The sequence below is a fragment of the Pyxicephalus adspersus genome, chromosome 2, assembly GCF_032062135.1.
Source record: "Pyxicephalus adspersus chromosome 2, UCB_Pads_2.0, whole genome shotgun sequence".
Classification (NCBI taxonomy): Eukaryota; Metazoa; Chordata; class Amphibia; order Anura; family Pyxicephalidae; genus Pyxicephalus; species Pyxicephalus adspersus.
The window spans coordinates 114,959,199-115,031,287 of record NC_092859.1 but is presented as its reverse complement, the minus strand read 5'-3'; the positions used below and the strand labels follow the sequence as shown (position 1 = coordinate 115,031,287).

Sequence of the window (72,089 nt, the reverse complement as noted above, 5' to 3'; positions counted from 1 at the left end):
GAAGAACAAAAAGAAAAAACATAGAAGAAAAAGAAGAGAAAATAGAGGGAAAATCATGAAATAGGAAATGATCAGCATTTGTAAAGGAGGTCAGATGAGAAGCATCTGATACTAACAAGTTAAAATGAAAATGAGTAACCAATATGCAAAAGGCAACTAAAGAGGACAAGTAACTGAGGTTTGGCGGCATACAGAAAAGACTGATGAACTATAAGCTGAATTACAGCTGACAAGCTGACCAAAGTTCAAAGAAGGAAAGCAAGGGAAAGGGTGAGGAAAATGGCCATATTCATGATTTGTCAAAAGAGTGATGGATATTTAGGAGGGCCAGGAGGCGTGTGGATTGGAGGTAGATATTGATTTAGAATTGGTTACAATAATGAAACAACAAAGTTCTGTTTTTAGTTTGTTCTATTGATTAGTGTGTGATTTATTTGCTTTTGATAACATCTTAACAATTCTCTTAATGTGTTTTAGAGTAGAGATCAAAGAGAACAAATCCCAACTAACTAGAATCAGCAATAATTTCTTTGCAGAGGGAGCCTAGTTGTTCATAAACTGCTTTTGCCTAGTTTATAAACAACTAACTTTTGTGATATTAAAGTGGAATGCAAATAATGCTGAAAGTAGATAGAATTTTGAATAAAACTAATAAAATTTGCTATCTTCAGTAATAACCCTTTAATACACATTTTGCTCTTTTGAAAAGAACAGTGTACTTGAAAAGGAACTAAACTGAAAACGGAAAAAAAAATACACTTACCTTCAATCCCGCAGTGCAGTCTGATCACTCCAGGGGTGTCCTGCATCAGGGCCACCATCTTCTGCTCTTCTTCCTGGTTCTTCATCCTACGTCACCCGACACAGGCGCGGGATTGGGTGACGTAAGATGAAAAAAAATGCTGATCTCACTGCGCATACAGTGCATGAGATTGGGAAATTTTTCTGTTTGAGTGAAAAGGCTAATTCTGTGCATGCCCGATATGCGCTCCCATTAATTCTCGATCACCAAGGCGGTGCTAAAAAGGGTGTTGCAAAAAAACAACAGAATTTTTACCTTACATAAAAGAGTTGTCTACCCTTTTATCTAAAGTGAAATTTCTGAGTTTAGGTATGCTTTAAGGCTTAGGTGATAAATATTGGTAGAAAGTTGGTATGTTATTCCAAAAAAATGGCATCACAATAATATTGCCTAGATCTAATTTAAAGATATAGGATATGGATATATTCAAAATACCCAAATATCAGTTCTGACCCATAAGAAGGGCTCCCCTGCCATACAACATGTCCACAGTTTGAAATGTACAATAATGTTAATCTTTTCTGGATAATAACATTACCAGAGACTGTGCTATTCATGCCTGATCAAAACAATGTATACACCAGGGAGACAAGCGATGATTACAACCATCCAAAAGATAATTTTACATTTACATGGCAAACTGTCTTGGTTCTCTTTAACTGTTAAGTTAGAATACAGTTAGTTTAACTAGAAAAGGGGGGAGTAGGCAAAACAAACTAATATTTTTAACTTGCCATTTCTTAGACATAGATGCATATTTCTAAATTTAGACAACTGTGCAGGTTTGACTAAACATTTGAATTGCAAATCATGGCTAAAAGAAAATCAAAACATACTGCTGACCTACAGCACACTACCTGTTTTTCCTGGCGCTGGATGAGCGTTGTGGACACAGGTGTTTAGCCTGCAATGTACTCCTTGTTGTGTACTTTATGTTTATTCTAACTCACTACCACTCATGTAGGCCTGCAAAAAACATTACAGACATACACATCAATGTTACTTTTTTGTGTTAGGTTGACCAAATAATTTTTGCCCTAAAAGATCATATCAGCAGCTGTAGTTGGCATATGGGTCAGTGTCTCCTTTATCTAGGTCAGGTTATGCTAAGTTTTCTTAAAACAGAACTCTAGAAAACTATTTCTTTCTTATAAAATGTAGAAAAGTAAAAAATCTTAAACTGAGTATAAACCCACATTGTAAACCAACATACTACAATGTAAAAGTAGTGATAACATTGCTGTGCTGTATATGGTCTGTGCAAACGTTCTATAGTTGGACTTACCAAGTACAGGCAGTCTGCAATGAACTACTGGGAGGCAGAGACAAAACCAAGCATTCTGAATAACGTGAGAGCAAACAATCTTTTACAAAAAGATACTACAGAAAAGCAAAGCCCAGGAATTCTGTGCTGCTGGATCACTGGACAGTTCTGGAAGTAAAACATAAGGGACACTAATATTTCAAAAAGAATAGACATGTCTCTTGTATTATCACAATATTTTTATATGTTCTCTATTTAGAACCATATAAAATGTTGTCACAACAAAAAGTACAAGAATACAACAAAAAATGTAATACATGCACAAACAGATAATATCTTTGAGTTTATGTGATAACATGTAGTAACTCACGTAACCAAAATTGTTTGGATAATCAAATAGGGTAGAGAACAACAAGAAACAAATTAGAATGAAGGAGGCAAAAGTGAGGCTAAGCAAATAAATTAGGGAATGTCTTATGGGAAATTATAGTATGGGTGACAAGGTAAAACCCCCATACAGGTAGTGTTAAGTTTTAGGGAACAAGTTACGGATGGGTGGGAGTCATGGAATCAGCACATTCAGAAAGACAAAATGTATGAAAGGAGAGGCAGATGAAGAGTAGGTGGAAGTGGGAAAGGAGGAGGAAGATGGACACAGGCATTGTGGCAGCCTGTTATTGAATGATCCAGGGCATGGCACTTTTGCCTGCTTGCAGGACATCTGAGGCTGGAAAAAACTCCAATCAAAGTTGGAATCTAACCACTAGTTGTAATGAAGTGCAACTAAATTACATGAAACTCATGTCAGCTGAGGGGTTCACAGAAGAAAGTGACTTGTGTGATTGTGGCTTGCTAGATAAATATATCAATTATTATATATCAAGAAGTCCCAGATTTTAAACAGAATAATGTTAGGTTCAATGTTTTTTTTTTTTTTTATTAAACCTCTTCCAATAAAAATATCACACCATTGGTAACCTTTACACCAGAGGCGTGAAGGAATGACAAGGGAAAGAATGCAGTTATGCGTCTAATAGGCATTTAGGTAAACTTTTAGACAACTACAGAGTCATGGTAAATTAAATTGGTTAAAAATCAGATTAATTTGAGTAGGTCGGTGCACTTTGAATTTTATTATTGTGTCTAACAAGGACACAGATGTAAATAAAACCCTGGCAGCACGGTAGCCCAGAGGTAAGTGCTCTGGCCTTTACAGCGCTAGATACCATATGCATGGAGTTTGCTGGTTCTTCCTGTGTTTACGTGGGTTTTCCCCCACATTACGACATGCAGTTAGGTTAATTAACTACCCCCCAAAATTGACCTTAGACTGTATTAAAGACATATGACTATGGTAGGGACATTAGATTGTGAGCCCCTTTGAGGGACAGTTGATGACATGACTATGGACTTGTGCAGCGGTGCATAATATGATAGCACTATATAAATACTGTGTAAAAATAATTTATACTGCTCTTTAAACAAACAGAATGAACATAGGTGTACCTGGCAGACAGAAAGCTCACCTGGACAGCAAGTTGTGATATAGTATCAAAGCACATATTTTTAGGGGGTGAAGAGAGTTATTTAACTAGTCAAACATTTACAGCAAAATAAACAACAAATTGATTATGCTTTAAAGACAACTCTAGACAAATTGTGTTTTGTTTTTAGCATTGTCTAAAGTAGGAAAGTGAAGAACCTCTGTCAGGTTTTTAATGCTATCTGTGTCCTCATTGGAGAGACTTCTCCTCACATGTCTGCATACTGTATGTACATATTTAAAAGTAATTTATTTTATATGAATATCAACAATGCCATATTGTTTTATATTGAATATGAAATTTTTCATGAGGCATAATTATAAAGTAGGTAATGTGGCATTTACTGAGGGTAAATCAGTCACTGTAATTTAAATATCAACCTGTAAGGCCCTGGTCCAGCACTCACCTATAGCTAGCTCAGCCTTGGGAGGCCAGTTGTGCCGTCCCAGCACATGGTTGCCCCCAGGACTTCTGTGCACAAGGGATGGTGTTTGGGGTACTACAGAGGACCAGGAGCCCACAGGTAATGCAGTACTAAGATTCCAGCTGAGGCAAGTCCAAAATACTGAGCCAGACACTCAGTCCACCAGACAAGGTATGGAAGGGAAAAGACAAAAGCAGAGTCGGAGTCACAGGCAAGAGGTCAGTCCAGGCAGCATACAGTCACAGGGTCAGGTCAGCAACAGTAAATCTCACACCATAACACACCAACAGCTAGTCCAAAAACACATTTCCCTGAAATGAGTTTGCACAAGGTAGCATTATCTGGTAAAACTACAAGGTGAGCTATCTACAAAATTATACATACAATATGATTTCTTTGGAAATGGACTAAAGCTGCGTACACACTTGCAATTTTTGTCGTTGGAAAGGATCTTTCACGATCCTTTCCAACGACAAGGGGCTGCAAGATGCATGAACGATGCTGTACATACAGCACCGTTCATGCTCTATGGAGGGGGGAGGGGGGAGAGCGACGGAGCGGCACCCTGCTGCGCGCTCTCCCCTTCACTTTCATTACGATCGGCTGTCATCCATCGTCCGTGGATCCGGCAGGTCGGTCGTCCGGACGATGGACGACACCGACTGTACACACGGAAGATTTTCGCCCGATAATTGGCCGATGCCGATTATCGGGCGATAAAAATCTGCCGTGTGTACGTAGCTTTAAAATCTAATTTAGGTGTCACTATCTATACTGCTCTGAGCTGATAACAGTCATTTGGCGTCACTGTCTTAGAACAAGGTTGCTGAATAAAGGATTGCTCACACTTACATTATTTACCTGCATTTCAGCTATGCTTAATTCAAAAGTAAAAGCCTGCATTACACAGGAATACTCATCTATAGCCCTAAGATACAATTTACATATTGTGTTAAAGATTTATAATTCAGGATGTGAAAACAATCTCATAATCAAATTGTAAAACCACATTTTTAAAATATGTAGAACTCTCTGTTAGTTATGCCCTTTTTATTTTGATGCTTTAAGAAGGATTGTTAGCGATCCACAACTTTGTCATGTAACTGCATCAGTGTGAATTCACAACCTTATTTATTTTATTGGGATTTAATAAAAGCTTGGATGTTTTATAGGTCCCTTGTGCTGGCACACCTTTGAATTTATAATTGGATCTTCCTTACCTAGGTGCCTGAAGGATTGTTGTAACACAGGGTGCCCTCAAAGCAATCAATGAGCTGCTATGTAGTACGGTTTTAGAATTACTGCATTACTGCATGGGACCGGTTAGATTTTTACATTTTACATTTTATTTGGCTGATAAAATCATAGTACGTTTATTGGAGCCAATAATTTAGATGAATATTAGCAACACATCCTAATAACATGACTTTTCATTGTTACATTATTTTTGCTGTACTTATTACAATTATAATAAATGATTTTTTCAAATGACTTTGCAATTTATCTCCTGAGGTTTTACTTCTAGGTCATGATGCAGAAAAACATGCACCAAGCGAAGCCCCACAGAAACCCAGAAAACATTGTGTTGCTGCAAACTTGTCCTCAGCCATCAATTCAAAAAACTGAAGCCACTAGGTCCGAATGGCAATGGCAACAAGCATATTTTTGTTCTCTCCCAGTGCAAGTTTCCTTTAGGAGTTAAGATTAAAAAGAAACTGGCCATCAACTAACTCTTAAAGGTTAAGGAACCAATTATGTCATCTTGAATTTACCAGCCTGCATCAGATTTGTGTAGATTTTATCCTTGTTTCTATTAGATTTCACAGTTATACTTAGAAACAATGTGAATATGATTTCATATCCATTTTGGGACAGTTAAACATTGTATAATTTTTGTATTGGAATACAGAATATGTTAGAAGTCCTCCTATGTTTTTTTGGGTAGGATACATACTATATTTAATTATATAAATTTTATATTTAATACATGAGTGTGTAAGAAAAACAGTATGCAACTGGGAGAATCAAAAACAATATCTATGCTGTTCATTGCTGCTGCTACATAATTTTCATTTTTTTTTAACCACCCGACAGTTAAACCCGACCTTGATTCGGGTTAAAAAAATTGCAATTATCGATAAACCCAAACTTTTCTCACTGTATGAAAATACAGTGAGAAAAGTTCGGGTTTATCGATCACTTACCTGGTCCCGCTGTGATCATCCAGCGTCATGTTCGTGTTCGTGTTCCAGCGTCGTTCTCCAGCGTCGTCCTCCAGCGTCGATCTCCCTCTCCAGCGTCGGGTGCCTTCTCAGTGAAGAAGATGCCGGCCGGCGGTATTGTTATGTTCAATACTTGACTCTTGGACAGTAGTAGGCATTCTAGAAACATAAAATCTGCTTACAGTATTATGATAATTTTGATTATAATCATTTTCATCGTTATATTTGATTATATTGATATCAACACAAAACGTGGTTAACCAAACATAGATAAATATGATCAATTTGAACAATTCAACATTTTGACTAATTGTCTAATCAGTTGAAAAAAATGCTTAATTTACAGATAACTTTGTATTTACATCCAGCCTAAATATTGACTGCTGAATTTTCCAAGCAATGCAGAAATCCAAATTTGTGTGCATTACTGTCTGTTTTAAGGCTATGCATAGAGATTTACCATTAATATACTGCAGGACTGGGAGACAATCTCACATTTGTCAGAGTCTCCAAAATTGGTTGTCCACCTGTCCTTCCACTGGTAAACCAGCATGAATCTCTGTAAATGTTTTCCCCACTGTAAGTTGTATCAATTTATTTATTTTCATATTAGTAACACAAAGTGCCACTAGTAACACAATAAAGAAATTCCAGTCAGACTGAAAAAAAAATGGTAAAATATTCAGTCCACAAGCAGCAGTGCTGTTCAGTGCTTGCTGTTTTATATTCAGTATGTGAAAATATTCTTATACTATCTCAAGCAGATTCTGGCTTCTATCCCGACAGAATTTTGATCTAACATTGATATCATTATATTGTTGTAAACCAGAACCTAATGGCCAATATTATGGTCAACTTAAAATTTACCCTGAATCCAAATAGCAACACTATAGACAGTTGCATATACAAGACTATAAACAAATAGTTGTGATTCACTAAAATGTATTTTATAGTATATTAGATAATAAAACTAAAGAGCAGTATTTAAAAGAAACTGCATTTGCACATTGCTTTTGCCATGTTCTACATGACCCACATTTCTGTTTGGGATAATCACTAGGCTCCCACTAGGCACAGATAGGGTTCAGCAGCAATTTGAATTTCATGAATTACATCCAAGTAAGAATATCATTCAGCTGTCTAACTTCATTCTGGACGGCTGTTGCTGATATTGTGCAAAAGCTGACAAGAGGTATGGATACGGGATAAACTGGAGCTTGCTCTGCTTCATATATCAGCAATGTCGAGGAAATACTATAAAAGGTCGCTGCTGCGTTATTTGTTAAATGCGGCCAAGGCCTGCATCCCACTGCTGTGGAGACAAACTGCTCCGCCCACTGTACAACAATGGTTGACCAGGGTAAACAATATTCAATATATGGAGGAGCTTATGAGTACAGGTGACCGCTCTACACGCAGACCAATACGTACCTGGTATTATTGGGAAGAATTCAAGGCCACTGCAGATTATTTGCGGCTACTCCGCCCTTTACCGTGACACTATGGCACCTCCACTGCTTATCAAGCCCCGCCCCCCTCCCTCCCATCCCCTTTTCCTTTTCTGTCCCTTACCAGCCCCTCCCCCCTTTTTTATTCCTCTCTTTCTCCCTTTCTCTCCTCTCTTTTTCTCTATTTCTGAATATAAAATCAGTAATTAATGAAACTTGATAGTAGATTGCTTACTGTTCCAATGGAAGTTTATTTGTGTGCGTATAAAAGTTATTGGATATGAATATTTTTACAAAAATGTAAGCTCCCTCATGTTTTTGTTTGACAATCTTTTGTATTTACCAGTTTGAAGTATGTAAATGTCTGTTTTTATTGGTTGCTAATAAAAGTGAAATACATAGGATGGCGAAGCTGATCTCTATCTGAAAATACTATTTCCCTGGCTATCTCTGGCTTCAAATCTTCAAGTCATACAAAACAAGACGCAGATCTACTTTATCTGTGTCAGTGACTTAGAAGTTATTGATTCTACTGAATTAGCATTGGAACCAAACAATTAGCATTTTAAGACATTTGCAATGGAAATATCCATTTCTGTCATTACAGGTTTACCCCTGTAAAAAGGAAGTATGTAGGTCTAACTCACCCTATTAAAATGCTAGTTATCTGGTTGTCATGATGATCCAATGGCATCATTATTTCACAAAAAATATGACTTTACTGATCTCTATACTTGTTCCAAGTCAGTGACTAAAAACTTGTTAATGCTAGAGACAACCAGGCAGCTAGGAAGAGAGTAAGGAATAGTAGGTAACCTACGTATTTTGGGAATACTCCTTTGTTGACCTCATAATGTAACAAAAATGAGAAATGAACTTGTCAGGTAAACAAAAAAAGTAGAAAGTAACATTGTATCCCCTAAACTATAAATTCCAGCTTTATCTCCTCTCTTCCACTAAAATTGCTCTGATTTCACTGCACACTGTGTTAGAAATTGAAGATACAGCCTACCTCATTTTCTGGCGGATAGAAATATAGCATCGTCTAGCATTTTGAAGGTTTTTGTAGTAGAAATAAATTTAAAAAATGGCCTGGAAAATGTGTTCTACTGGTACTAGATGGTTTATCATTTGGATCTTAGGTGGAAGATATTTTCCAACATGGCTTTATCTTTCTTTTGGTCTCCTAGCAGATTTGTTATGTAGAACTGATGGTTTGCACGAACTGGCATCACTGCTTTGTCTTTTCTTATGAGACATGATATAAATAGAACAGAACACCCCTTTTGCCATTTTCCTTTTTAAAGTACCACATCTTTTTTGAACCCTTGGTGTTTGTTAGTGACTTTGTTATTGGGCTGAGTTTTACCTTGTTGGCCACTAAAACTGTTTTTGTGAAAACTTCTATGTTTGGATAATAATCTGTTACCAGTTACAGAGGAACAATCCTCTCCTCCTGTATCACTGTCTGTATTAGTCTGTCATTTGCAATCCCTATTTAATGTACAGCGCTGCGTAATATGTTGGCGCTATATAAATCCTGTTTAATAATAATAATAATAATAACAAGTACTGTTTCTAAATATGTCCCAAAAAGAAAGTTTCCTTCAAACGGTATTCCACATTATTTGGATTTGGAAGTGGTATCCCCATCCCAGGCCTTAAGCCAAAATAACTCTTCTGTGGGAGTTAATGGGCGTAGGTAGGCCTTTGCCACCAGGGGCAGAGAATTCTGAATTTACTGTCGGCATATTTGAGGACAGCAGATTATCTGAATCCAAAAGTACAAGTTTCTAAATACAACGATATAGGCAAAGGCTGGACCCAAAGATAAGATTGATGCTACCCAGATCAAATTCAGTAAAGATATAGCTATCACATCCTCAATGAGGTACAAATTCTCTGAGATAAGTCTTTATACCTAGACAAGTGAAAGAGTGTGGCACCAGTTTATGGTACTAAATTGCAAACTGCTAAACGGAGAAGCGGTACTTTTAGGGAAATGTCCCTATCCTATTCCCTGTTCTTATATAATGAAGAATGTGCTCATTGCAATTTGTATAGGTGCCATGTTTCCATAGACTGTCTATGAGTAAACAGAACATCTGCATTGATACATATATTCACTTGTGGAATATTTGCATATACTTGCATAGCTATACCTTCATTAAAGTTACAAGGTCTTTTGAAATGTTTTCTTGTAGAGGTAAAATGCAGAAATATGGTAAAAATTAGTAGAGGTTACATATGAAAATGTAAAAAATTGTTAAAAACCTTGTATTGTTCCTGAGTTTCATATATTATATACAAACCTTAGATAACACAGTTCCATGTGTTTTTTAAGGTCAAGGCAGGTCTGCTTATCTCTTTCCATGTTATGAAATATACACTGTCTCAGGCTGGAAATGATAGAAATGTTAGACTGGGTACAATATGATGCAAACTGATAGAGAACGAAAACAACACAAAATGCACCCACCAATTGTTTCTCAACTATTTTTACTTAGTTGAGTTGACAAGAGTAAATATGCTTAACCTTTAAAATTAACACTACATCAGGTAGATTGCATTGTAATACTTTATGCAAAAGTTGATTACTTTTACAGAAAAAGATTACCAATAGTTTGTTAATAATATAATTATACAAGGCCTCCACAAAATATGTAAGCTAACAATACTAAAGAGTTTCTATTCTAACTTCTCTACACTGAAACCTTAGGGCAGAGGTAGGCAAACCCCGGCCTTTAGGCCAGATAGGGCCTAGCCAGTATTCCAGTCCAGCCTAATGGACCCCTAGGTAATTATTGTTGGAATTGAATTTTCGCTTTATCGCGAGTTGAACGGATGAGCGGAAGACTGAGGCTGATCGCTTGCAGTCACGGTTGGACCTTTCCTTTGGATACCTTGTTTCTTCTGGCCTAGTGTGCCTTCTTGACCTCCTGAAATGGCCTAGTAGTCCAAAAAATTTGCGGACCCCTGCCTTAGAGGAACATCAATGCCACACACATTCTTTATTGCTGCTTCACATCGGAACTAAGAAATTTTGTGTATTGTGTAGTAAACAGAAACAATAAAGATCACTAAAACATTTATTGGAAGCTTTTGTGTAAGACAATGGGAAAACAGCAATTCTAAAATCTATATTTAACAGGGCCCTGTGCCACAGGAAGTTATTATTACAAAATAATAAAATGTTTATATTACATGTCCATGCTACTAATTTGTGTTGTTTATTCTCATTAGATAACTGCTCATGTGCTTTTTTTCTACAGAGTACCTTGGTGATTTGTTGCCAGTGATCCTTTTTGCAAATATTCTTAAGCTTTGTAAAGGAGAAAGCAGATACCATGAAAAACAAATTGCCAAAATCAGCTCAGAAAATCCGTGGACATGGTTAGATGTTAGAAAAAGAAACCCAGTTCTGGGAAATAGTAAACACAAGGTGCTTGAAAAAGGCTTGCTATAGATAATAAGTGCAAACAAGGACTTGACCTGTGTGCATGGCTAATGCTATCTTATCGCTTCGATGTGCACTTTGCTTAACCAGAATCTCCATCAAACACATGTGTAGGTAAGATTACATCTGTTAGCAAAATCAACATAAGGTCCTCTAAAAAAAACTTCACCTAGGGTGAAGATTTTCATTAAGGACTCCTTAAATAAATCTTGTAGAAAAATACAGGGGCTGCAATTGAGCATAGACATCATTAATCAACAGAGCAGCCAGGGAACTCGTTTTTTTTCAGGAGAGATCAGCAATGGCAATTCCCATATTTCCCCACAATTTCCAATATTTATATTAGTTTTATTAAATGTTTCTTGTGTCAATAAAATTTCTTATATGATGCAAATTTTGTATAGCTGCATAAATTGGAAAATTTGTAGTGAAAAATCTTTTATCAGGACTTTACAGAAGGATACAGATGAAATACTGATATAAGGGAATTCTTCCAAAAGTATCTGCCATGCTGTTGAGCTTATATTTAATCTGTTTGTATAACTAGCAGCTCTAGACTGGCAAACACACCGTTTCTCCGGTAATTTCACTGGAGAGATGTACTTGCGCTATTGTAAGGTTGCTAAGTGGATTCTCCTGAGAATCATTCATCTGTTGGAAACATGCTGCAGGCCTGTTATTAGCAGAGGCCAGGAAAGTCCTAAGAGAGGAACATGAACACTGGTAAGGACGTCAGGCAAATAACATTCAATACTTCTCTTATGTTTACAAGAACAGTAATATGCATCAGAGCAATTATGTAACCCAAGTTTACTGAACCCTAATTAAACAATTCACTTTGCAGATGCCTAGATACTCTTGTCACGCAGAAGCTTATTTAAAGGCTAACCATGCTGAGAAAAATACATAGACTGTCATTAAAGTTTTTATGCTAGTTGTATGATTTTTTTTTTTGGAACTTATCTGTATGGCTTCTGATACTGGCTCAGTGACAGAGAAAATACAGAAGGAAGATGACCGGCATGACAACCAGAAAATCAGCATTTTTAGAAAGAGGGGACAGCAGTGGTAGCCTGCTTTGTCTGTACTGGTTTCCCTTGAGAAAGCAAGTGCAAATCAGCAATGATCATCTAATAATATAACAACTTCAGAAGAAATGGTGCTGGTTACAACACTTTACAAAAATTTAGTAAATAAATAATAATAATAATAAATAAAAATAATTATTAAAAATAATAATAAAAAAAAATGCATTCAATATATTTTTTTATTGAAGAAGGGACAGATGATGTTGCTTCTGCATTAATTTAAATGTACCTGTCTGTTTGCAATTTTGCAAGTATACTCACCTCTTCTCACTCCATTCCGGCATTTGATTGGCCAGTGGGGAATGATGCAATTCTCCACTGCGTGTGAGTTATTAATTTCCGGCAGCCTGGTATGCTAAGTTGTATACTGAGGTAAGCATGTGCAGCTCATTGTACAGAAAAGACTGTGAATGTAAGCACGTAAGTTTGTTTTATTAACAAAAAGAACATGCATTATAACCTGCCTGCAAATTTTTATTTTTATTTTACAATATAACAACACTTTAAATGAACCAGAGACACAGTTTCAGGAAATGCTATAACTAAGCATGTTATTATTCAAGTTTTTTTAAATAAGTATCTAAGGAGAACTACAGCAACCCCAAGTATTGAAAATTAACCATTTCAGTTCCCACACCTGTATACCCCTTACGGAACAGAACACTTTTTTATATTTTTGCTATAGGCCTATGGATTTGATGACTACAAAAAAAAACCTGGTGATACATATTTTATACAATATAAAGTATTGTGAGTGCACCAACACCCCCAATACTTTAGTTTTATATAGTGCCTTTTGTTGGCACTGGAAGAACACAAAAAAGCAGAGAAAAAAAAGAGACATTCCAGACAAAACGTCAACAATGGCCTGGACAAATTTATTGGCACCTCAACCTAATATTGGGTAGCACAACATTTGGAAGAAATAACTGACTCAATGAGTCTTTTACATCTCTACTGAACTCACATTTGAAAGGTTCCTTCTCCCAATATATCCCCAGTTTTTATATCTCTCCACAGGTGCTCTATAAGATTTAGGTCTGGACTCATTGCTGGCCACTTCAGAACTCTCCAGCATTTGTCCTAAATCATTTCCGATTTTTGAAGTTTGCTTTAGGTCTTTGTCCTGCTTTATGATCCATGACATCTGGGCTGAGACACAGCTTTTTGACACTGGGCCTATTTTGGCAGTCTTCAAATTTTATATCATGCAGTCAAGACTACCAATGTCTAAAGCAGCAAAGCAATCCTAAAACATCAGTGAACCCTCCTTCATGTTTGACTGTTGGGGACCATGTTCTTTTCTTTGAAAGTTTCTTTAAACAGTTGAATGATGTGCGTTACCAAAAAGCTGTATTTTATCTCGTTTGTCAAGAGGATATTCGCCCAGCGGGATTGTGGCTTCCACAGGTGAGTTTTAGCAAACTCCAATCTGGCTTATTTATGTTTTTGTGACAGCAGTGTAAATTTGTTTTTCTCTGCTTTTTTTGTGTTCTTCCAGTGCCAACAAAAGAAACACGACAATACCAAAACATTTGTAAGTGCAACTATTTTCTGTAAGAAGTTGTGTATTTTCTGACATTTTTGCAAGGGTGCCCATATTTGTGTCCTTGACAGTGTGTATTTATATATATTATATATATATATCCCTTGTTTATTACACTAAAGCGATCTGAATTGCACTGATTCACATACCCATTGGTGTACACATACACATGTAAATCTTGCAGGGATCAGTTTTGTCCCCATGGGTTGGGGTTGTCTATGTTTTATCTTGTTTTTAAGTATATTGTGCAGTATAAGTAAAATAAGTATACTTTTACTAAAGCTTTATGACCCCCTAATAATTCATAAAGGATTGGTAAAGTTGTTTCCCTGGCTCATCAGTAACAGATTCGAGATACTTTTCCTGAGAAAGTACACAGCTAAAACTATTGCTAGTTTCTACCAATAAGTGTGCCATAAACACATGCCTAAACACTTGCACTTGAACAGTGATGACTTGCACTGTTTCCTAAACACAGAACTCTCACTGTGATAAAACACTGATAAAGAATCCTGATAGCATTGCTGACATTTTTCATTGTGTCACATTCACTTTCTGACACCCTGTGGTGAAACTGTATAATTGCCATAAATATATTAGAACAAATGTAATACTCAATTTACATATTTACAACTTTGATTAAATTTACATATTTTATAGCCGATAACTATATTTTGTTTCCATTTGTATTTATGATAGGAAACTACTATAAAGTTATACATTTATGAATGGCAAGAGCAATAACCAGACCAAAGTGTCTATCAAAACATGGCAACAAAAACACATGGTAAAGGAGGACAGCACTCTAAAAAATTTTAAAATCAGGAGAAATTCCCCATGCAGACAAATTTAACAAGATATATATTTATTCTTAATACAAAATGTTTGACATCATAAACAGTAGTAGCAAGTACATTTTCAGTATGAAAGAAAAAAAACTTGTTTGTATAAGCTTTCTAAATGTCCCATAATAATGTACACTTCCAATCTTATATGCTTTATGGGTAAGCACCCATTTATTGCAGGAACAGATTTAACCATTTTTTGGACCAATGGTCACTAAAACCAACACAGCCATCAGTGCATGCCAGTTACCTTTACCCTAAATCTATGACAGTTGCATGACTACATTTGTTATATTTAATTCTATTAATTTGTTATATTTAATACTGTAGTACTGTCTGACAATACCAGTATTTAAATTAAGTTCAATTGCATTTTCCCAAGCATCTGCAGGCTGAAGGCTTACTTTGAGAATGGAACTATTATCTTGCATGTGATTACTATGTCAAAGCTGACTACATGATTGAGTATCAACTCCATACGTTTTATTTACTAAAAAAAAGAAAAATAGAATTGTGTATGTTCACATTAGGAAGTGAAAGTAAGTAAATGAGAAAAAGCTATGTTCACTATTTATACCAAATTTTTATATTCTTTTATATTCAAAATTACAAACATTCACGTTCATCTGAACTCTAAAATACATTTTTTTAGTAAATCAAATGTTTACACTAATAAACTGCCCACTATAGTCCACTAAAAAAATGTATAACAAAACAATGATGCCCAAATGTCCCAATAGCTGCCAAAATTTGTGGTTTTCTTGGGATTAAATGAGTCAAGTTTCCAAACTCACTTAACAACTGTGGTTCCCACTCTCAACTTTGGTCTCTATATTCATTCTGTGACAGTAGCAGGATAATTGAAACACTCTTGCTAGGGTTAAAAACTGGATGAAATGAAAGACCAAACCAGAAATGTTTCAGAGAGAGGCTGAAACCAGAGTATCAGAGAGAGGCTGTTGCTGGACACTCAGCGCCTTACAAAATTATGAAGCTCTCTCCTAAAACCACAATTGCAGGTTTAGGTAATATTATTCTTTAAGACAACCATAACAGAAAAAAGAATTTCAGAAATCTGATCTGATTTTAGCTGCTAGTAATGTCAAGCAAATTCCTTATGTCAGTGTCTTCATGAGAAGATATATAAACTCTGTATAAAAAAAACATCAGAATCACATTGTACATGGTAATATTCAGGTAATCTGATCACAATATATTTTGTCCTTTTTCTTTAGATGACACATTCATTCTCACTCTGTTGTTCCTAATGTTTTGTCTGTAACACTTTCTATTTTGTCCATATGCTGCTCCCCCTTATTTGACTGTTTTTCCCCTTTTATTTCAGAATGAGAGTGCTGGTCACCACCTGGATCCACTCTCTGTTCAGTCTGTCCAACATCTTCGGCTGATGTATCCAACTGCTCATGTCTCTCCTCCTCACTAGCAGACTCATCTGCTTCCTCATTTTCCTGGGCAAAACTGCATACCATCTGAGGCCAGCTAGCATTGCTGTCTTCTTTAATCTGAAACCATTCTATTTTTCCTCCTGCAAGCAACAAGTTATACAAAGAAGGGTTATAAATCCATAGTACTGTGAACTATAAAATGTGTTAAAACAAAGCACCTCTGGATTTATTTTCTGTTTAACAAACATAACTATATTTTCAAATAGAATCAAATAAAAACACCTTTAGGTCTTAAAAGTTAAAACAATAAGCAGGATTATCAACAATCATATTTATCTAAAAGTTATATTTGCATTCCCTAATTCTCATTGGCTGGGAACAGGATTTAGAGATGATACAATAGAGAAAACATTGCTTTGTGCAAAAAAGGACTGTATAAATGAATATAAATGTATAAATGAATCCTAATAAATACTGACCTCCTTCATCACCGTCTTTCTTTTCTGTTAAAAATGTCCTGGTCATATTTAGTTTCTTTACAGTGTGGCATTTGTACTTCAGTTTTGGTTTTGCATTATCCCCATCTCCTGTGTTGAAAAGTATAGGTAAATATGTGGATCCAACAATATGAAAATGAAATCCAAATATCCAATTTAACTGATGTGGTCGAGACAACTGTCACAACTAACAATATTATTTACAGAAATTTTCTTTACATAAATTGCATGCACGGTAAAACAGATGAGTGCTTGTTTGCTTTTACTGGATCTCAAACCACAAAGTCTTTCACTTATTAAGTCTCAGCTTTTCTTGTTATAGGACAGTAAGCATGGCTTCACTAAGGAGTGCCTTACAGCAACTATAACGCCAGCTATAGCTAGTCAAAATAAAATGTTTGCATGCAAAAATTAAGAAGCCATGTGAGCAAAAAAAAATTAAGACCATGCACACGCTATTTTTCAAAATATACTAGCTGTTTGGCAACATGCTTCTTCTCATGTCTAAACCTATACTGAAATCACCAGTGTCAATGAAAGGTTACATCACTTCCCCAGTCATTTGATCTCTGAGTGCTAGGCCTGAGCACTGTCAAAGGATATTGTGCTTCCTGTAGCAGAGAAAGATTCAGCAAGGGTGTGGGGGAAAGAATAAAATAAGTGGGTCCTTTGTATAGACACTGTTACTCTGTATTGTAATGACAAAGTGACACATTTGCCTTACCGTAACCTAGGTCAAAGGTAACTAAAGACAAGCTATTTATCCTTCCCCATCAAACACGTGACAATAACGCTATAGTTTCAATTACCATGTTCCGGTGTTTCTTCAAAGATCACACAAGTGCCCAGAGCATCTAGAAATAGGCAGACAACAAACGTTTTATGTTGGCATCGCACTGCAAGGACTGCTTGAAAAAAGCATATTTGCTTGCAAAGACTAGTTGGTGTAAAGCGTACATACAAAGTTGAGAAATGAACACAACCAGAGTCTTACCTTCATATTTTCCTGCAAACACATATTTGTCAACTTGTAGGAAGGGCTTCTCTGTGTTTATTCCCTGAATGAAATTGAAAATATGAAAAAATACAGCATACAATGTTCTATGCAAAGAACAGTACACTGAATATTTTACACACATACATGCATATACACTTTGCCCTCAGATGCTTTGTGGTATAAATTTAACTGTCAACATTGCATATGGATTCATCCATTTTGACATGACAGCATCAGGAAGTTGCTACATATTTGTTAGCTCCACATTCATTATACAAATCTGTTACACCAGATCGCAAAAGTGCTTTATTGGATTGAGATTAGGTGACTGCGAGGTCATATGAGTGTAGTAAACTCACTGTCATGTTCAAGAAACCAGTTAAAGATTACTCTCAAACTGTTTCTTGAAGCTTAACTTTGTGAAATGAAGAATTTTGCTGCTGGATATAGTTTTAGGATGGTGTTCATAAAAGAATGGACATGGCAAGCAACAAAACTAAGGTAGGCCGTGGCATTTAAATGATGCCCCACTGGTGTTAGGAGGCCCAAAATGGGACAAGAAAATATTCCCCACATCATTCCAGTACCAAGACGAGACTGAACTGTTAATACAAGATAGAATGAATCCATGTTTACATACTCATGATGCCAAATTCTGACCCTACCATCTGAATGCTACAATGACAGGAGCTGCACTCATTGTGGTCTGCTGCATCCCATCTGGTAAAAGGCTCAAATATTTTGTGCATTTACAGATGCTCTTCTGCATACCTCAGTTGTAATAAAGGGCTATTTACTGTTGCCTTTCTATCAGCTCGAACCAATCTGGCCATTCTCCTCTGACCTCCTGCATCAATAAGGCATTTTCATACAGGGAATTGGCACAAATAAGGGATAAGTAAATGGGGTATTTCCCTAAACATTATATATTTGTGTAAATCAACCCACTTCTGGGTTTCCTTTGATTAGATATTTGCATTAAAATCAATTAAACATGTGCATCTAATAAAGTGGCAGGTGAGTGTATACACATACATCCACTCACTCATTTACAATGATAAAACACATGTTCCTCTTGCACACAAGTATCTTACCAAAATTTTACATTTGTTGTTGCATTTTTCCAAAATGTCAGAATCTATGATTCCTGTTAACTCCACTGATACCAAATGTTCCTGAGAAAAGGACATAAAAACAAACATTACCACTCATACATCCCCTGCATTAGTATGAATACAATTGGACTTCCTAAAGCAAACGAACGAATGGCATTTCCAGACCAGGTTCTGTACCAAAGGGCAATACACATAGCACGTTTGATAGACTGGTGTACTAACAAACAAACAAACAAAACTGTGGGTGCGGTTAGAAGATGTCTCCAGCACCAAACCAACGCTAAAACATCCGATAATAGGTACCACACTTTTAACAATATTTAAATATTTCATATCATGCTCTTCTTCCACTTATCCCTCCCCTATGGCGTCTGTGCTTGGACACCCTGATTCCTTCAGGTCATACAGACCCATTTTTAAGAGCTTGGAGAGACACAGTAAGTGTCCTACATTTTATAGCAGATAGCTCATGGGCACAAATCTCGCAACTTCAAGATAAGCAACTACCTGTGTTGAACGTTTGGCGCATGATACAACTAACATATATGCTAGGACCGCTAGCCGCACCAACACAGTTTAAACGCCCACTGCTTTCGTTGGAATCAGTGTGCCTCGATGAAAAGCAATTTAGAGGTACCCTCTCCTATGTTTATAAAACGCTATTAGAAATACAAACACAGTCTACACCTAAATTTATTACTAAATGGGAAGAGGAACTGGGTATGTCCTTTACGGACGATCAGACGTTGTTGCTATATTTTGGACAAAAGGTGGCAATTAGCAACAAATACCAAGAGATCAACTACAAATTGCTGACCCGCTGGTACAGAACACCTGCTAAACTCACAAAGATATAGTCCTACGCCGATGACAGGTGCTGGAGATGTAAAGTGGCACCGGACAGGCTCTTACATACCTTCTGGCGAGTTTTTGGGCAGGGGTGGCTGACATTACATTCAAACTCACAGGCATGGGCTTTCTCCATTTTCCAATATTTCCAAGAAGAGTTACAAGCATTCGCTTTTGTGACATTTGCTCAATGCAGCAAAGGCATGCATACCGACATGCTGGAAACAGGAACCCCCCAAAAGTAAGCGAATGGCTGAGGAGGGTGCGTGATATCTATTGCATGGAGGAAATAATGACTATGGGAACTGAGAAGGCAGAAAAGTTTACTCAAACTTCGTCTTATTGGATTCAATAAGGTACTACTTCAGAACACAGTGAAGTAATACCTCAGACTCTATCTCAATAAAATCCTAGTAGCTGTATTTGCTACCTTCTTTTAACCTGTATCATTTTGGTTACCAGTGTTGAACAATCTGTGTTAACAGCAAGTCATTGTCATAAAGAAGCCTATACTCCCTTCCCCCCTTCCCACTCTTTTTTCAGATTGTCATTGAGTGAAAATGATATTAAAAATCTGCACATTCAAAGACAGAATTACATTAAACCGTTTGTTTCAATGTGGTATTTCAGTTTGGGTCTTGGCTCATTAAAAACCCACTGAAGGAGCCAAAGTATTTTAAACGCATTTTGGAAAATAATGAAAATGTTGTATTAAATCAAACCAGGACACCTGGTTTTGTCTTACCTCCTCCTCATATTCATCTTCACTGCTAGGAGCACAATTAGCCTCTAATCTGGCCTGCTGGACATTGGTATTCACAGGACGTTTGGAGGACATGTTGTAGGGAGCCGTTCAGCAGCTACAACAAACTGAAAACCAGAACAAAATGAATTAAAAGGAAACGTAATAAATCTCTGCAGTACATCCCTGCACAGGATATTTAACCTGTTCTGATTGGCTGAAATGAATATTTATTACATGCTTATAATCCCCAAATTTTCTATTTTCTGAAAACTCAAAGATTTAAATGTAAATATATAATATTAGCGCAACTTTATCAAATTCATTACCTATTCTATTATACTCTGAATACCTCTGCAATCTCTTGGAGTTGACTGACTACAGACTGTGCTCTATCAATTTCTACCCTGGGTACTCCTGGGTTTATACTACCGAGGGGAGATGAAAGACTGTGCCAGCTCTTTCACATGGGATGGCACGCTCACATGGATGAGCATTATGATGCCATACTGGTGAACTGTGAGCTTGGGCAACCCCCCCACCAACAATATTTGGCATCCAAATGGCTCCCCCCTAACAAGATTGATGGAAGAGTTATTATGAACAATGTTACTGTGGAAACGTTTGTAATAATATTGCAATATCTAATGATACTGGATTGAACACATCAGGAGCTCAGGGAACTTTTAAAGTGTATACCACACATGAGATGAAATATATATACAATTGCTGACTAAATAGATAGAATACACAACTGGCTTTTGTATGTGTTCTAATTGTATTCTTTGTGAATAAAAACTGATTGTATATAAACTATGTGGATGAATGAAAAGTCCCTGGTTCAAGGTGAACCAATATTTTTGTTTGTAAGGAGATGAAAGAGTTGTTGGTTTTCTGCTAGAAACAGTTTCAGTATTTTTATAACACAACCAAATTTTTAAAAGATAAAGAATATTGTCTGATGCTATCGTGGTTACAGAGTTTGCTTACATGCTTATGCTGCAAGTGTCAAGAAATAAAAAAAGTTGGGTAAATATACCAATAACAAAAAAAAAAAAAAAACCTATTAATCTCTCTTAAATTCTAACATGGAGTTGAACACAGCATTTCTGAGAACTAAGCCCTGCCAGATAGCTTCTTAAATTTTGTAAACCACTCCCTACATTTTTCCATACTAATATTTTAGTAGCACCAGGAATCATGTAATAGGCTCCCTGAGGCTACACAGGACAGCTCTGCAGTAATCACATGATCAATAGGCATTTATAAAACAAATTATTAAATTATATTTACAATGGCAAAATGTACAAAGGAGATTGTAATTTTACAGTTTATGGTACTTTTTGGACACAAGGGGGCAGCAGCTTCATAGACATCCCAATCCAATGCAGAAACAACCTACAGAACATCTTTGTGTTAGAGAACCATCTATAAAACTTTATTTTGTTTTGCTCTAATTGAGTTTAGGGCAATCCTTTGGTGTAAATGTTCATGCTGTTTACAGAATATATAATGGTTTTTATATTTAAAAAAGTATCCAAAATAGTGTACCAATGTGTTGTTGCCATTACAATCACCCCAGCAAGGTTACATGTGTGCAGTGTGTTGGTCAGCATGCATTCTAAAGCAATGATCTACATGGGTGGCCAATACTTAAAGTGTACCTAAACCCAGAATTTTCACTTTCCATAAATGGGTAAACAACCCTTTATTCTAAAATAAAAATTGTTTTTTTTTTTTTAAAGTGCAACACCCTTTTAAAAAAACAAAAACAAAAAAAGGGTGCAGCACCACCCCCTAATTCTCAATCGCCTAGTTGATCGAGAATGAGTGGGAGCGCAATGTCTCCCAGGATACCTACATCAGGCTTCCCGGGAGGCTCGTGGGTGCTCCTTCTGCACATAACCGAGATGCTCAGACATGCGCAGAAGGAGGCTTTTTGTGCAGAGAAAAATTTGCTGATGTCACACATGCGCAGTGAGATTGGCAAGTTTTTTTCTATCCTCCGTCACCCAATCTTGCGCCTGGGTTGGATGATGTAGGAAGAAGAACCAGAAGAAGAGGAGAAGATGGCAGCACTCGGACGATGTGGGACCCGAGGGAAAAGACCTCCGGATGGATCAGCTTGCCCTGCGGGATTGAAGTTAAATGGATTTTTTTGTGGGGATTTTGAGTTGAGTTCCCCAGGAAGTCTCCATTATGGTAACATTGTGTGTAATGTCCACCCTCCAGCAGTGTCACGTGACCCTGCTACAGCTGAGAGGCCCCCCTCATATCAGAGGACATGGAAGTGAATGATAAAGTGACTCAAACATATCAGACAGAATCGTGACGCTGTTTATTGAGAACATCTATAGATATTGTTTTCCAAGTATTTATATGAAAAGTACTGCGCCTATGGAGGGCACAAGGCAGACCCCCGAACTATCTGTACGTGTCTGCTATCCCCAACATACATGTCACATGACAGATTGCCTGCCATGAACTGTGACACACCACTCCTCATGTCAGCCTACCTACACAGCTCCTCCAGACTTCCGTCTTCCTGTGGATCCCGGAAGTAAAGACATGTCACGTGCTTCCGGTGATGACGTACTTGTGTGGCTTGGTTTATGATTGGTTATGAGCTCGGTGTGGTGGATTGCGCAGATATTTTTCTGTGAAGTACCAGGAGAGATGAGGGTGTAATGTTCTGTAATGAAGGTATAATGAGGTTATATGGAGTCATGTCTGCTCTATGTTACTCTTTATAACTGGCCAGTGATGCTAGACAAGGAATGAGAGCTAAGATTCTGCTATTATGTGATGTCTTTATAACAAGCAGATACGTTTTCACTAACTACGATTTAAAATATTATATATTATTAATAATAATAGGTTTATGACAAGCAAATACATTTTCACTTATTACAATAGAATGTTCATGATAAAAAAATCACCATTACATATGAAAAGCCCTCAATCCAACCACAAATTGCTGCCAGTGAATCCCGGGTCTCCCTCTTCTTTCCCCACTGTTCTGTCCAGCGCCGCCATCTTCTTTCTTCCAGGTTCTTCTTCACTGCACAGGAAGATGATGTCTACCTATAAATGTAAAAAAAAGTGACAATATTTGTGTGAGATTGCTACTTTCAGATTGCAGGAAAGCCCCTGATGACACGTCAGATGTCAGGTATATGTACGGAAGAAGCAGCTCACATCCTTGTGGTATATGTGACGTAAATATCCCAGTCTATTAAAGCTCTTCAAGGCTGGAGAAGATACACTTTCATCAGTGAAACTGGGTGATCCAGCAAACCTGGAATGAATCTGGTCCAGGATTGAAAACATTTGCTAGCAAATGACTTTGAAGAAAACCATTCCAGGTTTGCTGGATCACCCAGCTTTACTGATGAAAGTGTATCTTCTCCAGCCTTGGAGACATTTAAAGCGGAAGTAAACCAAAAACAAAACAAATCACACCTTCAATGTCGCAGAGCAGTCTCTGTGTCTGGAGGTTTCTTCCATCGGGTCTGCATTGTAAAGAAAATCACCCCTGAATCCTGAGGAACTGTGATAAGATGATGGCATGGGTGGAAGAACAAGGAGAGATTAGTTTTGTTTTAAAGATGGTTCTTAAAACCCACATATATATATACAGAGTTACAAGGAGGAGAACATAATACGTCTACATACAACACCTTCTAGGCTGTCCATATATAGGAAACGCAATGAAATATACCCATTATTAAAGTGCAGTTGTGTTTTCCTGACAAGCGTGATTAGTCTTGTAAATAGGATATATTGAAGCTTGGGACAGGGGTCAGCAACCTTTACTATCAAAAGAGCCATTTTGCCTCCTCTTCCACTAAAGAAAAATAGTCTGGAGCCGCAAAACATAACACAGTTTATAAACTTTTAAAAGTTTTAATATTTTTTTAATTTTACCTGTTACAACAAGTGTGCATGTGTAGGCCTACTTTGAAATAAATTAAACACTGAACTATGCCCCTAGAAGCCTCCAGCTTCTAACGTATCATCCTGTTACATTAGAAGCTGAAGGCTTCTAACGTAACAGGGTAGATTTTTTTGATGGGCAGAGTTCTTTATGTTCTGACAATGCCTTAGCGATGAAATTTCAAGGGGTGTTAGCCACAGGTGTCCCTCATTTGCAGCTTTATTTTGTTCACCTGTACCCCCCAATCTTGAGTAATTGGGGTTCAGAAGCCTCCAGCAATGTGTAACAGGGTAGATTATTTTGATGGGCAGAGTTCTTTATTTTCTGACGATGCCTTAGCGATTCAATTGTAGGTGGTGTTAGCCATAAGTATCCCCCACTTGCACCTCTATTTTGGTCACCTGTACTACCTCCCCCCCGTTCCAGAGAAATTGGGGTTCAGATGCTAGATGCTTCCAGCAATGTGTAACAGGGTAGATTTTTTTGATAGGCAGAGTTTTTATGAATTTTTAGGAGGTGTTAGCCACAGGTGTCCCGTACTTGCACCTCAAATTTTTTTCACCTGTACCCCCGTTTCCAGATAAATTGGGGTTTAGGTGCTAGAAGCCTCCAACAATGTGTAACAGGGTAGGGGTTTTTTGATGGGTGGAGTTTTTAGGAGGTGTTAGCCACAGGTGTCCCCCACTTGCACCTCTAATTTTGTTCACCTGTACCCCCTTCCTGTTCCAGAGAAATTGGGGTTCAGGTGCCTCCAGCAATGTGTAACGGTAGATTTTTTTGATGGGCAGAGTTCTTTATGTTCTGATGATAGCCTAACAATTAAATTTTAGGGGGTGTTAGTCACAGGTGTCCCCCACTTGCACCTACATTTTTGGTTTTGTACATCTCCCCATTCCAGAGGAATTGGGGTTCAAAGGAGGGGGATGTCATTGTACACACCCATTTGTACACGCCCCGTGGTAGATTTATTTCACTGGTAGATTTTTTTCATTAGAACACCGGATAGGGAACCCCCCTCCTCCGCAGTGTCTTGGGAGGAAGGGGATCCCCCATCAGAGATCTCCCCTCAGTCTAATTACTTGTGTTGAATTACTTTATCAATTTACATTCCCATTACAACCTTTTTGTATGATATGAAGTTCCTATTTATTAATATAATTATAGATTGTGTATGGTGTGTCCTCTGCTGCAAAACTGGGCTGCTACATGAAAATGTGTTTTGTTACTGTTAATGGAAAATCTATGTAGGTTTATACACTGACCTGGCTCTCCAACAGAGTTCTGTTGGACCTTTTTCATATAATATCAGGTATACAACACTTTTAGCATCTGCAGTAGGTGCTGTGTATTCTCAGTAGGTACCCCTTTTGCGAGAAAGAAATTGCAGGATAAATAGAAAATCCTGCCCTCTGCCAGTATATTCAAGGGAAAAATTCTTCCTCTCTGTGTACAAGCAGTGGTTTCTCTTAAGACAGTATTTTTCAACCAGGGATTCATATAAACCTGGGGTTCTTCCAGAGGTTTCTAGGGGTTCCTTGAGCAATAAGCAATTTGTGCCCCTCAGGTCAGTTACCAATGCTGTCAGTGATCTGTAAAGGTGACATTCTTCCCACTGGCCATTATGCTAACGTGTTGTAAGCTCTGGATTTTGGTATTATTTTTAGGGGTTACCTAAGACCTGAAAATTATTTTAAGGTTTGCCCTATATTAAAAAACATCTTAAGAGGTTCCAGGAATTTAGTCAAGTCTTGAGCTTTGAATGGAGAGCACTAGCACTGACTCCAACAGAGGGCATGTTGGACCTTTCAAAGGGACAGTTGCTTCCATATAGAGAGTAAGGGTCTCTCTCTAGGCTTTTCTACTTTCGTAAGGAAAAAAACGAAAATCTTACCCACCTTTTGTTTTACCTCATATAGAATGTATTTACTTTAGTTATCTTAAACTGAATTTTGGCTTTAATTGAAAATTATGCCTTGGGTTTTAAGGATAATAGTGTATGACTGGTGAAAATACTATTCTAAAGGTATGCTTCATTTTAATAAACTTGCTAACTTTATTTTTCATCAAAAGGAAACCACTACTGAATACTGTAATGCCTTTTGGAGAGTCCATGAAAATTGGCTTACTTAATCAGGCTGGTAAATACCTTACACATGGCCATAATAGCATCAATACCTCTACGTCTGAGTTACAAATAAACCAGGTATATTAAAATTTTATTGATTTCCTTAGGTACACTGGGCTACCAAGACAATAAACTAGCAGTATTGTTTATAAATAAGTGCCTAAAGAAGGTCTGAAATCTGAGCCCCTGGAAACAAACGGAAGCAAAGAGCAATGAAATGGGCACCAGTATAACCTGTAGGCTCCTAGAAGATCATCTTTTCCCCATTACAGACTTACTAAGTCTGGTTGTTCCCCATATTCCTGTCTGAAGGTGGCTCTCTTGGTAGTGGAATAGGACGTTGCTGTTCTTCATGACTGGTTGGAAAATATTTAAAATCTGCAGGAGAGGTGGAAAATCACAGGTCCACAAAATAAATAAGCAAGGGGTCTCATGCATTGCATATATATTAGATGCTGTATAATGGCAGTGATGAAAAAACAAATAAAACAAACCCTGAAAATAAACCCTGTTACACAGACTACTATCACTGTCAAACCAATAAGTTTTAATGTCTGTCTGTTTCTCTTACTGAGCAAGCCACAAACAAACGGACCTGTAGTAGTTTTGCTCACAGACAATATAGCATGTGCCCCCAGTCTGGAGAAAAAAACAGACAGAGCCAGGTTATTAGATTTGGAAAGAAGTAAACCTGGTGCACAACTCTCCCTGTTAGCTCCTGAGCTCCAGGAATATGATTTTCTAATAACATTACATGAAATTCTTTACATAGTTTATGTTCCTCCATAGAGAATATAAAGATCGCTTCTAACTAAATTTTCTCACATCAGAAACGGCTGTAGATACTGGATCTAAATTTAACAATTAATTGGTATATTGGGCCTGATTTATTGAAGCTATCCAAAACTGAAAAGGATACACTTTCATAAGTGAACCTGGGTGATCAAAAAAAACCTGGAATGAATCTGGCCCAGGATTGAAAACATTTGCTATAAAATAGATATAGAAAATAAATCCATTCCAGGTCTGCTGGATCACCCAGGTTCACTGATAAAAGTGTATCTTCTCCAGCCTTGAAGAGCTTTCATAAATTAGGCCCATTATGTGCAGCAAGATTTAAATGCAGAAAGCAGTGTTAGGGTTGTACTATGGCCAAACGGAAATAGAAGGTAAATTAAATTAATTTGGGTAATGGTTTGACATCCCCTTTTACATTCTTAGAGGCTATCCTGAGTACCTCAATATGTTGCCCGTGGGCCTGCCTTGACTTTGTCTTTGTTCTGACCCTAGCTCCTGACTCATTTGCAATTTACTACTCATAATTTCTGTCCTAGCTAAAAAATATGAGCCTAGCTTACCTGATATCCTACTTACCTTTCCCTCCTGTTCAGAGGTTTATAGGTAATTGTTTTTTACTTTTAAATTGTAATTTTAATATGTTGTTTATAATTCTTTTTTGTTTTGTCACTTGCATCTATGGGGTTTATTTATAAATGTTTTTACCTAACATTCACCCAACCAATGAATTTAGGCTATACCTTGGGTGAATCCTATGTAAAATACTCCAATTAATAGACACCCTTGTCTTTTTCCATTACCTACCTTATTTGCATCAAATTTTGCATATATATGTTCACACCAGTTTTCAGAATACAAACACCATTCTTCCAATGAACAAAATGTATACAATAGAAAGTTACCATCATGTAGGCAGATATAAATATTCATGATCATGTGATCTCCCTGCCTGTTAACACAGTGTTCATTCATTTACTACTACTTACTTGATACCTTTGCAGAGATTGCTAACCAAAGATAAGTCCAGATAATTTAGGCTTGTATATATATTAAATTTGTGCACATTTTTCAATGTTATTTATCTAGTTAGGAAATACTAGGCATGTTGTAACATTTTGAGCTGTTATAAACTGTGTTCATCCTTCTTTGTTCTTTTAGATTTGGGAAATGACCCAAGTAAACACCAGAGAAGGCAAGCCTGTTGTGTTTTTAAAATCCCAAGAAGGGCTAAACCTTTTGGTTACAAAGGAAGGAAATGTTAACTGCGGTTACACAGAATCTCCAGAACATCTTCAGGGTCTGTTTTTATTAATTGTACACCAAAATAAAAACTGGAGTTTAAAGTCTTTGAGTTCCCAAAAGTACCTGGAATCAGATGAAGAAAATGTTTTCTGCTCTGAGGAAGTGCTGTCCCCAGAACATCAGTGGACACCTCATTTAGCTTTACATGCTCATGTAGTTTTGTATCATCCACAAAGTGACAAATATGCACAAACTGATGTTAACCAACACCGAGTCCTTGTAGACATATCAACACCCTACCTTGAGACCTGTGGATTTGTCTTAAGATTTAGATCTGGAAAATACTATCTCGAAACAGCCAACCATTTATTTTTGTCTTCAGAGAGCACTTTGGAACAAGAGTCTTCTCCAAAGACAGCATTTGCTATGGACTTGAGGCCAGGCTGCAGAGCTAGATTTATAAATCAAGAAGGACTATTCATGTACCCCCAGGGAACACAAAACATTCTTCTTCCTGGGCAGAAACCTTTCTCAAATCAAGAATGGTTTGTTATAAGGAGATGTCCACCTTGGGTCAGTTTGAAATCTCGAAAGCATGGCTATCTGACAATATTCTATGGCAAGTATATTTTTCTGAGTTAGCTTCTGCAGCCTTAATTATTTGTATCTCAAAACCATATTTGGTTAAGGAGTAAAAAATGGGATAAAGGTGGTAAAAAATGATTATCTATTTTATTTGTTGCATGTTGTATGCTGATTATATGTATGCTGAGTATGCAGTTTTATTACATTCATCAACTGACCCTAGATGCAGCACCATGCAAAGAATCATAGAAATACTGTTATTCGTCCCTCCCCTCAGGCACATTGTCTTGGCGTCAACTTCGATCCTGCCCTCTCCTTTACCCCCATATTGGGAAAATTTCTAGGTCCTGTCACTTTCACCTGTGCAAAATCTTAAAAATGCACCCCTACTTGCCTGCAGAGACCACCACACCCACCACATTCTCATCTCTGGTATTCCACTAACCCCACTCTCTCCTTTACAATCTAATATGAATGCTGCAGACATACTAGTCTATCCTTCCCACCGCTCCTCTTCTGCTGTCTCTGTTTGTAGTTCTCTTCATTGGCTTTAATGCTTTGGCTTCAAATCCCTCCATAGCTTTTGTCCCACCTTTCTTACCTGGTAGAAAAATACACCCCTAGCCACTCTCTTCTCTCCTCCAATGACCTACTGATGACTTCCTCACTCATAACCTCCTCACACACACAGCTCCAAGACTTTGCTAGGGCTGCCCCGACTCTCTACTTACTACTCACCATTACATATCTCCCCTCCTAATGTGTGATATTTCCCCCAACTTTTAGATTGTAGATCTTCAGGCAGGATCCTCTCCTCTTGGTCTGATTCTTAGGGATTCTATTCTCAAAAATGTAACATTAGTGAACATCCAGTCCATTTAAAAGAACGAACATGGGTTTTTAGTTTATTAGCTTTATTGAGGGTAGGAAGAAAAGCAGCAGAGATTTTTGTCAGTATCTCCTTTGAAATTTTGCACTTTAGCAGTGTAGTGATAAATTACTAACAGTATAGATAGCACGATGTGTATTTATGTGTCTTGAAAATATAGTATGTGTAGATCCCAATACACCAGGACTGGAAGTGAGGGATAAATCCCAAATTTTTGTCAGCAATGAAAGCGCTGGTAAGTACCCATAGACCTACATTTTGATAGTTTATAATAAGCAGCAAACAACTCTGATTTATGTTGTGGACTTTGCCATTCTCCACTTAAGTGACAAACGCCAAGTAATGATCATAAAGTGTCAATTACTTGGTAATTTTGGTGATCACAGCTTCAATATCTTTTTATCACAAGCTTATCATCGCTTTTAAAAATAATCAGGAAAACTGCTGTTTACTTACTGTTGTAATTATTTAAAGTAACAGTAATTGTTTTATTTTACAGTAGTGGGCTGCAGAAAATCTTTCACAATAATAGTTTTGCAGAGTTTCTATAGTTCCCAGAGGAAGGAGTAATGTTTATTAGTCATCTACATTACTCATTTGCAGACTCGTCATACATATTTGTGCTTCAAACCATAATATCTATGTGTTTAGCCAGGAGTATCTCAACAGAAATGACTTTTTGGACTCTCCTCATGTTTTCAGTCTTTAAAGCTAAACCTAATCCTAAATCCTACATTTCATATAATGAATTCAGAATGCCATCACTTCTTGATCAGAGGTTTCCTTAGTCTTTCATATGGATTCTGTAAGATTGATTTTATTTACTTGCTTGTATTAAGCTCCCAGGATGTAGTTGAAAGGCCTAGGCACCAACCTTCTTTTTAGTAAGTGCTGGGCAACCAACTTTTTCATATTTATCTTCACAGTGTAAGACTGTTGCATGTTGGCGTGGGTGAATTTATGGGACTACACTTTCATGTACCATGGAATGGAATAAAATATTCTGAAAACTAGCAGTTAGTAAATTATTATAACTTCAGTGTATTTTCTTGTCAAAGTAAGCAACATATAAGTTTTTTATTCCTTTTTACTAGGGAAAGACGTGAAGGCCAACTCACAATCACTTACCATAAACTCTGTGTTTCATTATGAAATGGATACAGGAACTAGGATGGTCAGATTGTCTGATAAAGAAAGTAATTACCTTGCCCTGGTAAGAACAACCTGCTGAAATAAACAAACACAGATCATGACGGTAAAGTCTCATTCACATAAGCTCCTGCCTGAAAGTAATTGACAATGGGCCTGATTTATTAAAGTTTTCCAAGGCTGTAGAGAATACACTTACATCAGTAAATCTGGGTGATTCCAGGTTTGGTGGATCTCCTCCTTGGAGAGCTTTAATAAATCAGACCCATAATCTTCAAAATGAAGAGTAATATCTCTTGTGTTGTGTTCCTGTTTTTGTATGACTTTATCAGTCTCTCACAATATTGTGGAGGCATTTTGTCCCTCTTCATTACAACATTTAGTTCATTGAGATGTGCAGCCATTCATTTAAGCATATCTCTCCAAAGATCCTACCACAGATTTTCAATTGGGTTAAGGTCTGGACTTTCACTGGACCATTGAAACACCTTGATTATTTTCTTTTTCAGCCATTCTGTTGTAGATTTTTGTTTTGGGGATCATTGTCTTGTTGCATAACAGTTTGGTCACATTTATTATACAGAGGGTCTACAGGGACTTTATCACCCAACCCTGTGCTCCAGTGTATCTGGACATGCAAATTCGGAGATTTTCACCGATGATTACTTATTAGGCATCATCTTCAAAGTAACTACGTCTTATAACTATCCCTGAGAAAGCTAAAAGACGTAACGTGACAGGTTACAAGACATTCTACGGTTAATTATTAGCTTGATGATTGCTGTATAGTCCAGCAGTCCACATCCCATGATGTTGCTAATGGGTTTTGGACACAAACATTTAAATTTTTGTATATACCTTTCTGCTTTACCACTGAAAACATATGTAATATTTGTAGCCTACAAACCCCTTTGCTCTCTTTATTTATTTATTCCTACTTACAATAGGGGTGGCTAGTACTATAAGCATAGGAAGATCAGGAGATTAATACACAAGAATTTCCTGTGAGCACAAATAACTTTTCATGCATATTTTATACTCATATCACACTCATGTGCTCATATCACAACTAAACATGCAAAAAGCAACTTTCTGAACTTTTCCCTTAAAGAAACTTTTTATTCTAACCCTTAAATAGAATTCTAAAAGCTGAACATTAACCAGGTAAGACACAGTTTGTTACAGTTCTGTAATCAATAAAATATATGTAAAGGCAAAAAACATTTTTTCAAGTTTTCAATAGAATGGTAAAGGGTTTTTGCTGTAAGTGTGTGGAGAGATTCATCCTTCTCTTCTCTGGTGACCAGTATTACTGCAACAAAAAGTGAAGGTAGCTCCTAAATGCTATACTGAGCAAGAGTAGGCAAACATTTTTTAGTGAGAACACATGTCTAAGATGCTAAATCAGCAAAACATTTTCTGGTGGAGAATCAATTACTGCTATTGAAAAGAAATGGGCCTGGAAAATTCTTTACCAGGGAACCAGTAGTTAGGATTGAATTAGGTTATTCTCAACCAGGGATCCTCCAAAGGTTGCTAGATGTTTCTTGGGAAATGAGCAATTTGTGCCTTTCAAGTCAGTTACCACTGACACCAATAATCTTTTTAGCTATCTGTAAGAGTGATATTCATCCTGCTGGTTAGCAATGTAAGTGGCATTCTTCCTACTAATCATGAATACTAATCACTAATGTACTGTGTGCTGTGAATTTATTATTTATAGTAGGGGTTCCTCGAAGACCAGAAAGCGTTTTCAAGGGTTCTCCTGTAGCTGTGCTTTGGACAGTTTTTAAAATACAATCAATTCAATGCTTTAAACAGATGGCTGTTTATCCCAGCTTATAGCATTAATGCTTTCCAGCCAATATTAGACAAAATTGCCTTTAGTTCAGCAGTTACTGCTTGCTTTAGTACAAAATCAATACAGTTACATACTTATTAAGACATTTCAGAACCTATTCATTGTATTCATTATAATATGTGGCGTGAAACTATAGCTAAATGCACTGTGTATAGTGTGAATACACTAAGAAAATCAATGTGAAGTAAAGTACAAAATTGCCACATTACAACTTTAAGGTAAATTTATTACAAAGGCATTTTTTTAAATAAAAAAATGGATTATATATAGGTTGGCACAGTGAAAACATCCTATGGAACACTATTTGTAGTTTCCCTACATTACAAACAAAGCTGTGTAGAAAAGTGAAGGATGGACCCTGTCCAATAAGGCTTGCAATCAGAGAAATAGGGGTGCATAGAGCACAATAGGTAGGGATAATGGAGCTGTGGCTCATTAGTGATGGTTAAGAGAGAGGAAAATGGCCTGGAGAAGTGGGTTTGAATTACAGGGAGGGAAAACCAGAGGGTAAGGTTAGTGATGGCAGCCCCCATACTTTCTTAGTACAGGGGAAGCTAGTAAAGAATCATAAGTAAAAACTAGGCATTGGATAATTTTTGTAAAAAAAGTTCAGGTTTCTGACAATTTTGTAGCTGTGGATGTTTTCTGTAGCACTAGGTTACATATAATATAGAGACAAATAAGAGCTGTTATCTCATCTAATAATGAGGAAATACTGGATGCTGATCTGTTTTTGATTGATGGACATAGCTACTGTGTTACCTATATGGAAAGATATGTGGTCACTTTTGTCTCTACCTCTGATACAGTCACAATTAGCTCAAGGCTTGTTTAGCTGTACTCCCTGTACAACGGTAATAGGAAGAAGGGCTGTGCCAGTTAGAACACACTCCATGGAAATGTCAGATGGATACACCATACATGGGGGCCATTACAGGAGTTTAGAATAAAGCTGCTTTTGTAAAAGAAAAGTGCTGTTTGTAGCAATGGGTGGATTTGGCAACCTTAAATTGACATTATTCATTTTATACAAGGCAAAATGAATCCCACTTGTGTGTATGTGCTGGTGAATGACCTGACTACATAAAAATACAATTTGTAAATATTACTAAGCGAAATATGTTTGTTCATTGCTATATTACAATGTAAATGATTTTCTCATATAAATGCATTTTTTTTCTTCCGTACTTGGAAAATTCTTTCTTATCATAGAAGGGGTTAATCCCAATTCCATAAACACTTCCCCCTACACACAAGAAGCATTAGAATCACCAACATGTATCCTGAGCCCACCTAATTTCTTCTCTAATGGACTACAAGCATCATCAAGTCTTTCCTCACTGTTCTTTGCAATGGTACTTCCATTTAAAGTATTTGCTTTCTTGTCTTTCTTGCTTTTAGTCATTTAGTCTTAGCATCATGTGTGGGGGTGTTATTCTAACAAAGGCTGCAGTCACCAGCCTGTAGCTTATACCCTAATTAATAGGAATCTGCATTCCTTGGTTGCATAGTGAATGCCAATGTGGTGGGTTTAAGCCCTGGGCAGTGATGCTTTAGGTTTGCTGAAAATAATTCAAAATTTGCATTTATATTGTCTTATTTTAAAACATCCTATTTTTACTAGTTTTCATTTCCCTTGTTGTGCACTTGCTAGGCTTGTCTTGCCTACCAGTATTCTCTGTTTAAATGGGACCTGTAAATAAAGGACAAGGGAAATTTGATTTAATAACAATAAGATGTTGTATTTTTTTAAATGCTGCATACCTAATTTTTTTTTTTTTTTGTGATCTCTTTTTTTTGTTTTTTGTTTTTTTATAACATTCTTTATTTTTATTTTGAAAAAACAAAAAACACAATAAACAACATAGGCAGGGACAATACAGTCATAGGGCAATACAGAACAGGGTAAGGGTAACTATGGGAAACAAAGACCGTTGCGTTGCACATTCCACATAATATCAAAAACAAAAAGATTACTTGTGGTGCAGTTACAGACACAGCATCATCATTGGACAGCCAAAATAAAAAGGGGAGAGAAAAAATGAGGTCCAAGGAAAACAAACATATAAATATGTCACAAAATACACCCAACCCTTCTCTCTTCAGCCTGAGAAGCTCGGATCCAGGTGGAGCTTGAACTCCCGGGTGTCTCGGTAGAAAAACCAGCTACCCCACATCACATTAAATTTCTCTTGTGTGAGCATTATATCATTAACCCTGTGAAGCCCCATGCCCACAGTGGGAACCGACGCTGTCTTCCACAACATAGGAATACAGGCAGTCGCTGCCACTATAAGATGTCTGAGAATAGACTTCCTGTAGCTCTTATCCGGAATAGTGTTATGGTGCAAAGGGAAAAAACCCAGGATCCCTTGGGACATTGTGAGTGGTAACCTTCTGCATAAGTGCTCTCACCTGTTACCAGTAGGGGCCCAGTAACGGGCAGGACCAAAAAATGTGCAACATGGTGTCCTTTTCCTGATTACACCGCCAACATCTGTCTGAGACTTCAGGGAAAAAACTATGTAGCCATTCTGGGGTCCTATACCACCGAGAGAGGATCTTAAAACTCAGTTCCTGATACTTGCTGCTCGTAGAGGACCGGTGAAATGTAGAGAGGATCTTGCATTTTTGCTCTGGTCCCAGAGTATACCCCAGTTCAGCCTCCCATGCCCGTAGATATGAGGGGGAAAAATTATCCGGAGTCTGGTTAAGCACAGCATAGAGGTAAGACAGAGAGTGTCTAAGAGGGCCACTTCCCGTACAGACCGTCTCAAAGCTCAGGGACTTCTGTAACCAGGGGAGCGCCGTCAAAGGTATCGGTGTGAAAGATTGTTCCACACTTATCCATTGTTTAAACTCCCCATGTCGGAACCAGTCCAAAATTCGTACCATTTGGGTCGCCATGTAGTATAGAGAAAAATTGGGGACTCACAGACCGCCTCCACTCTTGCTCCTGAATAACAGACTCCTGCTAAGCCTGTGGCCCTTTTTGCCCCAAATGAAGTGGAATACCTTAGTTTGTAATGATTTAACCCCCCTAGCGTTCTAATTCTGTAATTTTTTGATGCAAAAAGTGATCCTATTTTTTTTGCATAGAAATTTTTGTTTATATTGTGGGCTTGTAATTCTTAGGATTAACTCCCAGGTATGATAATTATATTTATTTTTACCGCTTTTTGCAATTTTTCCGGCCCCGAGTCACACTCGGGAACACCCCTTAGGGGGTTAAAGAATGAGGCCGGTAAAGAAATTGGCAGAGCCTGAAGAAGGTACAGGATCCGTGGCAGGACATTCATTTTCACTGCCTGTATGCGTCCTGGCCAGGACAGAGTCAAGGAGGACCAACACTCCAAGTCTTTGTTAATGGTAGTGAGAATAGGAGCGAAATTTAGAGCATAGAGCTGAGATAGGTCCGCTGGAATCCGAGTCCCCAGGTATTGAATCGCCTTATCTTCCCATTTAAAAGAGAAAGATGGAATAAGATGAGATCGAAGGGTCTGAGGCATAGAGATACTCAGGGCCGCAAATTTAGAGTAATTGATTTTAAAGTTTGACACCGCCCCATATTCCCGTATCGTTTGGATAAGGTTTGGTAGAGATGTAAGAGGGTTAGTGCTGATAAAAGGAAGGTCATCTGCATAGGCTGCCACCTTATGTTCACACCCATTTAGCATAAGGCCCTGAATATCTGGATTGGAACATATTGCTGACAATAGGGGCTCCAGAGACAAAATAAAAATAAGGGGGGACAGAGGGCAGCCCTGTCTAGTGGCGTTAGAGATACTAAAAGGTGAGGACACTTCTCCGTTCACCCTGACCAATGCAGAAGGGGACGAGTACAAAGCCTGGATCCAGGTCATCATCTTATTCCCCATGCTCATGGTACGGAGCGTGGCCAGCATAAAGTCCCAATCCACTCTATCAAAGACTTTTTCTGCCTCGGTCAAGAGCAATAACGAAGATCTGTCAGAAGAAGCCGCTGCGTGAATCCATGAAATGGCTCTTAAAGTGTTATCTTGGGCTTCCCTGGAAGGCATAAACCCTACTTGATCTATGTGGATAAGAGCATGAATGTGCCTTTGTAGTCTGTTGGCTAGAATTTTGGTAAACAATTTAAGATCTTGATTCAGAAGCGAAATAGGCCTGTAGCTGCTACATGCCGAAGGGTCCTTATCTGCTTTGGGGATTAGAGTGACTGTAGCTCTTAAGGAATCCAGTGGAAGAGAGCTCCCATCCGTCAATGAATTGAAGGCAGCTACAAAGTGAGGGGCCAGGTCCTCAGCGAACTTCCTGTAATAAGGGAGTGAAAAGCCATCTGGTCCTGGCGCCTTCCCTGACTTAGTTTGCTTTATAGCTGCCTGGAATTCTGCAACAGTTATTGGGGCTTCCATATCCTGACGTGCCGAATCAGACAGGCATGGTAAATCAACTCCCTCTAAATAGCGCTGTATTTTTCCCAAATGGGAGTTGCGTGCTGTACTCGACTGATTGGGCGGTTTTAGATTGTATAGGGAGGTGTAATAATCTCTGAATTTTTCGGCAATCTCTTTCACCCAGTATATTCTTCCCCCAGAATCAGTAGCTAAAAAAGGGACATGTGTGCGGGCCCTAGGCCTCTGAGAGCTCTTGCCATTAGCCGCCCACATTTATCTCCATGTTCATAATAGGTTCTCCGGCATTAACCAGGGTGCCCTCGCTTTACCAAGACAGAGAGAGGCTAATTTCTGACGTAGAAGAGCCAACTCTGAACCCACCTGTTTGTCCAAGGAGCGCTTATGAAGGAGCTCTAACTCCTGCAGGCGTTTTATAGTGGAGGCAATTTCAGCTTGTCTTTCCCTCTTCAATCTGGCCCCGTGTTTTATAAGAATTCCCCTAATTACAGCCTTGTGTGCTTCCCAAATCACAGTGGGGGAGCACTCAGGAGCAACATTCAAAGTAAAGTAACTCCTCATTTCGGAGGTCAGCTCCGCAGTAACCACTGGGTCAGCCAAGAGCGATTCATTTAGTTTCCAGTGCCAAGACTTGGGAGAAGTGTAAGCTAAATGTAACGTGAGAATCACTGGTGCATGATCTGAGAACGGAATGTTCCCAATCCTGCAATCCACAACCTGCATCAGGTCTCCCTGCTTAAGCCAAAAATGATCAATGCGTGAATACATCCGGTGCGGGTGAGAATAGAATGTGTAATCCCTACCAGTTGGATTCAAGATCCGCCACACGTCAACCAGTTGATGTTGGTGCAAACAGTGTTTCAATTGAGCAGAAAGATGCGAGCTAGCAGGTCCCGCCGCACCGGAGGTATCCAGGTCACGATCAGGGGCAAAGTTAAAGTCGCCTCCACATAGAAGCAGACCCTCGGAGAACTCATCAAGCTTTTCAAGCATCCCTTTCATAAATTGTTTGTTGTGCACTTGGGGGCATAAATAGAGGCAAAGGTTACCAGGCGTTCCTCCAGAATTTCCTTGACAAACAGTACTCTGCCCTCTCGATCCCTGTATATGTCAATAAGATGCCAACGTACCGACCTTGAGATCAAGAGGGAAGTACCCTCGGATCTGGAGTCCACCGAGCCACAATGGTAACTGGTCGGAAATTTCCTATTGAATAATTTGGAAATCTTGTCATGTTTAACCCCCCTAGCGTTCTAATTCTGTAATTTTTTGATGCAAAAAGTGATCCTATTTTTTTTGCATAGAAATTTTTGTTTATATTGTGGGCTTGTCCCGCCCGGCCACGCCCCCCGACGGAGAAGTGCCCCGCCATCGCAGCGGGATCCTGCGATCGCCGCTGGACCGCGGGTATCAGGTAAGGGGGACCCCCAAAGGTACCCCGAGTGTGACTCGGGATTACCGCTTTTTGCAATTTTTCCGGCCCCGAATCACACTCGGGAACACCCCTTAGGCGGTTAAAATGAGTTTCCTGGAGTAGCGCCACCTGGACCCGCAGCCTCGCCAATTCAGCTAGCAGTGCTGAATGTTTCTCCGGGACATTGACTCATTAATGAGGTACCCAGTAACCTAATGCTAGGCATACCATGGAACTTGAAAGTAGCAGCAGGGTACACAATTCACCTGAGAATGGCCTAACAAATAACCCGCAGGCCACAGGAACACAGTAGTGCAAACTTCAGAGGTAAAGTTCTTAAGGTGAGGACCATAGGTGGAGTAGGACCAGTCCTTCTGAAAACCCAGATCAGGCAAGTCCATCTTGATGAGGTGGAGCTCGGCAGCGCCGGGTTCTGCCAGTCTGCGGCGGTTATGCCACTGGGCGGCTGGAGTTGATGGCAGAGGTTTCAGCATCGTTGGCCAATCAGGAATAGAGGTGGAAGGCAAGTCAAACGTCGCCAAGAAGGACGGGAGGTCCGCTTCAGATCGAAAAATCGCTGTCTTCCCCTTCTTGTGTGCGGTTAGTTGAAAAGGAAAGCCCCATCTGTACGGAATTTCCCGTTGCCTTAGAGCTAATAAAACTGGCCGCAAGGCCTTACGTAGCAGGAGTGTATGGCGGGAAAGATCTTGTAACAGTTGTATCTCACAGCCTTGAAACTGGAGGGGTTCCTGTTGCCTCGCCGCTCTTATTATAGCTTCTTTAACTTAAAAGGAATTAACCCTGCAAATAACATCTCGCGGCCTGGAGGGATCAGGATTCTTAGGGCCCAGAGCTCGATGAATGCGGTCTATTTCAATCACCGAATCAGGGGCAGCATGCAAGAGAGAGTAAAAAAAACGCTCTGGCTGCAGCGTGCAGAGCAGGGGGTGCAATATCTTCTCGGAGGCCCCTTAAACGTATGTTGTTACGTCTATTTCTATTTTCTAGGTCATCCTGTTGCATTAGCAATTGTTTTAACAGCATGGAATGAGAGGTTAAAGTCTCAGCGTGCTGGTTCACCTGCAATTGTATATCAGCCGTCGTTTTTTCAAAGTCATCCATCCTAATGGACACATCTTTTCTGAAAGTTGCGAGTTCCTCTTTAATAGTATGCTCACATTTGCCAAAGCATGCCAGCAGATCTCGTCTGGTGAAGGGAGCATCCTCCTCTCCCTCACTGTCACTGCTAGAAACAGCCCCCCTCCTGGGGGGGATGCTACAGTGCTCCTGTGTCCCTGGCTAGCCTGCACAGCCGTGCTTGAATACGTGTTTCCTCCTGATTCATGCCCCAGCAGCTCTTCCCTAGACTCTCCACTGATCTGAGGTGACTCACCTCTGGAAGAGGAGCCGTTATGTAAGTCCCGTGGCGGGCCGAGAGGAGCGCGTGGTGAGGAAGGCGCCATCCTGGGGGGAGGGGAATCCTCCGATGTTTCCTCTAAAGAGCCCGTTTTATGAAAGAAGGAGCTGATTTCACGTGGCCGCGGTCTGTCTCCCTGCAGCCTGACACTGCGCTGAGATCTGCTTCCTATCTTGATGCCGGTAAGTGGTGTTATGCCAGCCGTATGAAGGGCGCGGGTCTGGGAGCCTGAAGGAGAGCGTCCTACCCGTCCACGCGCATGCGCAGTCCCCCACTCCCTCTTTTTTTGTTTTGACTGGTTGTACCATGATCAATGTATGTACAACATTGTTTTTGTGTCCTAATGTGATTGGTATTGTATCTTATTGTTGTACTTTTTATGTCAATATTTCTATGTCCTCTTAAAAAATGCTGCAATACTCAACAAGTTTTACAACCTTCAATATATATTAGGCACCTACATGCGGTGTGCCGATATAGTTAGTCTTACTGATAAGTAATAAGATACACATATTGTACACCTTAACAAGGTTAGTGGAAAATGTATTTTAATTTGAATTCTGATTGTTATCTAAATATTATTCTCTCAAAAAGGTAGAATAAAAGAAGCCAGGAACTGTTTCAATTATGTCTACTTATATGCTGATACACTCCTTTGTTGCCACCTGGAACATACAGACCTCTTAAACTTCTTTATACATCCTCACGACCTTGGTATTCTGAGAGATCCCCCTAGGGGGTACCTTTCCCCTAATTTGTAGAGCCTCTCACCAATTTATATTTATTATATAATAAGTTGCTATACGTGATATGCTCTTACCGTGATACCTGTAACTTACATACCCCCTGATCCCCCTCCAAACATCTAAAGCAGTGGTCCCCAACCTTTTGGAAGTCACCACTAATCTTACCGACTCAGGACTGCGTGTGCGCGGGGAGCCGTGTGTTACTCAAAGAAACGACACAACCCACCCACCGCCCTGAGCCTGCGATGTATAAAGGAGACATGGTCTGTGGCTTTGGCTGGTGCGCCTCCCCAAGTGGGGGCCTTCTTCTGACCCTGCTGGGGGTGCACCGGCCAGAGCCGTGTACCACCAAAATTTTGGCGAGCGCTGACTAAAAAGACCTAAATTTCCTGAAAAAGGAAAAAAGGAAAAACTTCTATCATTTAGAGTTCCACATAAAGTTACATTCTAAGTAACCATTTGTTTCCATACCTGGACATTACCTTTGGTATTTCGTTGTGGATTAATATTCTAGTGTCAGTCTAATAATAACTGCGTCTTAAATATATATACCCCTGAAGAAGCCAAATAGGTAAAACAAATCAGGTCACAAGACATTTAACAGTACTACGATATTACTACATATTGAAAACCATGGCTATGTACATCTTACTGTCTATTTGTTCTATACATGTCCCAATCTCAGCACAATCTGACTTGACACTCCTTTAACCAGTCTCCCACTCTTTCAGTAACTACTACCAGATCTCCTAATCCTCCCATTTCCAGCCCAGATATCACATCTCCATGCTAAGGATGGAGCTTAGGACCAGCATCTGTGAATGTGGACAATCAGATTTGTTTCTCCCCTCTGCCCAATCAAAGTGGCATCGGAGCAGAGACTGCTGGTGTGAAGAATGAGGCTTGGTAGTAGGAGGGATTATCCTTGGCACATAACTTTCTTTGTTTGCCAGTGTCCAATAATGTAGGTGGACATCCCCTATGATATGGTGCTTACAATATCCAGTTCTTTTTAGTAATGATGATCATATACTGTGTAACATACTAATTGCTATTCACAGTATTCTCAGTTAGTCATCAAACATGAAACATAGGCTGATGCTGACTTAATTATCTGACCATTGTAGAGAAAAAGAAACATCATACTTGCCAATGGGTCTAAAAATGAAAAAGAAACAGCTTATAAAGTTCGTTGGACTTTTGGAAAAATGTACCTCCGTGCCTGTAATGATGCCTATCTCAGCATATGTGACACTGGTTATGTCTTGGCGAAAACAAATACACCAGGTAAGAAAGTGATTTCTTTGTGTCTTTACAATTTCACACAATTCTGTGGAAAATGTGCAACTGCAAACCATAGCAACCAAATAAATTCTTTGTGTTCTCTTTCCTAAGAGAAATTTAGGAGTATAACAATTTGGTTTCAATGGACAAGAGCCCCACACATACTCCTTCAGTTTGTATATAAATCATCCTCTTAACTTCTTCCTTGGTTTGGTCTGGAAAGAAGATTTTGAAAATTATTGTAATGCAAGCACTTGACAGATAGATAAAACACTTTCATTCTGAGGTATACAGTCACACTTTACATGTGTGTTCCCTACGTATGTCTTCCCCAGAGAAGGATATATATATATTTTATTGTAGAAACATCCCTGTTCACTGAGGCATGTTTTATCTTTCCTACAGAAAAATCATAGATCTCCAAATAACTCCTCCAAGTAATTAAGCCTAAAGTGAAAATAACAGGTTTACATAGCATTTCCTATTGTGATTTTGTGTTACAACTCAAATAATTCCACAATTACTTAATATAATTTCTCAACAGTTGTAAACATAATTGTTACAACTTGTTTTGCTTGGTTACCCTCAAATGTATTGTGTAGAAAATGCTTTCTGTAATATGTATTTTATTTGTGCTGGGAAAGCAGTTGAGCTAACATCTAGTAATATGAAAATGTATTCAGATGAGTCATTTTTAAAGGAAAAGTATATCACTGAATGACAGTGAGATGCTTAACAGTTCTTAAACTATCCAGGCCAGGAAAAGGATCAGTTTGTTTTTGCTGTATATGTTCCATGTAAGAAATTTCAGCCACCTTTCTGTCCTGGAGACACAACAGAAAGTTTTCTTGGTGACACTAGTCACTAATATAAATAGATGGGTCGATCTTACTACTGGGTACTCAGTAAACGCTTGACTTGGTCCAACCCTCACTAACTCTGTCCAAAATTATTTTAAAAAACCACACATTTAAAGGCTGGACTTACACTGTTCATTGTGCATTGCAGCATTCATTCATGGTTGTGAATGAACCCATGTAGTTTTTCTTTCACAATAAACTGCAGAATGTAGATGTAAACCAGCTACTAGAGATGGTCAATGGGATGCAAGAAATTTGATTTTTATGCAAATCACACACAAAAATAATGCAAGTTGCACTTACTTAAAATTAACCTAATCAAACTCAAGTATAGCATTTGATTGGCTTAGTTTCCTATGCACGAAAATTGCATGTGATTTGCAAAAAAAGGTCATTTCTTGCATCTCATTGACCATCTCTACTAGCTACATAGGAACAATTGGATTTCAAACAAAGTCTTCCATTGCAGTCAGACTAATATAGCTTCCTGTGATTGAGTGGTTACAATGCTGCATTGTTTGTAATTTCAGAGTTGCCACAGTTGCCGCTTGGATGAAGACCAAGCCTGCTTGTATAAAGCTACGTACACACTTCCAATGATTCTTGCCGGATAATCGGCGCAGGGCTGATATTGGATGAAAATCCAAAGTGTGTTCAGAGCGCGTCGTTCACCGCCCGAACGAACGATTGTTATGCAAGGGAAGGGGGAGAGCGCGCAGCGGGGTGCCACTCCGTCGTTCTCCCTCTGCATAGAGCAGAACGGTGCTGTATGTACAGCACTCGTTCATGCATTGTGCAGTGCATAGTCGTTGGAAAGGATCGTTAAAGATCCTTTGAAACGACTATAATTGGAAATGTGTATGCGGCTTTACGCTGGGTAGGCATTGTCAGTGCTAATTCATAGACCTGTAGTTTGTCAAGTGCATCATAGCTGGATTTTGTGTTTGTTTGGAGTGATTTACAGAAGCCTGTATCTGTGTTTGAAGTGGTCATCTTTATTAAGATTGAATAGTTTAAAATGTTACAATGTTGTCTTTTTGTTGATAAGGTGCAGATGAAGAATTTATTTTACGTTTGTATAATCGCTCCTTCCTGGTACTGAAGGGGTGTTATGGATACATTGGACAATCCAGTGATGGTGATATTGTGCAGTGCAACAGACCAGTTCCAGAGTGTATTGAAATTATACCCTGTAAAATGATTATCTACTACTTTAAAGGTAAATAGATAAAAAATGCTCAGGGTTTTGACTTTGACACAGATATGAAGGGACCATTGCCCAATGCAGTAAAACAGGTCCTAAGATAATAGCAACAGGTCTGATTTGTTAAAGTTTCTGAAGACTGCAGAATATAGACTACCATTATTATTATTTTTAAACAGGATTTATAAAGCGCCAACATATTACACAGCGTGTACAATAAATAGGGGTTGCAAATGACAAACAATTACAGACAGTGACACTGGAGGAGGGGACCCTTCCCCCGAAGAGCTTACAGTCTAGTAGGTGGGGGAATTAACATACAATAGGAGGAGAGATATGTAGTGGTGGAAAGTAATGACAGTTTCAAAGGACAGAAGAAGACGGGTAGGCAAGTTGGAAAAAATGGGTTTTGAGTGCTCTTTTAAATGAGAAAGTAGGAGCAAGCCCAAAAGGAGGAGGAAGACCATTCCAGAGAGTTGGGGCAGCTCTAGAAGTCTTGTAGCTGTGCGTGTGATGAGTGAGGAAGTCAGTAGTAGGTCATTGGAGGAGCGGAGAGAGCGGCTGGGAGAGTATTTTTTTACCAGCTCAGAAATGTAATGGGTCAAGAACTGTGGAGGGATTTAAAGGCAAAGCACAGGAGCTTGAATTTAATTATAAGGTGAAATGCAAGCCAGTGTAGAAAGCTGCAAAGAGATTCATCGGATGAGGAGCGGTGGGAAGGATGGATGAGTCTGGCTGCAGCATTCATAATTGATTGTGGAGGCGAGAGTCAGGTTAGTGGAATACCAGAGAGGAGGAGGTTACAGTAGTCCAGATGAGAGATGATAAGAGCGTGTACAAGGAGTTTGGTGGTCTCAGGGGACAGGTAGGGGCGGATTTCGGAGATGTTGCGTAGATGAAAGTGACAGGACCTGGAAATGTTCTGAATATGGGGGGTAAATGAAAGAGCAGTGTTAAAGGTGACACCAAGACAATGTGCCTGAGGGGAGGGATGAATAACAGAGTTGTTAAAAGTTAGAAATATGTCAAGGGGTGATTTGGATTTTGAGGGGGGGATGATGATGAGTGTTTTATTCAGGTTGAGTTTCAGAAATGGGTCAGACATCCACAATGAGATGGCTGACAGGACGCAGGGGGCAGGTCAGGGGTGGACAGATAGATTTGAGTGTCATCAGCATACAGATGGTACTGTAAACCAAAGGAGGATATGAGACTACCGAGAGAGGAAGTGTACAGAGAAAATAGCACCGGTCCAAGAACTGACCCTTGGGGAACACCAACAGGGAGGAGAGTGGGAGTGGAGGAGTTACTATTGAAAGAAACTTGAAATGAGCGGTCAGACAGAAAGGAAGCAAACCAAGAGAGAGCAGTGTGACTGATACCAATGGAGCGCATGATTTGTATTAGAAGGGGATGATCAACAGTGTCAAAAGCAGAGGAAAGATCAAGGAGAAGGAGGAGGTAAAAGTTTCCTTGAGACTTAGCTCTGATGAGGTCATTGGAAACTTTAGTAAGGGCTGTTTCAGTGGAGTGGGCAGCTCTAAAACCAGACTGGGGAGGAGCAGGGAGAGAGTTGGTGCTCAGGTAATCGGTGAGTCTTTTGTAGACAAGGCTTTCAAGATGTTTGGAGACATATGGGAGAAGGGAGATAGGACGGTAGTTAGAGGTTAGGGAGGGGTCCAGTGAGGGTTTATTCAGGATAGGGAGAATTATGGCATGTTTGAAAGCGGAGGGGTATTTACCAGTAGAAAAGTAGAGGTTGAATAGTTCGGTTAGGGCAGGGGCCAGGGTGGAGCAATAAGCACGGAGTGGATCAGAGGGAATTGGGTCAAGCGGACAGGTAGTGGATGGCGATGATGAAAGAAGATTTCATCCACAGTAACAGGGCTGAGGGAGGCCAGTGATGATTTACAGGTGGAAGGGGAGGGTATGGTTGGAGTGGCTCAATGAGCAGAGACATCATGTCTGATTTTGTCAATTTTCTCTCTAAAGTAGGTGGCAATGTCTTGAGCAGAGAAGGTTGTTGTGGGGGGAGCAGGTGTGGGGTTTAGGAGGGAGTCAATTGTTGAGAAGAAGTTGCGTGGGTTGGAAGCTGCATGAACAGTCTTTTGTAGCTGTTTGGTGTGACTGTTGTGCTAGGGTCCGAGGTTGGCAGGACGGGGGTAGTGGAAGGTGGCAGGGGCAACTTTATCCAGAGCCAAGGAAAGAGAGTGGTTTAACTGTGTGGCAGCTTCATCTGAGGAGGTGATTTTGGAGAGAGTGGGGGATAGGGTTGCAAGGCAGTTTCAGAATATGTTGTGGTCAAGGTTACAGATATCTCTCTGCCATTGACCAGGTCTCGGGTGTGGCAAAAGAAGGCAGGATGGTAGAACCTGGGTGATCCTGAAAACCTCGACTGGTTCACAATTGAAAACATTTGTCACTAATGACACATGATTTTTTTTAGAAATCCATTCCAGGTTTGCTGGATCACCCAGGTTTTCCCATAATAGTCTATCTTCCTCAGTCTTAGTGAACTTTACAAATCAAAATCAATTTTTCATGACATTCTGGTCAAAAATTGATTGTAAACACAGAGCAGCACTGTGGTGCTGGGAACTAAGAATTTATATTTATGGTGCTTGGCACTGAACTAAAGACTTTCTTGTCAGGTGGGGTAAACCAACTGTGTGGAAAAATAATAAAAACACTGTGTGGAAAAATAATAAAAACTATCGATAGGTGAGGAGGGTCAAAAACACAGTCATTGACCATCAATAGGGGAGGAGGGTTAAAAAAAAGGCGTATGGGTTGTTTGAGATATTTGTTAATGATCACTTGGGATGGGGGGTTTGTTAAAAGACTGTAAATGAACTGATGCAGGGGCACTGTCTCTTGAGGTAAATGGTCTAAGGCTTCACACAAAAGTTCCAGTTTCAAACTGAATGCAACCACCAGCCAGTGGTGGATGTAGCCAACACTGACTCCTGTTCAGAACTGAGGAGGGAACCTCCCTGCCATTTTCATTAATTCCCCACCTCTATGCCCTGCCTTACCCAACACGGGCCTGGATCCCATGCCCCACCCACCTCTACTCCCACACCCACTGACTGGCACAGAAGCAAGTAGCAGTTGTCCTGGGGCCCTCATGGAGCTGCATACACTGCACATCGGTATATCCGCCCTTTCAACCAGCAACAAATAAACATAGGCAACGGCTCTGTAGCACTGTGGGTGCACAGTTCAAATCCCCATCTTACAGAGGGATGGACCTTGTGTCAGCTGCACAAAATAACAGTTGTGTACTTACAAGGCTATTATCATGCAGTCACTCCCTGCAGACCAGTTTAGTATGATTTTAGTAAGATTTGAAAGACACTTTGTTTAATGCATTTGCATAATCTATAAAGCATACATTTACATTTAACATAATTACGCCAGTTTTGAGGAAAATGACACCAGTTCACAAACATGTTCAGTTTGAACATGCACATGACATTCATATAACAGATATGTAAATCTCCCTGTTTTTATCTTCTCATGCTTTTTTCACAAGGTTTTAAAACACACAAATAAAAAATAAATCAATTCTTTTTTTTTTTTTTTTACCTTTTTCAGGTCAAGGCAAAATGTTTTGGAACATGACCAACCATAAAACATTTCATAGCAATGGACAATCCCCAGGAATTTTCTACATTGAAATTAGAGGGAAAAACATTCTAACCATCATGACTTACACAGGCATGTTTTTGCGGGGTGATAAAAGTGGCATCCTCATTGGTGACAGTGATAGGGTCACTAGTGAATGCTTGTGGGAATTTTGATCCTGTGTAAAGGTAAGCAGTCACTGATAACTCATTACGAAAACATTTGTATTTATTTTAGATAATGTTAAATAGTCTCAGCTACAGTATTTTGTATTGTTTTTGTTGAATTAAGTAAAAAGGCAATAGTAACAAATTTGAAAGAAAAATATGCTCAGTTACAAATGTTGGAAAGATTGTAGTGACTTCATTTCCAACTAATATGCTGTATACATCATACATAGGAGAAAGTGCCCATAAACTCCTAAAAACGTAGTCAAACACCTAATTTATTTAATAGGGGGTTGGAATTTTTAAAAGAAATCTTAGCCCTGTTTTTAGGTTTGACCTAACATCAATATATGATAATATATTCCTGAGGTGGAAGTAGAGTTACTCAACCTTCTGAGTGGTAACCTCAAGTGTGGCTCGGGTTAAAAAAAAACAGCTTAGAGCGGTATCCCCAAGCCAGACTCAGGGTAGCTAAAAAAAAGAAAAAAAAAAAAAGAAAAAAAAAATCTTACCTGGTCCCACCGGCGTCCTCCAGTGTCCTGCCCGTCCAAACCCATCCTCTGGCCACGTCCTCTTCCTTCGATCCCGGCAGTTCCCGGTGACGTCAGTGCGTTCGAGGGAGCATGGTGGGAATTTAAAATTATTTTGTATTGAATTCAATACAAAATAACTGTATTGAATCCAATACAAAGTATTCATTTTATTTTATATATATCAACTCAGACTGCAGCAGCACGGCTTTCATCAAAAAAGCCACTTTATTTGGGAAAAACTAAACAAAACTGCTTTGTTTCAGCCACAAAAGAAAAACAATATAAAAAATAGGAGGCTTACTTCATCTTAGTGGTGTGAAATGTCCTCAGTCCATCAGCATGAGCCCAACGGTAGGGGTACGTCCAAACTAGGTCTCTTGTAAAGGTCCAATTCCCCAGCCTGGGGTTTCCACAGTCCAGCAAACAATCAAAAAGGTCCACATCCACAGGACAGCATCAACAGCAACCTCCTCCAGCTTGATTCCCCACAAGCTCGCTTACAGGCCACTTCCTGCTCCTCCAGCACTCTCTTAGCCTGGATCCCTCTGGCTCTCTCTCAGCCTGGATCCCTCTGGCTCTCTCCAGCCTCTGACTGCTCACTCTCAGTCTGGATCTCCTGGCTGATTACTTCCTACTCACCTTGCACCTGAGTGCAGGTGCAAATATCCCAGTCAGGATTGAGTTGGGCCAAGGAACCCACCCTTTCACTTCCTTGGCCGGCTCCAGGACCCTAAAGAACCTTGTTTCTTTTCTAAAAACCTATTAACACTTCCTCACTTTCATCTTTCTGGAGCTATTTTAACACTTTCCCTGACATTTTAGGGACACACTAACACAATATATATATATATATATATATTACAGGTTTCAGTATTTTTGATTTATTTATGTACCTTTGTTTAACATATTTTTGTGTTTTTTATTTAAAGTTTTAATATTAAATGTAATAAATATTGGACATATTTCGGTGAGTTATGCCTAGGAGTTACAGGCCTACAATGTAAAATAAATTTTTTTGAAAGACAATGTACCACTTTTATACATATACATCCAGACAGAAATGAACCGCCGAGGAGGTTAAGGACTCCTGCAAAAGAAGATCTCTTTTAAAGAAGCTCTTTTAAATTATGTTTCATACAGAACTGTGAATTCTGTGTTGAAAATTTTTCTCCCTAAAGTGTAATGAGAGCTTCTGTAATGAAACTAAATTACAAGGGTTGTAGAACTTACCTGTAAGGAACTTACCCGTCCTGCGAGCCCGCGGTGTCCCTGGGGTTCCCAGCCACAGAGGGAGACGCCGCTGTAGCAGGCAGCATGGCTCTGCTCGCAGCTTGTCTGTCTCTGCAGGCGGAGTGATCCGCCCTGGCCAAACTACTGTTCAGCCAGGCAGCAGCCCTTGCATCCCTTTAGATATGGTTAAGGATATTCCTGCTGTCAGCACTCCTTTGCAAGTGCAAAGTAGTGCACGTCCTAGGGGTGCTGTGGGAAGAGGTGCGCGTGTTACTATGCGTCCCTCTTGTACCCCCCGAGGGGTGGCACTCGGCTGCCTCGCCCGGGGCGGACATAGTTAGTTTGAATTCCCTGCGGCCAATCAGCCGCAGGGGATTTACCCAGTCTCCTATCAGACGGTGCCAGGTGGCGCAAGGTCATTGGTCATCCTGGCCATTTAGGGAGAGCCTGTCCATCACCCCATTGCCCGCTATAGCCTCTGTTAACACAGTGTGCTTGGGTGTGTCTTTATGTGGTTTAAAGTTTATCTGTTTGTCATTACCTTAGTGACCTGGTCTGAAACTCACCTTGCTTGAACTCTGCCAGCCCTGACTTCGGATTGTTACTGACCATTCTACTTGCTGCCTGCCCTGACCTCGGATTGTTCTTGACCTGCATTTGCCTTATCCTCCTGTACTTCGCTTTATTGGACTTAACCCTTGCTGTGCTGTATGATTTTGAATAAAGCCTGATTTAAGGGTATCTGGAGTTGGTCGTGGTTTGTGTGCCCAGGCGCATTACATTACCTTATATATTTACTAAAGCATTTACATTAACACCTAAAGTGGACTCAACCGAAAAATAAAAAATCACACTTACCTTAATTCCGCAGATCCCTTGATCAAGCTGAACCTTTTCTCAGGTCCTGCACCAACCTGAAATTCTTCTTTGTTGTGGAGCTGCCATCTTCAATCTTCTTTTTCTGCGTACGTCACCTGATTTCACACTGCGCAGGTACGAAATCAGGTGCCACTGTAAAGGGGAACAAAAGCCTTTTGCGCATGCCAGATATTGGGCATATGCAGAAGAAGCAGCCAGAGATGCGTGACATAGGTATCCTGGGAGTCTCTGTCCACCCAGAAAGGGGAGGTGCTTTACTTTTTTTTTTTTAAAAGGATGTTGCAAAATGCTGTGTCCACCCTATTTAACTATTTTTACAGTATTTACTAAAAAATCATGCTGTGTTCTACGATAACACAAGCCACACAATCTACTCTTCCAAAAAGAGCTCTACAAATCAATCGGTGCTCCAACTACTTCTTCCATCCCAGATCTGATGAGAATTCACCCCTTTGTTGTATCTTATGTGCAGGATAGGTCAAATTTTGCTCAATATTTGCACCTCATATGGGTCAAACAGCACCTATTATTATATCCTAAAAACTCTCAGCAATTTATCTGTACAAGGAATCAACCTTAATATTGAGTAGTCCTTTATTTTAGGAGATGAGAATGAGAATTCACTCCTTTGCTAAATTCGATGGGTTAAACTGTGTTTAACCTTTTTACCTTTAGGTAAAATCACCCCTTTGCTGTCTTCTCTGCCCTTATTATTGGCACTCCTCATGTGTCAAACTCCACTCAATAATATCAATATTTGCATCTTCTAATAACTCCCAGGGAAATTATCCCTACAAGGAAACAACCTCAGTGATAGGAGTCTTCAGTATTACAGTGTAAAAATAATAGTGTATTGTTTTATTGTAGGTTTCATCTATAATCTCCATATGACATCAGTTAGAGAAACCCTATAAAAAAATTTTTGCTTGTAAATAAACTTCATAGGTTTTTTTTCTTAAAAAATCAAATATATTCCTATTTATCTAATCAGCCCTGATTAACTCCTTCTAGCCATTTTCTCCTTAGATTTTATTTTTTATCTGCTTTTATTTTTTGTTAACCATTAGTTTCTTTTTTGTTTGTTATTTTTGCAGCCTAGCATAAACAAAGTGCAAAATTAAAAAAGCCTTTCTTTAATTTTTAAATAACTCAGCTATGCTTTGTACCAGAAACATTTTAGTGTATTTTCAAACAGGACACACTTTATAATAGAATAAAAATAAAATAAAAACATTTTCATTTATTTTTTTATGTCTATAAACTATGTGAATAAAATATTTACTGAAAAACAATATTGCTAAAGTAAAACTTAGTTTGCTCCCCACCTCAAAAAACATGTATGTATTACTATATTAATATGACAACATTGTTTGTGATTATACAGGATCATAAAGAAAATGTTGGAATAATTGCTATAATGTAATGCACTTATGTGAAAAGATTTATAGATTATTTGGGGGTGCTGTGAACTCATATATTGTGGTTACACTTCAGTAGTATGAACAAGCAGCATATATGTTAAATATCTATAGCATATTCTTGGTTACATTCTAAGGGTTAGAGTTAGTTGGTATGTTCAGGTTTAGGTTGAGAGTTATGAAAAAGTGGCTCACGATTGAGAGGGAATAGTATGCATGCATCCACTCAAAAATTAAAAAATAACAACAGTTTTTGGAAAATGAAAATAAACAGTTAAGTTTTTAGAAAAGGTTTGCCAACTTTCATTTTTCAAATTTTCTTTAGGCTGCTGCTTGTTCCATTGATAAAGGTAAGATTAGGAAATCAGTAGTGTGTATTTTGATTTGATTTAGTAAATGCCTCCCTTGCTACCTAATTTAAAACTTTCCTAACATTCTGAATTTTTTTACTTTAAAATATTTTCTATGGTACTGGTTTGAAATGCTTAAACGTAATAATTTAATTATTTTGCAGACTATCTCCATAGAATTTTCAAGATTTTCCCCTGACATCACATTGTGTATATGAAAATAAAGAGACCAACCACTTTGGTTTTCTGGAAAGGAATATTCACTGGAACTAAAAACACAAAACAATAAATATCATCAGCAACGTCATTTTCTCTATTGTGTATTTTATGTGAAAAACTGTATCACTTTAAGCTAAATAATTATATCATATGATAGATTACTGATACACGGTGTAGTAAGTGTAAAAAGCACAAAGTAGTAAAAAATGTTTAAAGCAATGCTACTTCCATTAATGAAAATATGCAGCATATTGAACCCTGTATGCTGTATATGCACCAATTTTGTTTCTTTTCCTATATTCACCTAGTCCCATGTTAAAAAAATCACAATTGATACAGGAAATGATTGAGATTGTGATGGGGAGACCATGTCACCGAAAAGTGAATTTGGTGCTGTTATTTTGTGCAGTTTTTCAGAAGAATGCACCTACCACATATCTTCTGATGATAAAAAGACACATCTTTTTGTCCTACAGAAGAGTACTGTGAAGAAATTGTCATTTTGGTGCAACTGTTACCCAATATAGCAAAATACTATAAATCCAGGTTGCACAGTAAAATTTATTATATTTACTGGTATTGGTGCTTTGTGTAATGTGGCTTTCTTTATCTGTTTTGTAGCTTTCAAGGTAAATCTGTTATCTCATATGTAAACTAATATCACTAAATGATGTGGTGCCTGCAAGACCTGGCTTTGTGCTCAAATCAGTTCCATACTTCTCCCTTCTCCCTAGGTCCTGGATCTTAAGCCTAGGTGAAATACAGCACTCAACTTCTTTCCAAGATAATTCATTTTTAAAAGGGTAAATTCAAGCAATGAATAGTAACTTTTTTCTAAAGCTGTCTAAGCTGCCACAATCTGAATAAGCATTTTAGCCAATATCTTGCTGTAAGGATTGTTGCATCTGCCAAACTTCCAAGTGTGTAAAATGCCTAGTTTCCACTGAGCTCTGTAGTTCCTCCCATCAAATGCTGTGTCCTTTAGAGCCTATGTTGACAAGGTTTTGTTTGGGTTAAAAGGGTTGTGCATTTTCATACATAAGTGCCATAAGTCTACAAGAAAACTTACATGAACCAACTCAAACTCAGGTCAGAAGGAGGTAAACTGTAAATGTTTCTGTCAGTGAATTCTGACTGTTGCGGGCTACATCTGGCCTGCAACGTCCTTTTGTTTGGCGCCCAAGTAATCCTAAATATGAATTGCAACTGCCCCGCCGCTGCATTGAAATAGCAACGCTCCTACAATTCCCGGCATCACTCGTCTATAGACCAGCAGCCTCTCTGCCTATGCGTGGCCCCGCATTGGACTGTTTTCTAGACGCAGGGAATTGTAGTAGCCGTGCTATTCCAGTGAAAAGGGAGTTCCAGACACTCAGAACATTAAGCCCTGCATTGGACTGTTTTATTGACGCAGGGAATTGTAGTAGCGGTGCTATTTCAGTTTCAAGCTTGGCCTGCGACTTTAAGTTTTTAATTTTGGTCCACTGTGTATTTGAGTTTGACACCCCTGAACTAATTGTTTGCATTGCTAGTTTTCCCCTATTCTAAATAATGACATATTTGATTTCAGATGCTATAATTTCCAGTGCTAAGCTCTGCTTCCTGATATTCAATTGGTGCCCGGGATTTTACTAGCTACAGAGGTTTTTGTATTTGACAAAACAATCCCATAAAATAGGAAACAACTCTGGATTGGTTAGAGCTGCCTTAATGACAATCCCAGGTGGGAGTCTTCTCATCCTCTTCTTACATAGATTCTGGGATCCATTTCTACATTATTTATAAGTATAATTTCTGCACAAACCCCCCCTCTGTCCTCTTGGGTAACCTAAGATGTTCCTGTTTGGGTACCTGAAGAAGGCTTGTACTGGGGGAGGACTTCAGCTGAATCACCTGGTCCCAGCCTGGGGGGCATAGTACAGTACCTGGTCCTGCTTGATCACAAAGGAAGCCTGGGCTTCTGTTTTTTTCTTTCAATCAAGTCTCCTAGAGCAGTGATTTTCAACCACTGTTCCGTGGCACACTAGTGTGCCGTGAGAGATCTTCAGGTGTACCGTGGGAAATTATCCAATTATCATTGTCGAGTGCCTGTGTTGTAGTGACTGGCAGAGTAATGTAATACTCTTCAATGTCAGTGGGTGGCAGTAGGTAGCTCAAGCGCCTTGTTTATTTTTAGAGGCGAGAATTAGCTACAAAGTGTAATTTTGTAACACTTTTGATTTGTGGTGTGCCGCAGGATTTTTTTAATGTAAAAAATGTGCCGTGGCTCAAAAAAGGTTGAAAAACACTGTCCTAGAGGATTGAAGAATGCTGATAGGCAAGTATGTATTACTGCACATTCTGCTACATTCAGCACCAGGACAGAACATATCTATAATGACAGTTGCCTTTGTCATTGGCGAATACCAGGTAAGGTTGTAGTTTCCATTTTCTTGGCTTCATGTTGCAAAGAATATGGCTTCTCCATTAGAAGGATCTGAGGCACTGTTTTCTGTAGTCATAAAAAGCAAATGGGAGGTAATGCCAGGGTTCCTATGTGTAAATGTCATTTATACTAATGATTAAGGGTTGATTTACATGAACCTCTTTTTCAGTATCAGAAAAAGGTGGTATCCATGGTTTTAGAGCTGCCCACTCCACTGAAACAGCCCTTACTAAAGTGGCCAAGACCTCATCAGAGCTAAGTCTCAAGGCAACTTTTCCCTGCTCCTTCGCCTTTATCTTTCCTCTGCTTTTGACACTGTTGATCATCCCCTTCTAATACAAATCATGCACTCCATTGGTATCTGTGACTCTGCTCTCTCTTGGTTTGCTTCTTATCTTTCTGACTGCTCCTTTCAAGTTTCTTTCAATGGTAACTCCTCCTCACCCACTCTCCTCCCTGTTGGTGTTCCCCAAGGGTCAGTCCTTGGACCGGTCCTCTTTTCTCTGTACCCCTTTTTCGGTAGTCTCATATCCTCCTTTGGCATACAGTACCATCTGTATGCTGATGACAACCAAATTTATCTGTCCACCCCTGACTTGTCTCCCTCAGTCCTGGCTAAGGTCTCATGCTGCCTGTCAGCCATCTCATCATGGATGTCTGACCGATTCCTGAAACTCAACCTGGATAGAACAGAACTCATCATCATCCCCCCCTCAAATTCCAAATCTCCCCCTGACATATATCTAACTGTTAACAACACTGTTATTTGGCCCTCCCCTCAGGCACGTTGTCTTGGTGTCACCTTTGACTCGGCCCTCTCATTTACCCCCCATATTCAGAACATTTCCAGGTCCTGTCACTTTCACCTACGCAACATCTCCAAAATCCGCCCCTACCTGTCCCCTGAGACCACCAAACTCCTTGTACATGCTCTTATCATTTCTCGTCTGGACTACTGTAACATCCTTCTCGCTGGTATTCCACTAACCCGACTCTCTCCTCAACAATCTATCATGAATGCTGCAGCCAGACTCATCCATCCTTCCCTCCGCTCCTCTTCCGCTACATCTCTTTGTAGTTCTCTCCATTGGCTTCCTTTTCACCTTAGAATCAAATTTAAGCTCCTGTGCTTTGCCTTCAAATCCCTACACAGTTATTGTCCCACTTACATCTCTGACATGGTTAAAAAATACTCCCCCTGCCGCTCTCTCCGCTCCTCCAATGACCTACTAATGACTTCCTCACTCATAACCTCATCACACGCACGGATACAAGACTTCTCTAGAGCTGCTCCAACTCTCTGGAATGGTCTTCCTCGTCCTATTCGGCTTGCTCCTACTTTCTGCTCATTGAAAAGAGCACTCAAAACTCATTTTTTCAAACTTGCCTACCCGGCTTCTTCTGTCATTTGAAACCATCACTACTTCCCACACTACATATCTCCCATCCTTATGTGTGTGAAATTCCCCCACCTACTAGATTGTAAGCTCTTCGGGGCAGGGTCCTCTCCTCCTGTATCACTGTCTGTATTAGTCTGTCATTTGCAATCCCTTTTTAATGTACAGCGCTGCGTAATATGTTGGCGCTATATAAATCCTGTTTATTAATAATAATAATAATAATAATAATAATCCATCAGATCTTGGCCGTCTGTAATTCTTTTTTTTGTTAGTGAATGTTGACCCAAATAGTTTCCAAACTAACTACCTTAACATACAGTATGTTGGAGTTGACTTCAGGCTGACAATTTAGTTATACAATATGGACAAATTGCTTTAGGAAATCACAACTTCCATTCATTGGCAGGGTTTCATGATCAGTTTTGTGTATGGGTGCAATGTAATTTTAATTTGAGATAGGAATGGAATTTATAATAAATTTGTCTTTTGCAATATGGTGCTTTTCTTCACCATTTCTGTATCCTTCAACATTTTATTTGACAATAATTTCTGTTACTTTTCAGGTGTTTTCTCTTGTTTCAGTTAACTAAGACACAGGTCTGTTTCCCCTACAGGAGTTCCTGTTCTAGACTGCATTAACTACAACCTTTAGGCTGTGTGTGGCCAAGCTCTGGATTGCTATTGTACCTCCACTTTGTAGAAGAAGTCAAATATTCCCACAGGACAGGCCTTGATAAGGCTGATCTTGTTAATCTAAACCTATGACAAGAGCTTTAGTAATTGGAATACTCTTACATGAGCATAGACTATGTAAGGCTTTTTGGATATACACACTATAGTGACTATGTGTGACTGCATGCAAAAATCATACCTAGATTCCTACACTAGAATAGAATTCTTCCCCTTACTACCGTGTTTCCCCGAAAGTAGGACCTACCCCGAAAGTAAGACCTATCACTATTGTCCCAACCTGCCCTAATATAAGACCTACCCCGAAAATAACCTTGATGCAGTTCTCTTTGCTTGAATAGCAGGATGAGTGCTGGGGATCTCTTTATATCTTTTAAGCTGCCTAATGCCTTGGTGCCTAAACCAGACCTAAACCTAAATCTGAAAGAACATTATGGGGCAATGATTTAAACAGAAATAAGGACACAGTCTATTTGTATCTACATCATATTTAAACAGATTTTATACGATTATAGGTATATAAGACCTACCCTGAAAATAAGACCTAGTGTGTTTTTGGGAGGCCAAAAAAATATAAGACAGTGTCTTATTTTCGGGGAAACACGGTATATATGTCTGCAAATGTCTGTTCCTGTATGACCTGAGGTATTATGTTTTATTTCACATCCAATGTCCTATGTAAAGGCTATTTTTTTTTACAGTTGTATGTTATAATATATTGTGTTTTACATCATGTCCCCTCATGGCTGATAAGCCTACACCATGGCCTCTGGTACAGGATTGTTTAGGAAACTGTAACTTTTTTGTTTATTTTTGTGTAACAGTGTTCCTCCAAAAATGCTAGCTAGCTATAGCCTCCAGGGGTACTTTAACAGTCTAAGATGTCACAGGTTATTAACCTATGGCTTGGTTATGAACAGGGAACAACTGTGTCCTCACTAATTAATTTTAGGGTCTATATTTTTTTTCTAGTAACTTCTAGAAGGCTAGGTAATTGCACTTACTTCTGGCATTTTTAAACTCCTACATGTTCTGGTATTCTATCTATAGGGTAAGTTTTTTGTAAGGTACAAAATATTTTGTGATATCGATGTTCTGTTAAGACATACACCAAGTAGTGTTCGTCAGTGAAGCTGGGTGATCCAGAAAAGCTGGAATGATCTGGTCCAGGAATAAAAACATTTGCTAACAAATAGCAAATGACTTCCTGGCAATCCATTCCAGGTTTGCTGGATCCAGCAAAAATGGATAATGACATTTAGCTCTTTACACTGGAAGTGTTGTATTTATGAGTTTCAAGTGGCATTTATATTTCATTTACCATTTACCTTTGTTTAATTTTTTATTACTGAGGCTGACAGGATACTTTGATACTATGGGTTACCTGTTTTAGGTGAACAGAACTACTCTCTCATCAGTGCTGCCCTGGAAAAGAAGTTATTAGGTAACTAACTTGACTTTTTTAAAGTTATAAAGTTATTTTCCTGTGTATAAACAATGTGTAGCCAGTCATTTAGCTTACCTATGCACAGGCTGTATGTGTTTAACTGTTATTTACAGATGACAATCTGCTTTATTGTAAAACAGACTTCCATTATCTAACAAGTATTCATAATAGAATATATGTATATGGTTACAAATAACCTGTTTTCATTGTGGCATTGCCGTACAGATCTCACGTTAATAACTTTAAATGTGTATAGATCACTGTTTAGTGAATAGAACCTTCTGTTTGACCTTGTTGGTAATTTAGGCTATATTTGGATACTATAATGGAGGACACTGTGAAAATCATTTGGTAACATAATGAGTTTATGTATTATCTACAAAAAGAGAAATACAAACAGGAAACAAACAAACAGGAAAATAAAATAAATGAAAACATTAACAAAAATAATACAATAAATGACATATATAAGGAAATGACAAAAATATTTACAATGAAGGGCAAACACCCATGACTGGGTCCTAACAATGTTGTTTATCAGTATATTCCTAACAAGAACTAAAACAGGTTTAAAACAATCCAATACTGCATAAATGACCAAACTTTAATGCACATTATCATTCATTGTGTTAAGGCAGCACGTTCATTTAGCACACTGGCAAAAAGCTAAAAAAATCCCATTTATATATGATTTGAGCATGTACAGTGAATTTACCAAAGGGAATGGTAACACCGAATATTACTGAAATGAGGCTGCCAAGTCTCTGCTGCCAGAGAAAATATGGGAAGAGGAACTGTGATTTAGGAATGTCTGTTGCAAAATGTAAACAGTTTTTTTTTATTTCTCCACAATGCCTACAGATTTAGAAGTGAATAAGAGATTCTTCTTTAAGGATAACTGTACTTACTCACAAATTATCCTGTACTTATGCACAATTATCTGTTTGCCTCAAGGGTGCATCAAAAATGAATTGGATAACCTACCTTGAAGTCTGGATACAGAAATCTAGCCACAATGACCTAGTGCCCCTCCAGTCTTTACTGTCAGTTTTTTTAAATATAGTGATGTCTTCACTATCATTACCTTGCCCCCATCTAGTGGAGGCCCGGCTTACTGTCTACCTCCTAGCTTTTTGTAGGTACACAGCAGGTAAAATTGCTATTGTGTACAATTATCAGCTTGGATCAGGGAGGCATTAGGCCATGCCCATCTTTGTATTCTGGTATCTTAGGTGTCATCCAGTTCAAATTTTTGGTGCATTTTCTGGGGTAAACAGATAACCATATATGTGCAAGTACAATTATGCTATAAAGTGCATTTACTGCCTTTTTAGTCTATGAAAATATTTTAATGTGCATAAGCTTGGTATAAGTCAATTTAATTCATTCTGTACTGTTGGTTTAATGAATCATTGTTCACCTTGGACCACAAGAGTAAAATTATTTTATTTACAAAGCCTAGATTATGAACGTTTTAATGTTTTCTAAATGATCACTCATCATTTCTCATTCATTTGATCTTTTTCAGTTGCCTATTCCTTTGAAAAAAACATATTGAATGTATGCAATACAGAACTACAGCAATTCTAAAGCCAAAAAGGGGGTTGAACCCAGTGCTAGCAAGGTGTACAGAATAAAGTGACAGGTTAGAGTGTGTGTGTATATATATATATATATATATTTACTCATATGTAGCAAGGAAGTGCAAGGATTAAACTCTGCACGTTAAGACAGAAGGGGAGACCAGAGTGAACAGAGCTGATAATTCTATACTGGTTGTGCAAATTATCAAACTGATGCAGCAATACTACAAACCTGTTGCAGATAAGAAAGTTAACAGGTCATGTATTTTAACTGTGTTTTTGGTTTACAAATCATCACAAAATGTGTATTGTATCATATTTTGTACATATATGTAACTTAATCAGAAAATTTTGTGGGGTTTCCTGTTAGTAGAGGTAACCAGAGTATAATCCTTCAAATGTCCATGCTGCCCCTTCGTTATGTTTCTGACATCCATAGCTGTCCATATTTATCAGTGCTACTGGGTATCTCTTAGGTATGGGGACACTATGGAGAACAGGAAATGACAGTGGCTCTGTCACCATAGAAGCAAGAAGTGGTGTGCTTTCTAAGCTGGGTAGTTCTGCATTAAATGGAAAATCAGTCGGTTGCTTGGTATTGGTTGTAAGTGATGATATTGAGGAGACTCCTGGAAAAAACACAAAAGAATACAAAAACAGCTTAAATTAGGGAAATTAGACATTAATTTTATAACTTTCATTATAGTGTTAATTGCTTAGTGTTTATTGCAGTTAGCTCCTTTCACAAATGCTAAAACTATTTTTTGTGTCTATGTCTTAAAGCTGAACTCAGGTCAGATGACAAAACACCCCTGCAGTCTCTCTTCCTTCTCTGCACAGCAAAATGTAAATGCTAATTTTCTCTAGGGGTATTAAAAAAAGCAGTAATACTTACCTTATTCCTCATTTCCCTAGCAGCCAGTACCCCTTCCTGATCTCCAGTCTGCCAGAATGTGGGTGGGCCCTCGGTGTCCTCATGTTCAGTCCAGGATTGCTGTTCCTATATTGTATGTGATGAAGTCGGACAGGAGTGGCTAAGAGAAATGATTATGGGAGCTTGAAAAATGCATAGAGGAACAACAAATAAGGTTAAAATTACTGTGAATTCTTATCCCACTAGGCTTTATATGCATTTAACCCTTACAATGTAGAGGACCCTCTGCAAGACTACTTTTTCGGCAAAAGATAGAAAAAAAAGCACACCAGTTCCACTCACATTAAACCAGGAGACACCATAACACCCCCAATACACCGCACATTGTTAGTTCCAGATACCCAATAATATTGGAACAAGCCCCAGAGCCTAAATTAAATACTGTTTTTTAATCTGTTATGGAACCTACAGTCCATATAAACAAAAACAAGATTCCTAGTTATTAGGATCATTTAGGTATTTTTATCCCTTTTGGGGACTGTGGAGAAAGTGGGATAAGGGATAAGCAAGGTATTTAGACCAAAACACAGTGAATTTAAAAGCCTAATGTTATACATAATTTTAATTGATACTTTCAATAATTTGGTATATATTTCTTGAACTTCAAGTTTGTATTAGTTTATTTGATATAAATAGAAGGTTAATTTGATATAAATAGAAGTCTACAAAATTCATTTCCATTATTACTTTTAACTAGATACATTTGAGCATCTGATGGGCTTCATGACCTCATAAGCCTCTATTTGTTACCATGCACAACTCTTACTTGGTGCTTCTTCTCCTGTGAATGGCGGGGAAGCACTAGGGTGACACTTATAAGATGAGCTTCTGTCTGGTCCAAATGGTGTAGCATTCACAATTGGCTGTCTCTATGAAAAAAGCAATATGGAGTACAGTGAACCTAATGAACACATTAATTTAGTAGATGACTTGTTTTCATTTAGAACAATGGTTTTCTGTGACATACTGTCATTATAATAAAGTACTTGTTTTGAGCTTTAATCTAAATAAAGCCAACACTACCTAGATACACTACATTTTGATGATGTTTCCACCCATGAGCCTTTTGCCCACATAACCCATTAAATATTTTATTTAAATTTGCCTTTGTAACTTAGGGTTAAAATAAATCATTTCTGATAAAAAAAAAAAACATACTTGTAGCCAATACTATATTTAATTTGTCAATTTCTAATTTTCTGGCTGTCCATTTAACCCGCTGACATCAATATTTTTATTAGCCAGGTAACTAGCATTTTCTAAAGTAAAGGCACATTGCCACTCTTAAAAGGTTCTCTATAAGCCATAATGGATAAAAATGTTTTCACTGATGACTTGATTACCTGAGGTGACAGACAGATGTTGAGTATTGAGGAACAAGGGGTAAAACCATGGGTTAGATTTCTAAAATGTGGAAGCATCACTTCAAATCTTGAACCTGTTAGGAAATAGCAAACTGCATCTGAACAGAAAGTAATGCACAGTAAAATCGCTGTCGGTACAATCTGGTAATTTTTAAGTGCAACTAAAACAAAATACTGAAAGAAAATAAATTATTGTTGAGGTCTTTTCAGCTTTTTATTACTATATCATTGTAAAATACAGACCTACCATTGGCAGGGGGACTTTTTGGTGGCCAGGCATCTCAAGAGTACAGAACTGCAGTCAGAGCACATAGGCTTCTGTAAAATGGCTTTGATTGCAGCCAGCTGAAGCACCGCATATATGACTGCCAATAAGGCTCACTGATTGCTTATGTAGTACTCTTAAAATGTACAATAATGGTTGAGTATTTTTCCAAGTCCTGTGGAAAATATCTGAATAGGACATTTGAATACTTTACTTTTGCTGTTCTTGGTATAGCATTCAAGTCACCATGAACACTCTGGAAGTCCTACCATTAGGGTACAATGTACCATAAATGCAGGAAATTTAAAAACAGCGCAGACTGTCCAAACTATTTTGCTGGGAGCAGAGGCAGACAGAGCTTAGTGTCCTACAAGTCCATGTACATCTACCTTTATGATCTGTGACTTACCTAAATGTTAGTCCTTATACATATACATATACGTGTCATATATGTATATCCATATTACTATATATACAGAATATAACTGATTATTAAGGCTTTAAAGTAAAGATAGCAGTGACTGTTGATCCAGGGAACTTCCGATTGCCTCATGGGATCAGGAAGGAATTTTTTCCCCTGTTGGAGCAAATTGTACCAGGGTTTTTTTTGCCTTCCTGTGGACCAACTATGTCCTTAGGGTTTCGTATCTGAGATATTTTTATGTCTCTGGTGGTCGAACTTCAAAGACTTATGTCTTTTTTCAACCTGACCTACTATGTAACTATGTATATTGTTATGAGTGCTATCTGCTCCTTGGTGTCATCGTCAGAAAGCAGCATGGCTCAATACAAAAGACTGTATGTGTACAGTTAGCATTGTCCTGCTGCTTTCCAATAGCTTGCTGCCACGTCTGCTATTATATTGCCATTCATTTTGATTGCTGGCCATCAAAAATACTATCTGTTGTTAATAAAACAAATAATAGAAACTTTTCAACACTAGTTTACAACATAATATTTACATTTCATCTATGTTTTAGCAAAGAATGCACAATGAATGTTTGTGAAAAAGCCATAAACAAACATGCATATATTAACATTTAGACCAGAGTTCCGACATTTTTCCCAATGTCAAGCAATGAAGCTTCTCTCTGAAAACTGGAAAGGTATTACAAGGGGTTTCCTCATGTTAAGAATGTAGAGAGTTACTGATTTAATGAATCACAAAATGTTCACCTAAACCATGTCTAGATCTTTTTAAAATAAGGTTTAGTAAGTTACTGAACTTGCCAGAACACTTCTAGGCTAGTCAAACATAAATCCATAGCAATGTATGTTAGCTTGGAATCTAAACTCTTATCATAAAATGGTTTTAGGTTTTCATAAAGTGCGAAAGGTTAGACACACTGTCATGTTTTTTTTATTGTTGTCTTTGTCTTTGGGAAATTTTACTCATTTTATTTGTGATGATAATTATTTTGGGACCCATAAATTCTGAGTTGTTATCAGAGGAATAGGGAAGGGAAAATCCTCCAATGGAGGCACAGTTTTTCTGGGACAGCTCTCTGGAATGAATATTGTGTTCACTTTGAAGAGCGTTTAACATACTTCTGCTGACCCAGTCTTTTCTCATCCTCTCCCTCACTAAGACTCACTCTAACAAGGAGGACACTGAGGTTCCTGACAGACAAGATAGCTCAATGACTGGTGCCAGCTTTCACCCACTTAAGCAAAATGACTATCCAAAAAACACTGCAAAACTGGTAAGGAACCCCAGCTAAAGACACAGCCACAACATACAGGTAAAATATTGTTAGCAACAAATATATGCTTCCTCTCTTGAAAGCATGATAGGTCTGACAGGACCTACAAAAAATGCATGAGCACACCCCAGCCCTTGACAGCCATGTGAGAGATATTAAGGACCATATACCTCCTTTAGCCAGAGATGTTTGACTGGCTGTCCCACAATCCTCTGCTAACACAAATATGATGATGGCAAAAACAGGTTATGTTGTGACACATTGTCCACATTGTCAGTTTACCTAAACAAAGTTGAAGGTGCTAACTACTGATCCACTGACTAGCTGCTGCTTCAGATTTTTGGTAAAGATGCCTTCACATTACTATTTACAATTGAAAGGGCACAGAGAACCTTATTATAGTGTCTGCCCCAGACAGCCCACTGTGTCTTTTTCCTGCATAACTTCTCCAGCTACAGAATCCCACAGCTATTAGACTAAGGAATGGAGTTGTCGTCTCTAAATTTTACTTTGCTAGGGGCATGTAACAGTGTTGACCACTGCCACGACTTACATTCACCTTTGCTATTGTGCCATTGGCATTCCTAATTACACAGTGATTATATAGGGCTTTAAGTATAGCTCAGTGATAGAAAATATGTTTGGGACTGCAATTTTTTAGGTATTGACCACAAAGTTGATCTTTAGCAACCTGCTTTATCTTTCATGGAATAAAACAAATTATGATATGACTTGAATAATTAGGTATCTCTTCAGATTATCACCCCTGCTTTTTGGTTAAAGCCAAAAAAAGAAATTGTGCCTTTAGAGAATTAGAGAAAATAGTTCTACTGTACTAAAATAATAAAATCATCAATACCTGTTAAGTTTTTTTCCAGACAAGTTCCATTTTATCTACTGAGTTTAATATTAAAAGATATAAGTCTCACCATCGCTTGTTAAGAAGATAAAGGATAAAAGCAAAGAATGGCTCCAAAAATAGGACAGAATATTTAAACAGTGATACCAGTACTTTAGAAGAGTACTGTTAGCATTAAAGACAAAACATAAAGGCAGAGAGAAGTAGCTAAATTTGACATCCACAAAAGGAAAAACCTCTGAAAAGTTCAAAGCCTTGATCAGAGGAAGCCTTGGGGATGTACAGTCATAGTCATACTTATTGTAAGTGATATAGCCACCAGATGCTAGCAGCCAAATGACAAAAAGCTGCATCTGGACACTTTACTCAATAAATCTAATCAGAACCCACTGTGTGGAGTGTGAGATACTGTTGTTTATACTATAAATCAAGGAAAAATAAAACCTTTTTATATATGTTTTAATATTAGAACTAGTTGAATATTTCACTTTTCTTATGCATAGTTTACTCCCTATCTGTATCTTTTTTAGATTTTTAAAAATTCGATATTTTAAGTAAGATATACATGCAAGTTGCCTTCAATCCTTGTCATTAGGTCTGCTCTCTAGCCCCCTTTTTTTCTTTTCTTTTTCTATTTTTTTCTTTGTTTCTCACTTTTTCAGATGATTGGTTTTCTTTCCAGCTATTGTTAAACACTTAAACTTAATAAACACTTAATCTATAATCAAAAAAATAAACAGTTTCAATCTGTGTTTTAATATATGTCTTGTATTCCATTGTACCTGATTTTTCTTTTTCTTTAAATAAGGAATGTAAAAAAAAACATACAATAAATATTATTGTATATTTTACATACAATAATTGTGTGTTTGGCCATAGATTTCTTCAATCTATTGCCCTGCAGTCTGGAAATGTGTATTAAGTTGTCATGATCAAAGAGCTGGGACCACTAGGAGGTGCTATGTATAACTCTGTGATGGTGTTAGCCCTAAGTCTCAGAATCAGCCTGGTGTTCACCAGAGCCTCTAGTGTTGAGGGTGTTGTACTGCAATCTGATACCAGAACAGCCAGCAGTACAAAATCAGCAGACTAGAGAGTAGTTGATTATGGGCCGGGGGTCAAGTACCAGAAGGCAACAAAGAGACATGGGTGACACGAGGTAATGGGACATGGAGGGAGACAGGGGTCACAGCCTGCACCAGAACACAGGGGGTGGCAGAAGACTCAGGGCACTGGGGAACAGGGTAGGGAAAATAGCAGACTAAACAACAAGGAATTGAACAGGGAAACAGGTGGTCTGAGCAGAAAGTTCAGCACAGCTAGGGGGTCAGCTGAGCACAGTGTCTGAGCCAGCTAAATAGCTAAAGTCTATCTCCTAATTGGCCAGCAGGGGGCTATGCAGATTAAACCTGGAAGAGCAGGTGTGCCTGGGGTAAGAACTGCAAGCATGCACAGGAAAGAGGAGCCAGCACTTTAGCTAAGAGGAGGTGTGACATAAGATGTATTATACCAGTGGAGGGGTCCTTTTTGGCAGCAAGGCATACAATAATTGAATAAATGCAGATTAAGCACTCCATTGGCTTAATTCGTGAAGTGTAATAATCAAGTAACTGATCATTTTTGTCACCGAATACTGTAAACTTTGCTATATTTATAGCATTCATCGACCATCTGTATATGCCCAATTGTGTAATCAAGCCACATTCAAGTCATCAATATTTCTCAGTAACTGTTTTACATTCAATAGTAAATTTAGGTTACAGTAACATTTACCATGATGTGGCTAAAGTCAGAAACGCTGCCAATAACTGGTCTAAATTCAAAATTTGGTATGTCAATAATTTGCACACTGTCCCATGATTGGGAAATTTTGAACCTGTATAGAAATCAAGGACAATACAGTAAAATCTAGACAAGTAAGGAAAGGTTCAGACCTGCCTTGGGATTGAGCGATCCCACACAGCTCCTTACTGCTGGTACCTAGTACTTCTCCCTGGCACTCCTGTTACTTCTCAAAGGAACTGCTGCTGGGAGACGCTACATATATCATCTACCGAGAAGCAGCGGTTCCCTGGCATGAAGAAGTGGTTAACACACGGAAACCTCATCATCAGTGTAAATATAGCCCCAAGTGTACCCGGGAACCTTACATTTTTGCAAGTATGCCATTTGGTATTACTGTACTGTTGTAATTGGAATGCATCTTAATGTTGCACTTGTGTAGAAACCACTATCATAACTCTTTATGAAAAAGAATTTATAAGTTTTAAGTAAAATTAATACAATTACCTGAGCCATCTGAAAGCTGCACATCCCTCTTCATCTTCTCCTCACGCCTCCACTTTGCTCTTCGATTAGAAAACCAAATCTGAGAAAAGTAAATGTTAATAGAACAATAGGGTATCTTGTTCACAGCACAATCTACCCTTGACCATTCTGAACACATTTCTGGATGACAATTTTTTCAACTGGTTTTTGATTAAGGTACTGTGGTGAAATATGTCCTAATATTAGCATTACAAATTTGCTTTGTATTATGGTTAGCAAGTTATAGACCAAAGCCTCATTTGATGGTTAATTCATTGTAAATACAAGAGATTTTTTTTTTGCAAAACTGTGCATAATCTATAGTAAGATACTTTATACTAGATAATTTTCAAGCAGTAGCAAGTATTAATATTTACACATATTTATTATGTTGTTACATTTTTTAATAGTTCCATAAGGATAATATAGTTTATGTGTAGTAAAACAACCTTACATTGTTGACCCAACCATTCGTGACCAGGTCAATGATAGCTAGATGGTGAGGCTAAATTTAGCAGCATCAGTATGCATTGATTTACCAATAACTATTTTTTAAGGACAAAGATTTTATTTGCAATCCTGTTTAAAAATAAGAAGTAAATCCAATAATTAAAGTAGGTAAATTTTGTCATTTCAGAAGCAAATTTCAAACTTTTAAAATCTGGTATTAACATATTATTTGGTAATCCTGGCATAAATGTTATTTCTAATAAAAGGCAACAGTGCTCTATCCCTGTCTCCTAGTTGTGTTCCGGCATTGTCACCACACCACACAGGCTTCTGATAGAGATTATAAGTGGTTGTTTTAACACATATTACAGAGGCATGGTCAACTGCTGTCACCATCTGGAAGCCTGAAATAACTTGCAAATATCACACAAGTTCATGCATGTAGTCAGATGGTACAATAAATAGACTGCAGATGACAGACCAAAGGATGAATCAAAGGTGGAATTGTACCTCATGTTAAAAAATTGAAATGTTTTGGTAAACAACATTCTTTGGCAAACTAAATGTCACCCAGTCAGAGTTTACATGTACTTTAACTGTACGCACTCTTATGGTGACTTCAGGAAGCTCAGTGTCTGCTGCAAGCTTCTCCCTGGTGGTGATATCTGGATATTGAACTCGTAGAAACTCTGGAATAAAAAGAAAGTAGAGTATGTTTGACAGTTCAAAGTGCAGAAACCAATAGAATTGAATTAGATTTACTCAAAGTATATATAAATCAGAACTTATTATTTTCTTTTGTTTAGAGTAACAGTTTTCCCACATTTCATCCAGAACCATTGGGAATGTTCGAATCTCTATCAAGTTTTTTTTCTGTCTATGGGCCTGATTTATTAAAGCTCTCCAAGACAGGAGAGAATACACTTTCATCTGTGAAGCTGTGTGATCCATCAAACCTAAAATGGATCTGATCCAGGATTGAAAACAATTGCTAACAAATAGCAAACGACTTTTAGGAAATCCATTCCAGGTTTGCTGGATCACCCAGTTTTACTGATGAAACGTGTATTCTCTCCAGTCTTGGAGAGCTTTAATGAATCAGGGCCTTTGCCCCTGATTCATCAAGCAGAATCGGATTATCGGTCGCGCATTCGTATTAGCGATCCGGAATCGTACGCGGTCGCGCTATTCAGCAACGGAAAAAGCTCGCGCACGGAGCCGCGCTTATCCGACAGCTTTTTACTGGCGATCTTGCATTAAAAACGCGCATACTCGAGTCCGGACCGCGGTAATCCGCGATCGATGGCCGCGCGTACGTTCGCGCTTCCAGCGAGCGCGGATTTCATTGATGAATCAGGGGCTTTGTGTCTACTGGCAGATGTCCTGTTATCTCTGATTTGATTGGTGTCAGATAGAAAAGAAAGTAGGGAATGATCACCACAGGAGACACAGGCAGTATTTTTTATCATGATGGAGTTTCTACCCATTCCCTGCTCTAACCAAAATAGAAAACAAAACATAATAGCAGTTTTATGTTTTAGCTGCAGACAGAGTGGTGAAGAGATAAAACATCTACTGTGATTTTATTTAGGGTTTGTATCCCCATTCAAGAGATTTCCACTCTAATAGGAAAGATGGTGATAGAAAATGCATCCAATGGCCAAACAAACTGCAAAAACATTTTATTAGGTCTGCTCCTGTCTAGTGATTAATTCTGTCTGTGTTTTTCTGATTACGGGACCACCTCTCCCATTTGTTGTCCTGGTAATACATGACCATAATGTGAGGTTAAGTTTCCCAAAAGGGATCACAGACAGCATCTAAAACAAATAAAATATTAGCTAGAATTAGGCTTTAAGGCAAGCTTTATGGGCCTATTTAAAAAATATTCAAATATATTTAGGTATTGCTTATACAGTTTATGTTGCTGGAACTTCCAACAGTATTATTTACAGCTTTCTAAGGTGTACGTAGGGCCTTTTCTTAGTAACATCCTTTTGCCAAATTGATTTATGTTTTTGCTTTTTTATATTGTGCAATTTGTAATAAAGCACCTTTCTGATGGATTTCCATATTGTGGTTTCTAATTTATTTGTGTCTTACCATTTTCTAGGATAACTGTTTGCTCTGAAGAGAATACAGTCCTATTGCGATGGTGGTTGCTTGGCTGAAATACTGTAGACTGAACTTCGGTATTACTTCCACAGTCTTGTTCATTGGGAATTTTCACAGTAGTCCAGTCTGAATCCAGTGAACCTGCACAAGATGCTCAATAAAACGTATGGAGACAATGAATGAGAGAAGAGACAAGAAAACTGGTAGGGACAGTGAAGGAGAGATAGAATTGCTGAACAGGAACAGTGTGAATAAGATGAGGGGGACAGTTTCTGAGCGGGGTCGGTGAATGATGGAGAAAAAGCTGGGACTGAGTATGGAGTGTAATTGAAAGAATAAATGTGAAGGATATCATTGATGGAGAGGCCAAGTGAGGACAGTCAAGAACAGAGGCAGGTAAGGAGCACAGAGACATGCAAGCTGTTTTTAGTTGAATTTGTATGTAAGTCAGAACAGCTACATTATTTTAATTATTGCAGTTAGGACAGATGTTTGTCTCAACATATTATTTGACATCATGGTGTCAGTTACTGTATAAAATCCACCCTGTAAGTTAATCACAAACAAAGCAAGAAAATAAAAACTTTATGGAGCCCAGACATTCATTAACTTCTGGAGCAAGCTGTGCTTTGATATGCAAAAAGAAACAACTGCAGAGTTTGTCTTGGTCATTAAAGAGTTACAAGAGGCTGCAGAAGAGCATAGTCTAGGAGTCGTCTGTATGTCGGACGTCCTTAACTCAGGGACTACCTATATATGTAAAATGTTGAAGCTCTTATTTTCAGTTTCTGTAGTTGACCTAACAGGAAGCAGGCAGAAGATCAATATTTCAGGTATCAGGGAGTAGTGGAATTAAAGTTGGAGTAATACAGTTGGAATCAGTAATGGGGCACACAACAGCCATAAGCAGGCAAATATATTTGTAAATTCCTTTACTATAGTATTTACTATTTGCTTGCTCTAGAAATGCATTCAGTTTTATATTTTACATATTGCTCACCCTGATTAGATGAATCCCAATGGGTCGAGAAGTTTAATGGCAGATTTCTTAGAACTCTATTTATAGATGATACCTTAGGAGAGACAAGTATAGTTATACCCTTTAATACACATACATTTGCATTTAATCTTTCATGTATATATATACATCACATCTCCTAATGAGACAAGAAACAATATCTAGCCCAGATTTCCCAGTAACTGTCAATAATTTGTTGCTAAAGGTGGTTTTAATTGGATCTAAGTACTTATGATTCAACTAAAAGTACTAAATGTAAGTCATAAACATGGAAATGTTCTCATAGCATCAGGTGGAAATACTTAATCTTATATAGATTGACTGAATCCATTAGTTTATCAGTCTGATGCCTTGCATTACCATTATATTGCATTCAGGGCTTGCTTTATTAATTTATATAGAAACCTTCGCACTATATTTTCCTCTGCAGTGTTTTTAGGTCTTTAGGCAGTTACATTTCAGTAATCACAACCTGTAATCATGCCAGTCACGTATAATAAAATTATCAATACAGGCAACATATAACATTTGCTTATACTGTGGCAGCTAAGTATTTCATCTATACCAGCCAATGGCACCCAAATTCTCCATTGTTTCTTCCTATTTTATCACTATTCCCTATGTATTGCTTCCTCAAAACAGCAGTTCACTATTCCAGTTTTAATCACCAAGATGCACCCCATGTTTTATAGCTTTCACTAAAGTAAGCACAATCCTATGCAGAAAATATTCTGGCTTACATGGTGCTTGCCATGCAGCGGGAGAAGTATTTTAAAAATGTTATAATATGTGTCCTATACATTCCTATTTTTAGATGGCAAGCTTCCACTGAGAGAATACTGTGCAAACAGTGATATGTATGCTACACTACTCTTTCTAAAAATATAATGATTGGCATGCATGTATTAATCCACTTCAGGGGTCATCAAAATTTTTAAACAAGGGTAATTTTACT

The 72,089-nt window shown here is 38.5% G+C and overlaps 3 protein-coding genes across 7 annotated transcripts in view; 1 reads left to right on the top strand and 2 right to left on the bottom strand.

Moving 5' to 3' along the window:
- Positions 1-14,643: 14,643 nt before the first annotated feature.
- Positions 14,644-22,814, bottom strand: GTF3C6 (general transcription factor IIIC subunit 6). Its single transcript, XM_072401957.1, has 7 exons — positions 22,763-22,814; positions 20,250-20,374; positions 18,635-18,715; positions 17,538-17,601; positions 17,353-17,397; positions 16,526-16,633; positions 14,644-16,186 (listed from the first exon to the last, which is right to left on the bottom strand). Exons 2-7 carry the CDS (start codon positions 20,340-20,342, stop codon positions 15,891-15,893), a joined length of 687 nt encoding a protein of 228 aa, XP_072258058.1. The 5' UTR covers positions 20,343-20,374; positions 22,763-22,814; the 3' UTR covers positions 14,644-15,890.
- Positions 22,815-22,818: 4 nt separating this feature from the next.
- On the top strand, positions 22,819-52,657 carry FSCN3 (fascin actin-bundling protein 3). Of its 5 annotated transcripts, XM_072401952.1 has the most exons (9): positions 22,819-22,949; positions 26,254-26,386; positions 28,265-28,967; positions 30,917-31,035; positions 41,931-42,090; positions 43,996-44,166; positions 47,749-47,966; positions 52,331-52,355; positions 52,520-52,657. In XM_072401952.1, exons 2-7 carry the CDS (start codon positions 26,276-26,278, stop codon positions 47,952-47,954), a joined length of 1,470 nt encoding a protein of 489 aa, XP_072258053.1. In that variant the 5' UTR covers positions 22,819-22,949; positions 26,254-26,275; the 3' UTR covers positions 47,955-47,966; positions 52,331-52,355; positions 52,520-52,657. The 5 variants fall into 5 exon arrangements, with proteins under 5 accessions (XP_072258053.1, XP_072258052.1, XP_072258054.1 ...); XM_072401951.1 differs by lacking the exon at positions 52,331-52,355; XM_072401953.1 differs by lacking the exons at positions 52,331-52,355; positions 52,520-52,657 and adding an exon at positions 50,255-50,489.
- A 14,641-nt stretch (positions 52,658-67,298) lies between these two features.
- PAX4 (paired box 4) overlaps positions 67,299-72,089 on the bottom strand; it is an 8,390-nt gene continuing 3,599 nt past the window's right edge. The window contains exons 4-7 of the mRNA XM_072399066.1: positions 71,117-71,189; positions 70,105-70,257; positions 68,608-68,762; positions 67,299-67,612 (exon numbers count right to left, since the gene is read on the bottom strand). Of these exons, the coding sequence (XP_072255167.1) occupies positions 67,511-67,612; positions 68,608-68,762; positions 70,105-70,257; positions 71,117-71,189 (483 nt within the window). The 3' untranslated portion in view covers positions 67,299-67,510. The remainder of the gene's footprint in view (positions 67,613-68,607; positions 68,763-70,104; positions 70,258-71,116; positions 71,190-72,089) is intronic.

What these genes read in the sequence shown, in the direction of transcription:
- GTF3C6 (XM_072401957.1), bottom strand. Translation starts at nt 20,342, where the DNA reads ATGTCCTCCAAACGTCCTGTGAATACCAATGTCCAGCAGGCCAGATTA. An exon ending in AAGATGAATATGAGGAGGAG is followed by an intron (nt 18,716 to 20,249) that starts GTAAGACAAAAC and finishes TCCTTTTCTCAG; the next exon opens with GAACATTTGGTATCAGTGGA. An exon ending in ACAACAAATGTAAAATTTTG is followed by an intron (nt 17,602 to 18,634) that starts GTAAGATACTTG and finishes AATTTCATTCAG; the next exon opens with GGAATAAACACAGAGAAGCC.
- FSCN3 (XM_072401951.1), top strand. Translation starts at nt 26,276, where the DNA reads ATGCCTTTTGGAGAGTCCATGAAAATTGGCTTACTTAATCAGGCTGGT. An exon ending in CTATCTGACAATATTCTATG is followed by an intron (nt 28,968 to 30,916) that starts GCAAGTATATTT and finishes CCTTTTTACTAG; the next exon opens with GGAAAGACGTGAAGGCCAAC. An exon ending in GGCGAAAACAAATACACCAG is followed by an intron (nt 42,091 to 43,995) that starts GTAAGAAAGTGA and finishes TTTGTTGATAAG; the next exon opens with GTGCAGATGAAGAATTTATT.